We start from the raw sequence: 62,047 nt of genomic DNA on the forward strand, positions 1-62,047 counted from the left end.
TGGTAAGGGCGAGGTTGGATAATCCAAATAAAACTACTGTGAGTGGTTAAATGGAGATTTTTTTTTTAGATTATTGTGTATTTGTTGTGCCTTTAAGGACAACCTAGAAAGAGAGAGTAGGAGCAGCAACACACCTTCAAAGAATCGGTGGCCTGAATAGTTGTCTCGCTGTCCCCAGAAGATGATGACCCGGCCTCTTCAATGTGGCAGCCCCAAGGCAGTGGAGAGTCTCTGAGCAAATGAGCTGGGAGGAAGCATGTGATAGTAGTTGTCAGGGATGAAGACTAAACAGCATTGGCCAGGCAGCCAGATGATCGTGGCTGTTCCAAGGAGTTTCCAAGAATGGCATTGATATATACATCATGATCTTCAAAGGGAAGCTGGGAATGAAGCATTGTAATCTCCTTACTCCTCCCCCAACCAGGACCGGAGAAGATGTTAGCTGGACCCCCAGTTTTGGACAGTATGCTGAATTGTCCACACTTGCGTGGTATAGGTCTGGGGCACAGGCATGTAAAAACCTGGTGTCCTTCTTTATTTCCAGACAGTGTTTGGTAGTTCTGTTTATGAGGGCTCTTCCCTGGGTGAGAAGAGAAGACAGAATCAGGGTCTTGAAATGCCGTAGCAGTGTCTCATCTCCCCTGCTGGAGGGGTCCCTCAATCCTCTGCCAGTCATCCAGAGGACAAAGGGAGCACAGTGTAGTTAGGTCACCCAGTGCTTGTTCTGCTAGCTGTGTGGTAAACTAACCACCGATCTGGGAGTAACCCCTGCAGTACTGGGTTCTGATGTTATCATCTGCCTCTCCTGAGACTGAAGCATCAGGTCAATGTGACTGACAAGACATGATGACTTTGGAGAGACTTAGCCCTTCTCAACTTTTTCTTCTTTTTCACATCTTCACCCTTGAGCCCACGAAACCCACTGGGATTCTCCTTCCTTCTTTATCCACTGGTATTCTCCCACACTCATCAGCAAGGCTTCATAGTTGGACTGGAGCAAGAGCTACATTTGTGAATCTCAGACTATTTTCTCTACCACTCTGTGGGAGGCAGTTCCTACCTCTCCTGTGTGGGAGCTTCACCAGGATTTACTCCTGGGAACATTTGAGAGCTCTAGAGCTAGAATGTCTGGGTTAAATCCCTGCTCCATCATGTACAAACACAGAATCCTTTGGCAAGTTGCCTAACCTGTCTAAGTCGCAATTTCCTTATCTGTAAAATGGGTGTAGGGTTAATATTTATAGAGCATATTGAGGCAGAAGCCTCTCACCATTCTCGTGAGGGAAGCGGGAGGGGTCATCCTTCTCCTTGTTCCCAAGAGCCAATTCCACCCCACCCTCCCCCGAGCTCTTCCTTCATTATCTTCAAGGCTCAACAATTGATGAGCTCGCCTTTGTCCTGGTCCTATTCTCTTCTCCCAAACCTCCCACTCCCTACTCCTCTTTCCACCTTTTGGCAGGAATAGAACATAATCTGCCTTAATGTGGGGGTGACTTCGTTTTCCCTGTGCTATTATCCTCAGACGCAACAGCCTCCATTTGTCTAGCGAGAAACCCTGATCTCTCTTTTCTACCTCAGGTTACCAACCACCAAGTATTAACAGCAGGAAGGGCACCAGTTCTAGGTCCAAATCTCTGCTCCGTCCCTAACCATTACCTCCCAACTTCTCTTCTCTTCTAATCACAAACTGCGCCCCCCAGAGTCACCTGGCCCTGGCCACACCGGACTCCCTCTGCCCCCAGCTCCCCCACCTCACAGGGTGCACCCATGCAGCCTCACTGGTGAGGGTGGCTCTCTTGGTTCTTGAATTCCACTTGCAGACCACGCAGGACTCCTGGAAATGGCCAACCACAGAGTGGGTCTATCCCACCCATGTGCCTACAGCAGCCTGGCCTCAGCACTTGGCTTGTTCCTTAGGGTTGCTCGTCCAGACTTCCTTATCACTCTTTATCCCTTGATGCTCTCTTTCACTAAATGCCTTTATTTTTCACTTTGTCAGATTTGCTTCCAGTCAAACTAGCCCCTTGCCAAAATGTCACGAGCAATCCTCCAGATGCTGCTGCTGGATGGTCTTTTGAAAGGAGCTGCCCTGCCTCTGTCTCTACTGCCAGCAGCCCCCTGTGCTCTAAGCCCAGCTATCCTTAACATATATAAAGAAAAACACTCTTCCTGTCTAACATGCTTATTTTATTTGTCCTTTTTGGCAGCTTCCTTTTCTACTGACTTTAAATATATCCAAATGCCCCAATATTGGAAAGAGGGGAAAAACATCATTAACTCTACCTTCTTTTTCAAACAAACATCCAGTGTTTTTCTCCCTTTCAGAATAATACTTCCTAAACAGCCAGGCAATAACAAATAGTCGATAAGATTCTCTTTGAATTTTAAACATTGACTATGCCGTGTGACCTTGGGAACATTATTTGACTTCTCTATACTTTAGTTACTTCATAGGTAAAGTAGAACTAATGATAATACTTCTCTTATAACACTAAAGACTAAATTAGATCATGTTTAACCCAGTGTCTGGTATATAATATGTACTCAATAAATCTTGGCTATTGTAATTTATTTTACCCTTTCTGATGGAGTCAATGGTCTTTTTTCTATTGTCACTTACAAGTAAAATGTGCTTTGGCAGTATTTCTTACATTCTGGATCTTGTATGTTTTTACTTTGGTTTTTCACTGGAGTGTTGTTGCCTTCCAGTTTAAAAAAATATTTTTTTCACTTTTACAAAAGAAGTATGTGCTTTTTTTAACTTAGAAAATATAACTTTAAAATTAAAAGCATTCATCGTGGGATAATATTGAGTATAGTTTTTATATCTGTTCTTTAAATTTAACACTACATCATGTGCATATTCCAATTTAATTAATTTTTTGAAAATATACTTTTTGAGAATAGTTTGAATGGATATCTAATATTCAGTTTGAGGGATGAACAAAAACACTACCCTGGCCATGTGGCTCAGTTGGTTGGAGCATCGTGGCGCATCATCTCATGCACTGAAAGGTGGCAGGTTTGATAACAGTCAGGGCACATACCTAGGTTGCTTGTCTGATCACCAGCATCCCTGGTTGGGGCACATATGGGAGACCACTGATTGATGTTTTTCTCTCTCACATCAATGTTCCTCTCTCCCCCACTTTCTCTTTCTCTAAAATCAATAAAAGCATATCTTTGGTTAAGGATTTTTTAAAAATCCCCCCTGCTGTTGGACATTTAATTTTTCCTAATATTTTGCTCTGACAAATATTGATATTTTCTATATGAATTTTAAGTATATTTTATTTACTATGCTATTACAGTTGTCCCATTTTTTCCTCCCCTTTATCCCCCTCTGCCCTGTACCCTCTCCCTCCAGCATTCTCCCCCTTAGTTCATGTCCATAGGTCATATATGTAAGTTCTTTGGCTTCTCCATTTCCTATACTATTCTTAAACTCCCCCTCTCTATGTTGTACCTACCAGTTATACTTCTTATTCCCTGTAACTTTCCCCCAATCTCCCCACCCCCACTGATAATCCTCCATGTGATCTCCATTTCTGATTCTGTTCCTGTTCTAGTTGTTTGCTTAGTTTGTTTCTGTTTTTGTTTTTTAGGTTCAGTTGTTGATAATTGTAAATTTGTTGTCATTTAACTTTTCATAGTTTTGATCTTTTTCTTAGGTAAGTCTCTTTAACATTTCCTATAATAAGGGCTTGGTGATGACGAACTCCTTTAACTTGAACTTCTCTTGCCTTTCATGACTTTGAATACTTCTTTCCAACCCCTTCTTGCCTATGAGACTTCTTTTGAGAAACCAGCTGATAGTCTATGAGCACTCCTTTGTATGTAACTCTCTCCTTTTCTCTTGCTGCTTTTAGGATTCTCTCCTTATCTTTAATCTTGGGTAATTTAGTTATGATGTGTTTTGGTATGTTCATCTTTGGGTGCAACTTCTTTGAGACTCTGAGTTTTCTGGACTTGCATGTCTATTTCCTTTACCAGATTGGGGAAGTTTTCCTTCATTATTTGTTCAAATAAGTTATCAATTTCTTGATCTTTTTCTTCGCCTTCTGCACCACTGTGATTTGGATGCTGGAACATTTAAAGTTGTCCCAGAGGTTCCTAATCCTCTCTTCATTTTTTTGAATTCTTGTATCTTTATTCTGTTCTGGTTGAATGTTTATTTCTTCCTTCTGCTCCGAATCATTTGTTTGAGTCCCACTTCCCTTCCTTTCACTGTTAGTTCCCAGTATATTTCCCTTTATTTCACTTTGTATAGCCTTCACTTCTTCCTTTATTTTGCATCTGTACTCAATCATTTCTGTGAGCATCCTGATTACCAATGTTTTGAACTCTGCATCTGATATGTTGGCTATCTCCTCATTGCTTAGTCCTTTTTCTGGAATTTTGATCTGTTCTTTCATTTGGCCATATTTCTTTGTCTCAGCACACCTGTTACATTGTAAGGGGCAGGGCCCTTTGTATTTGCCAGGGCAGGGCAACTCACTTTGCTGTATTGTGGCACTGTATGTGGGGGAAGGGTTGGAGAGGGAGCAATGCTTTTTGCTTGTCTCTCACCCCACTGTCAGTCACTTCTCCCACTACTGCCAAGAGAATTGAGTCCTTCTGGTGCTGATTCCCAGATGGGTGGATTTGTCTATATTCTAGGACCCTGTGGTTCCTGCAAACAGACTCTCCTGTGAGACTGGGAGTTGCTCCAGCTGCTGCAACGTCCACAGGTTTTTACAGCAAGAGGTTTTGAGACTTTAGTTCCCTGTGCTGGAGCACTGCATTGCATGGTCTGTCTTGCTCCCCAGTTCTTCTTCCTGGTTTATCTGCATGCGAATGTGGGACTGCCTGGTCTGCCAGCCACCACCTTGCCGTGAGTTCTCTCCACTTTGGCTGCCTGTCTCTGCCCCCCCTACCAGTCTCAATGAATGTTTCTTCTTTAGCTCCCTGGTTGTCAGACTTCCTTAGAGTTTGATTTCCTGGCAGTTCTGGGTATTTTTGTTTGTTTTTAAATTAGTTGTTGTCCTTCTTTTGGTTGTGCAAGGAAGCAAACCATATCTACCTACATCTCCATTTTGGCCAGAAGTTCTAATGAATCTTGACCTACATTCTACATTATTGCCTAAATTAAGATGTTGTCTTAAAAGATAATTAGTGCCTTTACAAAGGACATAATTAGTTTTGTGGTTCTTATTGGTATCATGGTTTTTCCTATAGAGAGTTAAATTGCTTTCTGGAACTATTCCGACCAGTGACTTGGAAGAGTAACTCCAGAGGTCTCCTTCTCTTCTTGAATTCTGATGACTACAAGTGGTCTCCTCCTTCTCACTACCTCTCCCAGAGATTCTTTATGTGTCCTGAGCTGTCACACCATTTGGAAGACTTCCAAGTGATGACTTTCACCCACGCTCTCCCTATATTCAGATGTATCTACTCTCAACTCTGGTTCTCATCTTGAAATCTAGATACCTAAAGTATGCTTCATCTCTTTGCATTGGGTCTCTTCTTAGTCACTACCATTATCTATCTTGTGGTTTTTGAAGGTCATAATTTTCTCTGGTTGACTCAAAGTGTTAATCATGAATTTGGAAGAAAACAAAGGAATTATCTAGTCTACCTGCTTCTCAATTCTGGAAAATATCTTTGGTAACTTTTTAATAGAATGAATGTATAATTTTTGTCTACAAATAGAGCACAAAAGGATCCTAACATTAAATCAGATATCATGTTCACATATGAAAGAACTGAGATAAGATGGTTATGAAAGGCTTAGATAGAGTGAATTGACTTAAAACTGACTCAAAATCAGCAAACACTTGCATGATTGCCTCCTTCTTTAACTTTTGGAGTTCTTGGCCTGGTGACTATAGAAAGCGATGCAGCCTGGACTTCAGAGCGGTTGGGCAGACTCCCCCTGAATGTCAGGTAGCTCCAGGTCTTACCCAGGCACAATCTGTATTCTATCCACAACTTCAGCCCCCTGAGAAAGTGATCTTCCAAAATTCTCTTGAAAAGGCAAGCCTCAAAATGTTTGGGATGTCCTAATTGTTTCTTTAGCATATGTAATGTCTTCATTTCCCAGGAGATTTAGAATAAAGTATAAGTGTTAAGAAAATTGAATACACAGTATTTGTTTAAGATTCTGTGTATATTACTATACTTAAGCACATGCTATGCTTAAGAAAAAATTGTCTTACAGATTAATCTTGTGCTACCAACTTAAAAAATGTGTAATTGAATATTTAAATCTGTGATTGTATGCTGAAATTTTACTAGATTGAAAACATTTTTGAACATTTAAGGGGACTTAAGAATTTTGAAGTCAGGTTATTGAATTTCTTAAGAAAAAAAGTTTAGCTCTGGCAGGTGTGGCTCAGTGGATTGAATGCCGGCCTGCGAACCAAAGGGTTGAGGTTCGATTCCCAATCAGGGCACATGCCTGGGTTGCAGACTAGGTCCCCAGTAGGGGGCACATGAGAGGTAACCACACATTGATGTTTCTCTCCTTCCCTTTCTCCCTCCCACCCCTCTCTAAAAATAAGTAAATAAATAGAATCATTTAAATCATTTAAAAAAAGAAAAAATGGAATGTATTAAATTTATAAATATAGCCTATAATGTTTAAGGAAATTTATTAAATTGCAAAATCCTCTTTAAAGTGTTAAGAGAGTAGATCTTAAAAGTTAGCATAAGAAAAAAAATTGCAACTATGTGTGATGATGGATGCTAACTAAACATATTGTGTGTGGTAATCATTTTGTAAGAGACACACAAATGATGTATATTGTGTTGTACACCTGAAATACATAACGTAATATGTCAATTATACCTTAATGATAAAAATAAAAAATAAAGAGAACACTACAAATAACTTTATGCTAAAAAATTTGAAGAAAGGGGATCATTCCTCAAAAACCTTAAACAACAAAAACTCGATCATCATAAATAATGGGAAAAAAAGCAAAATAATCTGAATAGCCCTGTACCATTAAAAAAATTATTCAATTCATGATTTAAAAACTCCTGAAAAAGAATTCTCCAGGTCCATAAGGTTTCACCGAATAAGTATATTAAGCATTTTAAAGAAGGATTATATTGGCTAGAATTTTAGTACCTTGTTGTACACCAATTTAAGACAAACTTTTACAGAAAACATCTCTTACAGAAATTGATCTATTCTATAATTTTTGTCAAAAGGATAAATTTTATCAATAGGAAGAAAGAACAATACCCATCTCACTCTATAAGGCCAATACTAAAACCATGCAGTACCAAAAAAAAAAAAAAAAAAAAATGGCTGAAAGCCATTATCTCTAATAAACTTAGACACAATAATCTTCAACAAAATACCAACAAAGCAAATCCAGCAAAGTATGTAAAAAGTATATACCATGACTAATTATGATTTATTCCTGATATATAAAACTGGTTCAATATTTGAAAATTAGTGTAATCCATCATATCACTAAGCTAAAGAAGAAAAAACATAATCATATCAATTGACACAGAAAAAGCATTTGACAAAATCTAATTCATATTTGAAAAACAAATTCTTAAAAGGTTAGAAACATAGGGAAATTACTTCAATTGATAAGGAGCATCTACAAAAGAATATACAGCTAATGTTATACTTAATGGTGAAAGACTCAATGCTTTCTCCCTGCATTTGGGCACAAGGCAAGTATATTTACTCTCACCACTCTTATTCAACACAGTACTAGAATAGATAATATAATAAAACATGAAAAACAACAAGAGCCATATGGATTTGATACTTAAAAAGTGATTGTTAAAACTTGATAGGTTTATGGATAAAGCAAGATTTGTAAGCAGAACATAAAAGCTTAAAGGAAAACTAGAGTTCTTTAATTTATAAGTTCAATAAATTTAATATTAGTTTTTTAAACAAAAGTAAACCTCTATTTGTATTTTCTGCACTCAAAAGATACCACTAAGGATGTCAGAAACTCACATTATCTACACTAGGCCTGCCAGATGCTCTTTTTTAAGATAGCTTAAGCCATTAGACTGTTAGAAAGTCCTCCCCCTGCCTGTTATGTTAAATCAAACTCCTTGATTTCCAACAACAGGTCTTAGTTCTGCCCTCTTGTGGACACTGAACAAGTCTACTTTCTTTTTCTCATGAACCCAGCATCGCCTTTTCTCTAGATTCACCTCTCCTCTAACCAATACCTCCAGGTCTGACAATCTTTTATTTGTTCTGCAACCATTTCTTGAATGCCTGTAATGTTTCAGGCACTGCGTTAAATGCTAGAGAGAAAACAACAAACAAAACCAGGCCCTGTCCTCCAACCTACATCTTAGTGATGGTAAGAAGCAAGTGAGGAAGCAATTAGAACAGATAATGAAACAAGATGGAACTTGATAATACAAGGAGAATCCAGAGGAACACTTTGCATTTGGCCCAACGAAGAGGTTGGAGAAGAGGGAACAATGCTTCCAAAAGATAAGAAGAAGCATGATCTTTCACAGAATTACATGTATTTCCATACAGTTGGAGCTTAGAGCAGGAAGACAGGACTTACCCTCCTTCTCCTTCTCACTGATGTTGTCTATTTCAAAGAGACTTAATCTACAATTCAAAAATCCTCTGAAGTTGTAAGCAAAATTGTGCATATATGTCCACATAAATGTTTTTCTGGAGATAGTCCATAGCTTGCAGCAGATTCTCAAAAATGTTATTAGCTTTAAATTAGGAATTACTGAGTTAGATTGTCCATGTCTTTTTATTTGTGGCTTTTGAACTTTATATACTACCAACACGCTCAGAGGTAGGTATGTTCATAGATGAAGCCTTGCCTCCCTCCATTAGAATATCACATTCCTGCCAGTGTGGCTTAATGCAGCCCTATCACACAGTAAATTCACACATAGACACATAAACAATGTTCATGTCATTGTCACGTAAATTCTGCCAGATTACCTCACCTTGTTCTTGGTCAACTGATACTGAAGTTAAAGTCAAGACTTTTAGCCCTGGCTAGTGTCGCTCAGTGGATTGAGTGTTGGCCTGAAAACTGAAAGGTAACCAGTTTGATTCCCACTCAGGGCTCATGCCTGGGTTGTGGGCCAAGTCCCCAGTGTTGGGCCTGTGAGGGGCAATGTATTGATGTATCTACCTCACATCAATGTTTCTCTCTCTTCTTCCTTTTTCTCTCAATAAATAAATTATTTTTAAAAAAGACTTTTATATAGTCCGTGACAAATTTCAGCCTAGTGCTCCAGACTCTCTGATTATCATCAAAGATAAAACTGATCACAATGGCTAATATATATTAAATATGCTTTTTGTATATGCTAAAATGCTTTACACACATTATCTCATTTAATCTTCACAACCCATAAAGTTGCTATTATCATCTCCATTTTTTGATGAGCATATTGTCTCAGAGAAGGTAATAAAACTGCTAAATGTGGCTAAACTACGATTCTAAACCAAATTCTTAACGATTAAGCTATAACAGATTCCATATTTCTTTTCCTTAAGCCATCTCCAACTTAAGTCAACAGACTCAGTGTTTCATACCCAGTTCTCTGTTTCTAATGTTTTCCCTATACAAGTCAACACAATTAATCTTTCTAAAACACTATCAAATCACATCTGAACCTCTCAGGTTATACTTGAATATATCTACCCTTTTAAAAGTATGTGATCAGTTTAAAATCCCAAATATGTGCAGTCTATTTTTGACTGCCTTGGAACATGGCTGTAAAGTGGGCTTCTCCCCACTGCCAGGGTCTGTCAGACAGTGATCATCAATACCTGCCTCTGCAATCAGTTGTCCCACGTACATCTCTCCAGTTAGGCAGTAGTAGACATTTTAAAAGAGAGCAAAAGGGTCTGCCATGGACAGTCAGTGGGGACGTTCTTGGCTGTGTAGTGGACATAGAGAATGCTCATGAGTCCTCTAGACACTCTGTCACCATGGGAGCCACCCTTTGCTTCTTTTCCCCCACCCCCAGTTGATTTTAGGAAGAAGGCCAGGCATGAGGGAGGGAGCACTAGCCAGCTTCCTCCCATGCAGGGCACCCAACAGAATCATGGTTTGTATGGATGAGGGAGCTTATCTTTGAAAAAAAAAACCCAAAACCCACAAATGAACTGTATAAGCTGTCATTGTAAGCCTCAGCTATGAGCTTGTTGTCATGAAACCTTTCAAATTCTCAATCTGACCCTACCTTGTTCAGTGAGTTTGAACAAGAAGGTTGTTTTGTGTCCCATTTTTTTTTTCCATTTGTCCAATGGAAATGCTATCTATCCTGCATCCCTCAAAAGGTTCCTGTGAGGGCAACATGCAAAGTAACACGACAGATGTGAGTAGTCTAAAGGAAAAGAAATCCCTTGGCTACACCTTTCACTTAGTGCCAGATCTCTTCTCTCCCCTGGAGGGACTTCCATTTTGCCTCTCTCTTCTCTAGCCCTCTGTTCACCTGCCCACCTTCCAGGCACACAAGGAACAGTGAGAGGGTGCAGGGAGGCAGTGTGAAGAGGGGGAAAAAGGAGATTGAAGGTTATTGCCAATGAAAATATTACCATAGAGAATGAATGCAACAGATCAGAGCCTTTCTACATAGCCTACCTGTACCTGAAATAGAACTGTCTTGCCATGACTTTTTGAATGAACTTGGAAGTGCTTAGTTACAAGTACAGGTTTGGGTTCCACCACGACTCGTTACCCAGGATGCTTAGCTCCTGCCTCCCCATCATCTAACACTGAGTTCAAATCTGGCAAAGGTTGCTATAGGCTGAGCCTCAACAGACTCATCCTATCTGGGAAAAAGAGATTGTGGAAGATACCTGTGGGCTGTATTCATTACAGTAATACATGACAAGTGTATTGCCTGGAATAGGTCCCTGATCCAGGCATATATGTTCATCCAATGGGTTTTTCATTTGAAAAGACATGACAACACTGTTGGAAAGAATCAGAGAAAGAGGGCCCTCAAAACTCCCCAGGCCCTGCATTTTCTCTGGTACTCCAAGGGTGCCAGAAATGACCAGCAAAAGGGACCAGCACTTTGGTATCCTGGCAGCAATTTTCTAAGCACTAGGCAAATGCTAAAGTAAGGCACTGATGTGATGCCCACTCCCTGGGAACACCCAACCCCTTCGACCATGCCAGCACATATAGAGAAGGGTCTATCATGCCTGCATTCAGGTGGGCAAGGCCAAAGATCCTGCTTGGCTGAGAAACTGGGAGGGTCAGAGCATGCGCTGCAGTATGCAAAGGAAAAAGAGAGGGGAACCAGGGAGCAAGAGACAAAAGGAAACTGACAGAGTCCAAGGGCAAAAAGCCAAGGAAGGAGCTGGGGATAAAAAAGGAATCTTGGGCAGGAAGGGTTTTGGAAACCCTGTTTTGGGTAGTCTTGTGATTCAGGTTTCATTGTCTGTTATAGTGAAATATTTAAAATCTGAAATGTAATTCCATAATACTTACTTTTCTGTAGTCCACAGAGTTGTGGATTAGATTCAGGGCTGGATAAACATTTTTCAGATACCAGTCAAAAGGTTTACATTTCAGTTTCTCCCGGAGTGCCATTCTGGAAGATGTGTGTCCATAATCGATTCCAGAGTTCTGTAAATAAAACATGGAGTGTTTCTAAAGGGTATTGATGATGCCTGAGGAAACTGGGTATTTTTCTGATGGCCTGTAAAGTAACCTAGATAATTTACAATTTTCCAGGGAAAGTGAAAAAAGCTTGAACCTTAGGAATCCCTTTTGGTTTCAAAGACACTTGCAAGGCCTGTGTAATTGGATCCCTTGGGTTTACTTCTCATCATTAGCAAGCTGATACAGGCTGCTTCTGTTAGAGATAACATTTACATCAATAAGATACAAAATACTACTCATGACTGCCAGAAAAGGCTTTCAAAAGGAATATTTTGGTAGCATGATTTGGAAGTTAAAGGACATTTCTAAAAGTGATATCTGTGGAGAATAAAAGTAAAAGAACGAGGCCAGATCCACAGCTCAGAAACAGAAGAGAGCAAATCCCACTGGCCTCAGGTGGCAGGGACAATAGTATGGCCTTAGCCAAGAAGGTCATCTTCATTCACATGCATCCAACAGGATTACAGTCCTTATTCCCACCTTCCCACATCCTGACTACCATGTTTATGTCCTGCTAAGACAGTGACTTGATGATGGATGAATCTTAACTCTATCACTTAATACCCTATTACCTTAAACAAGTTTGTTTCAACTCTTTGTGCTTCAGTTTCTTCATCTGTAAATTTAGAATAATAAAAATAAAACCTACCCAAGGTAAACTCTGTGCTCACCTCCTCCTATTACCACATTAAAGAAACAACTAAATTATAGAACAACAACCCTTGAGAACCACCTGAAGACTAGCAGAACAGAAAGGAGCCACACCAAGACTAGCGAGAGGGATGTAGATACAGAACAGGCTGGTCCCACACCCACAAGTGTTGATTAAGAATCAGGAAGGATATCTCAGCTGTGAAGGTCTACACTGAGGGGTCCCGACTGCATGAGAACCCAGCCCTGGCCAAAGCCTTGTCTGCAACCTTTCAGAGGATGCAGCCCAGCCAGGAATGGACTCCTGAGCCACTTTAACTGTGAGATAATAAACATGTCTTGCTTTAAGTCACTAATTTTGTGGTAATACTATTACTACTGGCAATAGACAACTAATACAGGTATTTCTTGACTAAAAGATACCATGACTTATGATATAACTATAAATATTTTTTTCTTGTCATCCTGACGGGAACAAACATACTTGTCAGACTACACAGTCCAATATTTCACTTAAATATGTGGTTTAGGTCCTGGTAGATGGTAAAACTATCTAATGCTATGAGATTGATTCAAGCCTCTAGTGTCTTCTCTTCATAGTTGTCTGAGTATAATTTTGGGGAGATAATTAGCTTATTTGGCAGCAGTTAGCAACCTATTGCACTCATGCTTGTAGAGCCCCTGAAACAGAGGTGAGCAACTTAAGTCCTGCTGGTTCACTTAACCACCTGAGGACCCCGTCCCCTTATCTGATCTTCAGCTCTTTCATCCCTTCCTCAGCTTCTGAAGCCACAGATTCCCTTCCCTTGACTCTTGAAAAAAAGCCAAGCTTTGAAGTCAGGCTGGCCTGTGTTCAAACCTGTCACTGCACACCTGATGACTTGGAGCGAAGCACTCTTCATCGACAATCACAGACACCATGTGGGTTGTCAGGTGGATTAAATGACTGACATAACATATGCTCAGGGAACAGCAGCATCTATGATTATGAACTCAAAGCACCTCTTCTTCCATTTCCCCTCATTAGTTCCTAGAATCATGTGGAAGCTACAGGTAATTTGTTCTACAGATTTTTCTGTAGCCAAACATTTAAAAATCCAACCTCAATCTTTCCAGTTCAAGGAGTTTTCCAAACCACAGGAATTTAAGAGAAAAATTAACTATTGACACAAGAAACCTTAAATTAAAGTGAAAAGATAAAAGTCAAAATTGATATTTATGAAGTAATATTACTGTTATCCTTGACCAACACTTTTCAGATTTTATTCTCTCAATTTATTCCCACTTGAAAAGAGCTCCCTCCCCCACCCTTGACACACACATACAGACATGAATCTTCTGTTTATGATAGCAATGGCTTAATTTGTGCCACAAATTAAGTACCTTCACAAATTAGTATTTTTCATTAATTTAACCCTCACCATGTAGGTATTATTATTATCTGCACTTAAGTAATTTGTCCATGTTTTCTAGTGAGTGAATGACAGGCTGGATTTGACATTCTGGCAGTCCAGTCCACATGTTAAGCTTTAGCACACCACTAAGAATTCACACAGCACTTGACAAATGTTGGTTTTCTGTTCTTGCCCATCAGACCCATTGCTCCATCTCCATTTATACCCATCCATGCACAACATCACTACTGTGGCCTCTAGATGTCAGAATAAAACACTCCATGCAGTTCTGATGTTCTCCAAGATCTGTTGTTGGGGAAAGACAGATCCTAACAAATGCTTAAAGGTTTTGAAAGGCAAATGACCACACACGTAAACGCAGGAATCTGAATGTGGGTAAACTATTTTATCCAAGAACAGCAAAAGAATGACACTTCCCTGACACTCCCTACTTTTCCAGCAAACTTTGTATTAAAAAAATCACAAAATATTAAAAGAAAGAAGACTTCTCTGGGAACTGGAATGGCAGAGTTTGACATGTGGGACAGGGAAATGGAAACAGGGAAAGGCAGTCAAGATGCAGAAAAGGAGAGCAGAAGAAAGCACAAAGAGCTCAGAAACAAGAAGAAGGGCTCTGGGTCCTAGGTCAGGAATCAGAGTTCCAGCCAAATTCACAGGAAACTCTGATAAGCAGGAATGCCCCAGCCCCAGTGTAACTCATCATCATGACTCTGCTAAGTACCATACATAAAATAATTACTTTTGTGTTTACATTTCTTTGTGCTAGGGACTAGCAGTACTCCCAATACCTATCCCCTCATATAGCTATAGTCATAAAAGGAATAATTGGGTGCATAACCAACTAGCTAAAATCTACATTTCCCAGGCTCTTTTGCATATAGATGGGGCCGTATGAGCAGTAGTGGCCAATGAAATACAATATTCACAACTTGCATGGAGAGCCCTTTAAAAACAGGCATACTCTCTCTTTTCCCCCTTTTTCTCTTCCTGCTAATTAGAACACAGATGTGATGTTGAGTATAGCAGAACCACAAAATGGGAGAGTCTTGGTCCCTGTCACCCTGGAGCCGCCATCTCAGTCCTGAAGTACTGATGCTCAAACAGTTATGAAAGAGAGAAATTAATTTCTACTTTGTTTAAACCTGTTATTTTTTTAATCTGTTCCAGAAGTCAAACAAGAATTCTAATTCATATCTTAATAAAATCATGTAAAATTATTTATTTAATTTTAACTGCATGATTGCTCCCATGAGGCAGTTAAAACAAGGACACTTCTCTTCATTTCAAAAATAGGAAAGGTGATCCAGACCACAAGGCAAAAAAAATAGTTCTTTCTGCCAAAGAATGGTTGTGGCTTAATGGACAACCCAGACTAAAACTTAATTTGATAACATATATATGTGGGGCCCTGTTTGTGTCCCAAGTGGATACAATATGTGGTCATGAAACTGATGGGCATAGGCCAGAATAAGCTTTAGACAGAAAATTGTCTTGTTCCTCCAGAAACCATAATGGACCAAAGGTCACCTGGTCTCAGGCACAGAATTTTGGAGCTGGGAAGGGGGCCAGCCATTTTATAGAAGTTCAGTCCACAGAGAGTTAGCAGAGCCAGGGTTAAAACCTAGGTCCAGCATTTTTTACAACACCATCTTGACATCATTATTAACTCTTCATTGAGCAGAAGCCATGTGTCATTCATCATGTTAGGTTTGTTGTGTTTTTTTTTAATTAATTTTAGATGGAGAAATAGAAAGAAAAACATCAGCTTGTTGTTCCACTTATTTATGCATTCATTGGTTGTTTCTTGTATGTGCCCTGACTGGGAATCAAAGCCACAAGCTTGGTGTATCAGGATGACGCTCTAATCAAGTGACCTACCTGACCAGGGCCTCATGTTATGTTCTTGATGCAGCAGGTATAGCCTAGAGAGCTTGTTGTCCAGGATAACACAAACTTTCTAGTGAAAGATAGGATTTGGACTTAATATTTGGAGTCTAATACCTGTGTAATTTTCACTATTCTTACGTACCCTCTTTTAAAAGTTCAGCCTTAGACCCTGGCTAGATGGCTGAGTTGATTGGAGTATTTTCCCATACACCAAATGTTGCAGGTTTGATCTCCTGTCAGGGCACATAGTTAGGTTTTGGTTTCAATCCCCAGTCAGGACATGTAGAAAAGGCAACCATCAATGACTCTCTTCCTCTCTCTCTTCCTCTCCCCCTCCCCAACTTTGCTTTTTCTCTAAAGTCAATAAACATATCCTTGGGTGAGAATTTTTTAAAAAGTTCAACCTTAGTCTGGAAAATGAAAGAGGGGTAAACTAATGAAAATAGTCACAAACCCAAGAGTCAGGGTCTTTTTAAATAAGGACTGTAGATTATTCAGAAGACACAAAACAATACTATTGAAGGAATATATTTTACATAAAACCTATTTCAAACTGATCATGATGGGTTGAAATTATTGGTCCTAATTCTTCATGGCTTCACTGTAGGTAGAAGACATTCCCCACCCACTGACTTTGGGCTTGGCTGTAAGATGCACTTTGACAAATTGGATAGGGCAGAAAAAAATAACACACTAGTTCCAAAATGAGGCCTTAAGAACCACCCCCATCAAACTCCAGCTGGACCTGCAGATCTCTGAAAATAAATTAGTGTGGTGGTGTTTTTTTTTTGAAGGGTAAATAATATATTTTTTTTAATTTTTATTGTCCAGATACATTTGTCTCCATTTATCCACCACCACTTTCCCCTGCCCCTCCCACCCCCACCTCCCTCCCTCAATCCCTCCCCACCTTGGCTCCGTCCATGTATCCTTCATACGTGTTCCTTGATTTGACTCTTCCCCTTCCCTTCCCTGCTACCCATCTCCTTCACTCCCTCTGGTTTTTGTTGGTTTCTTTTTTGTTTTTTTAAGGTCACTGAGTTTGGGGTGCTTGGTTACCCAGCATTTTTGTAGCAATAGCTAACTGATACACTGATATAATACAAACTTGCTCTTGGCATTTCTCCAATCATTTTAGTTTGTACCCTGAACTCCCTTATAAAACACAATAATTCAGGATGTACATTTGACCTGAGAAAGCATGAGAAGCTGTCAAGGGCAGAGAAGAGGCATCTGAAGTGAGAAGCCAGTGCACCAAAGGCTGGCCAGAACTAGAAGTGGTTTGAGAACTCTGTTGCTGTAGAACCCATCACTGGCTGTTTGTCCTAGACTAGACCACATCTCAGCATGAACTTATGACATTATGTCAGTTGCTCTAGCTGTCCATTCAGGAACAATTTTGGCTACCCACACATCTGAATCCCCTGGTTCCTCTGCCCAGTTTTTCATTGGTCTTGTAGAGAGCTGTCTGCCACCAAGTTGTTTTATTCTAAGAGACGCTTGAAAAATGTCTGGATTCCTCAAGGGAAATAGGGACACCATCTGCTGAGCCTCAGTTCTACCCCTTTCCACTCATGTGTCCCAGATTACATAGACCTACACCCAAGAACACTCCCCAATCCCATTGCCTCTGTCTGGTGACCTAGAAACATGAGGATTTGTCCACCTCTTGAGCCAATGACATTCAGCCTTCTTCCAGGATTCCAGTGATCTTATCACTCTCCTTTATTTCTCTCTGCTTTGTCTCATAAAAAGAGTGGAAATGTACCCACCCTCAGGCTAAGTTCCACATTCTCTCTTCCATAGATTACCATCCACAGATCTGATCTTTCCCAGGAAGAGCCTGTTGGCAGCCAAGATGTCCAGGATGGAAAGACTCCTGTGGAGCACAAAGAAAGTTACTAACCTCTCCGTAATGGGTGGGTTAGGATAGAGGTGAGGGCAAGAAGCCAGTGATGATTTGTGCTTTGAAACTTGACCCAATCCCCTGATCCTGTAGGATTTCCCTAAACCCTCCAGCTGGACTAAGTGTGTATAACCTTTCCTCACCTTCTGTTGTCATAAACTTTCTCAAATTTTACTAAAAGTACATCTTTTTCATCTTGATATCCCTACTTCATAGCTTAATAAATGCTCAAAATGGACCAAATGTTTTCTAAAACATAACTTTGCTTTGGTTTGCTTGAAAGCCCTAAAATAGTCTTATGTGTCTATGATATCTTACCTAAGATCAGCCTTTTTTACTTTTTTTTTTTTTTGTCATCCCTGTCCCTAATCTCTCCCACATTTCTTCCATTACTTCCATTACACACCATTTATGCCTGACTTCCCATGTGCTAAGCAAGTTCCTGAGCCCTCTCAAACTTACTGCACTGGTGCAATGACATAATTCAGATAAATCCAGACCCTTGGCAGTAAATCATAGTGGCACCAAAGTTCCCAGTTAAACCAATCAGCCGTCAATTCGTACCTAGTCAGTTCAAAGGTGTCAAACACAGGCAACACAATCACAGTGTGGTCTTCCTAAATCTGAGCCAAGATAGGCTCTCCCCTAGAAGAAGAGTGTGTCAGAAGCCCAGGTTGGATATGAGGGTAGGCAGCAGAAGCAAGCGGACAAAGCTGGTCCAAGCAGCTTGCCCTGACCTTGAGCACCTTCTTCATTTAGGCTGTGCTGGGTGGTGGGAGGAACTCTCCAGAGTCCAGAAGAGCTTTGCAGCTTTTGGGATAGCTGGGGACGCTAGAAGCTAACCCATGTCAAAAGTATATTTGAAATTAGTACCCAAATACTACCCACAAGCCACTGTAAACCAGGACCATCACTATTCTGTCTGAATTTATGTTATCTCTTTCCAAAATATTTTCAAAATGATAACTCTTTACTGTCTGATTTTCTACATTCTCCAAAGAGCACGGCTGTCTTTGTATCATGTAATTTCAGGGCTGGGAAAATCTTAGGAATTACCAAAATATAATCTCTTCATTAGATAAGGACATAAATATCAAGTTAGGTGAAGTGATGTCTTCAAAGTCACAGAATATTTGGTAGAGTCAGGATTGGGATCAGCGTCAACAGCCAAGACCATTCTCCAGTGCTAGATAGCTGTCCTTAGCCAACCAAAGTCCTTGAGTAAAAGCATCCCATCTTAGTAGCTGCCCTTTGTTTAAGGTCTGGTGTTGGCTTTCCCTATTTCTACACTATCCTATCTTGTATTCAGCATGTACAATATCTCCTTTCTCCCCGTTTTCAGGGGAAGAAATCTCCTGGAGACTTACCAACCAATGTTCACTTCAACATAAGCATCCAAGATGGCAACCACGCCAGCTGTGGCCACTTTCCACAGTCAGTGTTTCATACTTGAGCAAGACCTTTTCTCCTTGTCTGCTGGGCTATTTTCAGTAGTCCTGGATACTTCTGGTTGTAAAGCTTAATATTCTCATCCAAATTTCCTTTTAGTTCTCCTGCCAATGAAATGCACACCTATAGAAATTCTAAGTGCAATAATCAATTTGGTACAGAAATTTTGTACTATTCTACATATAGTAGTGGTTTAACTATCTACAGCTTAGGATGAGCAATTCTACAGTCTTGACTATTTCCCCTGCAACTACCTCTCCTCTCCATTCCATCCTCAGGCTTAATAGTACCATTCCTGATCTCTTTCCCTCAAAGTTAAACTACCTTAAAATAATAATACTGCTCACTATGTTCTAGACATTGTTATACAAGCTCTATGTATATAGAGAAATTTTAACAAGAATGAATAGGACAGACCTGACCTAACTAAGGTAGAAGTACTGATGGTCAGATATTGCAGACAATTTATAATATCTCCTCCGCAGTTAAACACTCAAGATTTTCTAGAGAATATATAAACAAGTGGAATTATTTTGTCATCTGTTAGCTATTCTTACTTTGCCTACCCAAGGGCCAGTTGAGACAAATGCCCTGATTCATCTCTTTTCCAACCTCTAGCTAATGAATTTATCCCCAAAATCATGAAGCAAGATTCACTATTCCCAGCTTACTTACAGCTATTTTTCTTCCCCGTCTCTCCTCTCCTTTATAAAGCCTGTCTATGCATTTGTTCTTTGGCTGAGCCTACCCATTGAATTTCACATATGCATGAAAACCACTTGGATGCAAATCACTAAGCAGTGTTTAAAGTATCTAACCAAAGGACTCCCTGATAATATGAATTAATTCTCAAAGAACCCTATGAGGAAGGCACTTCTGTATCCCCACTTTGCACATGAAAAAACTGACTCACAGAGAGGTTAAGAAACTTGTTTAAGTCACACATCTAGTAAGTGGCACACCTGGGTGTGGGCCCATGCTATGTTTGACCACCATGCCATGCTGCCTCAATAATTATGTATATGCCTGGTTGGGTTTTTCAAGATTCCCCTCCAGCTCCTCCCCCCAACCCCCATCCCTCATGGCTAAGAGATGAGATTCTTTCTGGTCTCTTTCTCAGAGGAAGAGTAGATTTGTGAGTCCTGGAGTGGTCAGGGCCTAGAATCAGTACTGAGATGACTATGGTACAAAAAATTTTACCCATTTTAGAACTTTCCCTGTTGCACTCCAGGGCTACTGACTCAATTATTGAAGGTGTTAAAGAGAGCCAATGGAGAGCCTGAAGAATGTGTGCTCCTACAGAAAGAAACAGAAGGTGGAAACTCCATGTATTCACTCAGTTGCCACTTTTAGAAATAAATCAGAAGGGATTGACACATTTTTTTTCTGCCTCTGCTGCCACCATAGCATCTGTGCAAAAGCTTGTGGCAAAGCAGGGCGAAAACAAAGGAGCAGGTTCTGGAGTTTATCTTTGATTGCTCCTACCCTGCAGCATACAGAATCATGAATTCTGCCAATTTTGAAAAATATCTTCAAGAAAGAATTAAAGAGAGTAGAAAATCTGGCACTCTCAGTGGTGGGTTTACAACTATTAAAAAGAGCAAGATCAAGATTACTTTAATTTCTGAGGTTCCTTTTTCCAAAAAAATATTTGAGAACAATTTATGTGATTGGTTGCGTGTAGCTGCTAACAGTGAAGAGTTAGGAATTATGTTAGTGTCAGATAAACCAAGATGAAAAAAAGAAAAAAGATGAGGATAAAAACTCATTTATCTGGAATATTTTACATGAGTTCTTGATTTAAACGTGGAAACCAAAATAGTCGGGGGGGTAGGGGGAGAAAAGGAAAGGAGAGGGGAGGGGAGGGGAGAGGAGAGGAGAGGAGAGGTGAGGAGAGGAGAGGAGAGGAGAAGGGGAGGAGAGGGAAGGGAAGGGAAGGGAAGGGAAGGGAAGAGGGGAGGGGAGGATTTGCCATAGACTCTGGATATCTAGGCTGTAATTTGAGTTCCCTCACTATCTAATTCTGTGTCACTTCCCATTTGGAGATCTGTTTCCAAAACTCAGAGAAGGCTGGATAACATGTCAGTATCCTTCTGATTCCAAAATTCTATGAGTTGTAAATTCTGAATCACCCTGTCAGAAATAATGCTTATAGTCCAGAATAAGAATTAAGGATGCTCTATGGCCCTTCTAAAGTAAACCTATGCCCCCTTCTCAATCTTGCTCTCTAGCTGGTACTGCACCCCCCACACTTCCCCAAAAAACTTTTATTTCAGGCTAGTTAACTCAGGGTGCTTCTAGCTTCTGCATCTTTGCTCACATTTTTTCCCTCCACTCACTGTCTTTTCCCACCACAACCAGTCTTCCTTTATTTTCTTTGCCTTTTCAAATCCTACCAAATTTTCAAGCCCAACCCCAAGGTCCCCACCTCCAGGGAACTTTCCTAGGTCATCCCAACCACTTCTGGGCTTTCTTACACTCACTGACAACTCACTAAGTTTTACACACTACTTTTCATACACTGTGGTATCTTTTCATAGGATTGCCTTGCATCATCAATTAAAATGGGAACTTCTTGAAATCACTGACATTCTCTTCCATGCCTAAAGCCTGACACATGGTAGAAACTCAATAGTTGTTGATTGTGGAATTTGTCTACATTAAATTAATTTCTGAAAAACTTAGGTTACCTCTGCTGACCTAAAAAGAGCTGATTAAAATATTCAACCTCATGCAAATTAAGATTTTTTACATCTAGGGAAAAATAGGAAGGGGGTATATCTCTAATACCAGGTTGTAGCATTTCAACAGTTCTATAAATGATACTGAAATAAACAAGGAGTAATAATGCTAGCTAATATTTATTGGGAGCAAGCCCTGTTCTGAGGATATTACATGTATTATTTAATCCCCAGAATGGTCCTATCAGGAAGGCGCTATTATTTCCCCCAGGTCACAAATGAGGAAAAGGGAGTGTAAAGTAGCTGAGTGACTTACCCTCAAAGTCACATGAATAGTAAGTTTCTCTTGTGGCATGCATGGTAGAGACTTCCAATTATTTTTCTCAATTTAATACAAAATAGATTTTGGAGTTATGTTCAGTGTAGGCCTAATCTACCCAGTGCTTCCATGGTTAATGAGAGAAATGCTGATTCTTGTCCCAGTGACAACAGTCAAAAAATGATTAACAATTCCCTCTTCTGTGCCCATTCAAATAAACTATCTCTATGGAAAACATAAACGAGTTCCCAACCGGTGTGAGAAGGATATGTTATCCAATGGAGGCACAATGTAGAAATATAGAGGGCTTTGTTATGTGTCTACCCTATGTCTGTAATCTTGTATCTTTTGATTTCATTGTTCCACATGAAAAAGTCTTGAATTATTTCTTATCTGCTCCACATGGAGTGTGGACTGATGGATACACTGATTTTTTTTTCCCATAGGAAAAGATACCTTCAGAGGTCCTCCAATTTAGCCCCTATATTTGCCCCATGAAGAAGCTGAGTCCCAGAGAGGTGAGGTGACTGAACTCAGGTCATCTCAGAGAGCTGGACAGTGGAGTCTCTTCAGGTGTCCAGAACGGAGGCTTTCCTAATTAAGCTCCTATTTCTTGCTTGAAAACCAGGTTTGCAAGTTTATATTGATCACCACCCCCAGAAATTAATGAAGTCAGCCATTTTCTTTTCTTTGGTTTTTGGTGGAATTTTGTTTAAGAATTGTACCTTCTCATTTTTTGTGCAGTTATTTTAGAAGGACAAGAGAGGAAGGTATTAAAGCATGAAAAGGAGTGGTTTTAGTGGCTGGAAATTAAAAAAAAAAAAAAAGAAGGTGTAAGAGGTCATTTGTCTCTTCTCCTCAGGTCAAAGTACCCCTAATTTGAAGCTGCAATAACCTGTCTGGTACTTAAAGATGCTCAGAGAAGGAGAAACTATTCCACCCACAGGCTGCCATTCCACAGCCCTTACTATTAGAAATGTCCTCCTTATTGCTAGCCCACTCTCTAGTTTTGTGACTTAATTCTAATTTCTTTTGTTTGATGCCCAAAATTAATAAAACAAAGGACTAACTCTTGTTGGGTGGTTACTATGTACTAAATGTTATTCATAAACCACATATTATTTCAATGAACACAGTGGCTAGAACTAGGGCTCTAGACACTGAAGTTTATGGTCAAATCTCAATTCTGCCATTTACCAGCTGCGTGATGCCGAACAAGTTCCTTGACCAGACTATGCCTTAGTGTTTTTGCATCTGAGAATTGAGCAAAGAAGTGACTCCTTCCTCACAGGATTTTTATAATGGTAAAAGTAGTTCACCTAAGTACAATGTTTAGAACAAACCATGTTAGCTACCATTGTTATCTCATTTAATTCTCATTACAGTCTATGAAATAGTTACTATTATCAACATCCATGTTGTGCAAATAAAAAAACTGGAGCATGGAGAAGTTAAGTTACTCAAAGACACAGAACTTATAAAGAAGGAACTTGGATTCTGAAACCCCAGAAAGTGAGGACTCCGGTTTACCCACTATCTTCCAGTTTTCCATGTGTCCTCCTTGGCTGGGTTAGACCAGGCAGGGGAGGGGCATGCTGCCAGCAAAAGACATTGCCACTTTAAAGAGTCTCAGCATCCAAAGCTCCTCTTCTCTCTGGGCTTAAATACCTGGGAAGATTGTTTTTTTCCTAAGAAAAGATTTGAATCCGATCTTAGTGTCCAAGATTCTCCTTTGGACCCCATGTTACTCCTTCAGGTCTCTCCCATGGTGCATGGACAGGGCACAGGTGGCTTTGGAATCACACAATCCTGGGCCTGGCTCTGCTCCACTACTGACTGGCCTCACAATATGGGCACATGATGTGTTCTTTCTGTCTTCATTTCCTCATCTGTGCAATTAAGATGATTATCCTCTGTCTTGACTTTGTGAAGATTAATGTGCCCAGTGCAAATAGGGATCCATAAATGACCCCTTTCTTTTCCATATATGAGGAGCCCGAAGTGTCCTAAACTCTACACCAAAACCCCTTTCCAGCCTAGCACAGTTGATAGATGGTCATTTTCACTACTATTCTTTGGTCAAGTTGCTCACCATTTGAACTCAAATTGCCCTCCACGATGATCCCCTTCAACAGTTGGGAGGGGGTCAGGTTGATGATACTGGTAATGGCCTGTTGTATAATGGACAAGGCTTCGTTCATGAACATGAGAACGACACTGAGGGATGGAAGCTGTGAAGGATATGTCTTCTGAATACACCTATATGAGACCATTGTTTAATTTTTAAAATTACTTAAACATTACTATCCAATATATCACTTCACTACACATAATGTCATTGTATTAATCACCTCACCATCTCCCCCAGCTCATTAGAAAGGAAAACTTTTTCTTTCTCATCACACTAGCAAGAAGATTTTATATTTATTTATCTAAAATTCTCTTGTCATAGGGGCAAAATCCATTTCTTTTCTTTCTTATTCGTCTTCAGGAGAGATTTCCACTTGAACTTTCTACATGCCCCAAGAAGAATGCCTATTTCTCCTCCACCCCCAAACTAGTTTCCTTGCCAGGGGCCTTCTTTCTGTCATTGCCATCACCCTTTCCCCATGTTCTCAGACCTTCAGGCATTTTTGACACAACCTTCTACTTCACCACTGTAGAGAGAGACCGCACTATCCAAAGAATTGTGGTTGACACATTTTTTAAATATTATAGCTTACATTTATCAAATGCTTACCATATGCTAGGCACTGGCTTACTCTTCTTTTTTTTTTAACATTTTTACTGAGAAACATTTTACATATGACAAAATTTACCCATTTAAAAGTGTACAATTCAGTATTTTTTAAAAAATAATATTCAGGGTTGACCAAACATGACCACTATCTAATTTTAGAACATTTTCTTCACACTATAAAGAAACCCATATGCATTATCAGCCATTCTCCATTTCACCCTAAACTTATTCTACTCCCACCTACCTCAGCCTTAAGCAACCGCTGACTAGTGGACTTACTTTCTACCTCTGTGTAAGTGCCTATTCTGGACTTTTTATATAAATGGAAACACAGAATATGTGGTCCTTTGTGACTGGTTTCTTTCACTTGGCATAATATTTTCAAGGCTCATCAATTTTACAGCAGGTATCGGTACTTCCTTGTTTTTCTTGTCAAATAATATTCCATTGCATGAATATGCCACATGTTTATCCATTCCTAAGTTATTGGTCATATAGGATGTTTCCACTTTTTGGCTATTAATGCCACTGTGGACATTCTTACACAAGTTTTTGAGTTGGCTTTTTCTATATTTCACTTACATACACCATAAGAGTGCAATTGCTAAATCATGTGGTAAGTCTATGTTTAACATGTCAACCCCAAGAAGAAAGATTCATTTGATGTAAGCCCGAGGCAGGAATTTACCTGGTGAGATGGACTCCCCATGGTCAACCGAGGGCCCAAATTTTATAAACAATAACAGCCTATTACCCATTTGCTGACAAGGGCTTCTTGTGTACTCTGTACTCTGGGAAGAACCTCAGACGGAATGCTTGGCTTCTGGCTTTTGCACTATGCCCAGCTTGTTTACACCATCTGAGTCAATCACTGCAGGAAAGGAAACTCTCATTTCATCTTTCCACAAACAGACTGAGATCTCACCTATCCAATCAGAATTGTACAATTTGGATACCTCGTTCACGTAAAATGGACCTAATTAATAACCTGGGCAGGAACTTTTGTTATAAAAGACATTTATCCTTTGCATTGGTGGAACACAATTTAGACTGTTACCTAAATGTGTCTCCTGGACTGCAGCTCCTTTTGGCACAAATCAATGTCTTCTATTCTTTATAACAGTCTAAAATTAATTTTGGTTTACAAATAATTTGATGAACTGCCATACTGTTTAAAGTGGTTGTACCATTTTATATTACCAGTAATGAATGAGCAATCAAATTTCTCCACATCTGGACATTTGTCTTTTTCTGTCATTTTGGTGCTAGTAATCATAATTGGTATGAAGTATTATCTCACTGTTTTGATTTCCCTTTCCCTAATAACTAATGATGTTGAGCAACTTTTCATTGCTTCTTGGCCACTTCCATATGTTCTTTGGGACAATGTCTGTCTTTTCTTTATTTCTTTTTTCCTTTTTCCATAGGATTTATTTTTTTAATTTTAATTTTAATTTTTTAAAGATTTTATTTATTTTTATTTATTTTTTAATTTATAAATCATGTTTATTCTATTACATTTGTCTCAATTTTTCCCTCTTTACCCCCCTCCACACATACCACCCCCCACCTCCCTCTCTCACACTCAATTCCCACTCTGTTGTCCATGTCCATGGGTCATTCATACATGTTCTTTGTCTAATCCCTTCCCCTTCTTTCGACCATTGTTCTCCTTCCCCCTCCCCTCTGGTCACTTTCAATCTGTTCCATGTTTCCATGCCTGCGGTTTATTTTGCTCATTAGTTTATTTTGTTGAATAGATTCCACTTATAGGTGAGATCAGATGGTATTTGTCTTTCACCAACTGGCTTATTTCACTTAACTTAATATTCTCCATTTCCATCCATGTTGTCACAAAAAGTAGGAGTTCCATCTCTCTCTCTTTCTTTCTTAAATGCAGATTGATTTTATTTATTTTTTAAGTCAAAGTTAATAATAAAATATTTTAAAAATTTTAAACCATTATAAAGTCTCAGCAATTAAACCAACATGACACCAGCACAGAAATAATAGAGTATCAATGAAATATAATGAACATTCTAGAGAACAAATGTGTATATCTATCAATATAATATATGATTAAGTTGATATTTCAAGTCAATGGGGAAAATAAGGTTTATTCAACAAATAAGGTTCATGGACCACTATTACTTGAAATAAAACAAATATAGAGCCCTATTTCATACATTATACAAGAAATATTCAGGTGAATTAAAAATCAATATGTACAATCTAAAGATTTTTAGAAGGAAATAGAACAAATATTTTTCATGACCTGAAGTAAAATATTCAACCCCAGAAGCTATAAAGTAAATATTGACAATATGACTATATTAAACATTTAACTGTATAATAATATACATATAAAAAAGTTAAAGGACAAGGAATAGAATAGAAAAGTATTTGCAACACATCTAAAACATGGTTAATAGGTTTTTTGTTTCTTGGTTTGCTTTTTTTTTTAGGGAAAAAAGTTCTACAAACTTTTAATCAATAAATGGGTAAAGAATACCAAAAAGTCATTTAAAGCTTTTTTGTTTTTAAATAGAAATAGGCAGGAAATATACTAGAACAGGTTTAGTTTCAACAAATAGTAAAAGAACAATTAAAATAACACATCATTGTCACAATCAGATTAATAAGTATTAAAAATATTGGTATTAGCAAGTATTGGCAACTCTGAAAGAAACTGGGTATTCATAGAAACTTTTCCTCCATCTTAAAACAGTCCCTTTAGCATATTTTGCAGTGCTGATTTGGTGGAGGTGTAGTCTTTTAGCCTTCTTTTGTCTGGGAAACTCCTTATTTTGCCTTCCACTTTAATTGAGAGCCTTGCTGGGTAGAGCAGTCTTGGTCGCAGGCCTTTGCTTTTCATTACTTGGAATATTTATTGCCACTCCTTTCTGGCTTGCACGGTTTCTGTTGAGAAGTAAGATGCTAGTCATATTCGGGTTCCTTTATATGATACTACCTCTTTCTCCCTTGCTTCCTTTAGGATTCTCTGTTTGTCTTTGATATTTGCCATTTTCATGATGATGTATCTTGGAGTGGGCCTCATTGGATTCCTCTTGAATGGGATCCTTTGTGCTTCCTGGACTTGTGTGACTTTTTCCTTCCTCCAATTAGGGAAGTTTTACATCATCACTTTTTCAAACAGGTTTTCTAACCCTTGTTCCTTTTCTTCTTCTTCTGGTATCACTATTATATGTGTATTATTACATTTCAGGTTGTCCTGCATTTCTCTCAATGCCTCTTCGTTCTTTTTAAGTCTTTTTCCATTTTCTTGCTCTTTCTGGGAGCTTTTTTCTACATTATCGTCCTGCTCACTGATTTGATCCTCTGCTTTATCTAGCCTACTTTTGGTTCCTTACAGTATTTTTTCAATTCAGAAATTGTATCCTTCATTTCCTCTTGTCTCATATTGATAGTTTCTATGTCCTTTTTTCATGCTGATATAGTTTGCAGTAAGTTCCTCGACATTTTCCTGTAGTTTTTGGTAATTCTCTCTGAGCTGACTGAGCCCATTGAGCTTCCTTAGAACCATTGCTTTGAACTAAATATCTGATAGTTTACTTGCCTCTATTTCATTTAGTTTTTTTTCTGGTGATTCCTCTTTTCCCTTAGATTGGAGGGGGTGTTTCTTTGTCTTCCCATTATTTGTGAGACTCTTCTTTTCTGCTTCTGCTTCTTAAATTGATCTGTCTCGATTTCTTGACTTTGTGGTGTGAACTTCTACGGTAGGAGACCACTGTTTTCTCTTTCTAGATCTGCCTCTGATGATGTCAGATCTTGACCCTGTCTGACCTTAGGCAGTCTGTTCGAGACTTCCAGGCATCTACTGACTGCGGTTGTCTCTTTCAGCTGTTAATCTTGTCACTTTGCACTCAGCAGGCTGGCCTAGACACCACAGGGAGGGGCAGAGTCCCTCCTGGGGGCAGTCCTCTCATGCTGTTGCAGCTCAGGGTAGTGATCTGCCTGAGCCAGATGGCTGCTGCTGTATGGGGGAGGAGTCAGCACCAGGATCCTGTCAGCTACTCTCCCAGTTCTCTCCCCAAATCCTCTGTCTCCAGTCTCCCTTCAAGTGTCTCTAAACTACTCTGCTCCCCTTTTAACCAGGGATCTACTATCTTTGGCTGCCACTCTGTACTCAGAAGTCAGACTTTAACACTACTGGACCAGGACAGAGTCCTTCCTGAGGGCAGAGCTATTGTGTCCTCTCATGCAGTTCCCACTCAGGGGAGTGGTCTGCCTGAGCAAGATGGCTGCTGCCACATGTCTGCACCAGGATCCTTCCAGCTACTCTCTCAGGTCTATCCCCAGAGCCTCCTTCCCCAGTCTCTCCTCAGGCATTTCTAGCCCACTCTGCTCCCACCTTTGCCAGAGACCAGTGTAAGTGGCTGCAGATAAGTTATGCATTGGCCCTTTAAACAGCTCCTTGTGTCTCCAGCCACCTGTCTCTGGCAGAGAACAACCCTGCCACTTTTTGCAGTTGGCTGTTATCTGTGTACTTTTGGGGCTCTGGTGCTGTAGGTTGGAGATCCCTGCTTATGGTTTAGACCCCGCTCTTCTCAAAGCGATCCAACTGGCCATTTCAATACACTTCTGGTGCTGCTGTCCATGGGTGCCCTGTCCACCTTCTCAAGTCTCTACCACACTCCTTACCAATTTTATTGGGCTAAAGCTGATTCTTCTGTCTGTCCAAGGTTATTAGGCTCTTCTCTCACTATTGTTCAGTTGTTTGTTCCAGGCATTTTCTCCACAATTTAGTTGTAATTCCAGATTAGTACTGGGAGGAGGTCAGTGTGACTTCCACTCACTCCTCAGCCATCTTGATTCCCTTTTGTTTATTTTAAATTTAGTTATTTGTCTTTTTATTATTGAGCTGTAAGAGTTACTTATGTATTCTAGATTCAAGTACCTTATTGGATATATGGCTTGCAAATATTTCTCCCATTCTGTGAGTTTTTTAAAACTTTTTTGATTATATTATATGCAGCAAAATATTTTTTCAGTTTTGATGAAGTTCAACTTTTCCATCTTCTCTTATATCTCTTATGCTTTTGTTATCATGTCTAAAAACCATTATCTGACCCATGATCAAGATATTCTCTTGTGTTTTCTTCCAAGAGTTTTATAGTTTTATCTCTTACATTTCCATTTATGACTATTTTGTGTTACTATTCATATATGTGTGATATAGGATTCCAACTTCATCTTTTTTATATATAAATCCCCAATTATCCCAAAAGCTTTTGTTGAAGAAACTATTAATTCCACCCCACCCCCACCCCCAATGAATTGTCCTGGCATCTGCAAGAAAGAAAAACTTTTCTGTTTGTTTCTTTCTCTCTACTCACAACACTACTCACAATGAAAGCCTTGATGACCAGATGTGTATGGGATTTTCCCATATTGAAGAATTCTGTGCCAACAGGGTGTCCTACAGTTTAACTCAGTTTTGATATTGTCTACCTGAAGTTATTGGATCCCACAGGTTAAGGGTTCAGACCCACAAGACTGCTCCCCACCCAGTCCAGAGGCCAGTCACAAGTCCATGTTTTTACTTGTGCTTCTGATCTACTGGCTATAAATTCCTATGATTCCATTCTTGGGTTAGATTAACCAGCTAGAGGAGCTCACAAAATTCAGGAAATTAGTTTACTTACTAGATCACCAGTTCATTACAAAAGATATTAAAAGATATAAATGAACAGCCAGATAGAGACGCAGGTCCTGAGGGGTCCCAGGCACAGGAGCATCTGTCCTAGTAGAGCTTTGGGGTACAACTCATTGCTGGCATATGTATAAGTTCTTATTCATCAACCCAAAGGCTCTCTGAATCTCATAGTCCATGGATTTCTCTAGAGCCTTCATTATGCAAGCATAATTGACTAAATCATTGACCTTGCATTAAGCAGTGATTTCTTAGATATAACCCCAAAAGCACAGCAGTCAAAGGAAAAAAAAGATAAATTGGGCATCATCTAAATTAAAAACTTTTGTGGATCAAAGAAAACCATCAAAATAGTGAAACGACAACCCACAGGGGAGAAAACGTCTGAAAATCATGTCTAATAAAAACTTGTATCCAGAATATATAAAAAATACTTACCAACTCAACAATAAAAAGACCAACAAAACAATTTTTAAAGAAGAAAGTCTCTGAAAATACATTTCTCCAAAGAAGGTACACAAATGGCCAATAAGCACATGAAAAGATGTTCAGCATCATTAGACATCAGAAAAATTTAAATCAAAACCACAATGATATACCACTTCACACCCACTAGGGTGGTTATTATCGTAAGACAGATAATAAGAATTGCTGAGGAGAATCTGGAAAAGTTAGGACTGTCATACACTGCTGGAGGAAATGTAAAATGATTTACTAACTTTGAAAAACAGCCTGGCAGTTCCCTGAAAGGTTAACTATAAAGTTATCATAGGATCCAGCAACTCTATTCCTAGGATATAACTAAAAAAACTGAAAACACATGTCCACACAAAAACGTGTATATGAATGTTCATAGCAACTTAATAGTCAAAAAGTGGAAACAACCCAAGTGCCTATCAAGTTATTAAGAGATAAACAAAATGTGGCAATCTCTACAATAAAATGTTATTTGACAATAAAGGAAAGAAATATCGTACATGCTATAACATGAATTCACATAAAAACATTATGCTAAGTAGGAAAATCCAGGCACAAACGACCCCCTATTCTATTATTCCCTTTAGATTAAATGTCCAAAAGAGGCAAATCCATAAGGACAGAAAGTAGACTAGTGGTTGCCAAAGACTGAGGAAATTGTGAGTAAAAGGGGAGTGACTGTTAATCGGTATCGGATTTCTTTTAGAATTGATGAAAATGTTTTAAAATTGATTATGGTGATTATTCAAAGTTCTTTGAATATGCTAAAACCCATGAAATTATATACTGTAAATGGATGAATTATATGGTATGTGAATTATATCTCCACACAGGTATTATTTTTAAAACTTATGAAAAACAGTAGGACAAACAGAAAGAGAAAAGGCAATAAGAATGGGAAACAGAAGAAGGAAGAAAGGGAAGCCTCTGTGAATTAGAATTAATAACAAAGGGAAATCCAAGCAGAGAACTGGAGGAAAACACCAGGAGAAGAAGTAGAGCTGTAACTTCAGTATGATTTGCTCAAGTCCTATCTTTTTCTCAGCGTCAGTTTCTCCACCTTGAAAATTATGAATAACATACCTCATATTAGAATTCCCAAGGACCTATGTTTCTTTGAAATTTTGGCACATCTCCAAGAATCTGTATATATTTGGATCAGTTATCTTCTTTGAGTTGCCATTATAAAATGGATTAAAAACAAAGACTCTGTTTAGTACTACCAAACCAGTATTACAAGAAATGTTAAAGTAACTTATTTAAAAAGAAGAAAGAAAAAAAAGGGGAACATAGTTATAAAAAATAAAATGGCAGTAAGTACATACTTATCAATACTTTAAATGTAAACAGGTTAAATGCTGCAATCAAAAGACATAGGGTAGATGAATGATTAAGAAAATAAGACCCATACATATTCTGTCTGCAAGAGACTCACCTCAGAAAGAAAGACACACACACAGACTGAAAGTAAAGGGATGAAAAAAATATTTCATGCAAATGGTAATAAAAAAACTAAGGTAGCAATATTTATATCAGACAAATTAGACTTTAAAACAAAGGCTGTATAGTAAGAGACAAAGAAGAACACTATATTTGATAAAGGGATCAATTCAACAAGAGGATGTAACTCTTGTAAACCTTTATGCACCCAACTTAGGAGCACCTAAATATATAAAGCAAATCTTCATGAACATAAAGGGAGGAATCAATAGTAATACAGTCATAGTAGGAGATTTTAACCCCCCAACTGATTCCAACTGATAGATCTTCCAGACAGAAAACCAATGAAACAGCAGCCTTAAATGACATGCTAGACCAGATGGGTGATATTTTCAGAGCATTATTCCCCAAAGCAGCAGAATATACATTATTTTCAAGTACACATGAAACATTTTCTAAGATAGACCACATCTTAGGACACAAAATAAGTCTCAATAAATTTGAGATTGAAATCATATCAAGCTTCTTCTCCACCACAAAGAAACTAGAAATCAATTACAAGAAAAGAAACAGAAAAAAAATATAAACACATGGAGGCTAAATAACATAGTACTAAACAATGAATGGGTTTACAATGAGATCAAGAAATAAAACGATACCTTGAGACAAATGAAAATGAAAACACAACCACCCAAAATCTATGGGATACAGTGAAAGCACTCCTAAGGGGAAATCTCAAAAAACAGGAAAAACCTCAAATAAATTATCTAACCTTATACCTAAATAAACTAGAAAAAAAAAACAACAAACAAAGCTCAAAGTGAGTAGAAGGAAGGAAATAATAAAGAATGGAAATAAAAGAAACAGTATAAAATAATACTACAAAATATCAATGAAATCAAGGGATAGTTCTTTGAAAAAATAAACAAGATAGATAAACCTTTGACTTGACTCATCAAGAAAAAGAGAATGACCCCAAATGAGTAAAATAAGAAATGAAAGAAGAGAAATAACAACTGGCACCACAGAAATATAAATAATTATAAGAAAATATTATGAACAACTATATGCCAACAAATTGGACAATTGGTAAGAAATGGACAGATTCCTAGAAACATACAATCCTCCAAAACTAATCAATAAGAAAAAAAACCTGAAAAAGGAAGTGATAATTAATGAAATAGAAGTGGTAATAAAAAAAACTCCCAACAAATAAAAGTCCTGATCCATATGGTTCACAGGTGAATTTTACCACCCATTCAAAGAAGAATTAACACTTATTCTTCTCAAATTATTCCAAAAAATTTAAGAAGAGGGAAGATTCCCAAACTTATTTTACATGGCCAGTATTATATTATTTTCAAAACCAGATAAAGACTGTAGAAAGAAAGTAAATTATACACCAGTATCTTTGATAAATATGGATGTAAAAATATTCAACAAAATATTAGCAAAGCAAATTCAGTAATACATTAAAAAGATCATGCCTCATGATCCAGTAGAACTTATTCCTGGGATTCAAGGTTGATACAATATCTGCAAATCAATTAACATGATACACCATATAAATAAACCGAAGGATAAAAGTCATATGACCTGTCCAGAAAGTATCCAGACACATACTATGAAAAATAGAGACATTTTTGAAGAAGATACAAGATGCAAGAAACATTGGACATAGGACAATGGCTCTGCATTCTCCTTCAGAGTAGGCACATGAGGGCCTCACATAGTGTTCGCATTGCCATCAGCTGCCCCTTGTATTTTCCTGATTCTCATCGATGACATAAAACACCTTCCCTTTCAAAAGTGATTTTTAGTGTGTGTGCAGGTGGGAGCAAGAAGCGCTGGCTTGGGATGTGTGTGCCTGGAGTGCTCCATAACCCAGGATGATTTCTGCAATATCTCCATGGATACTCAGAGAGCCAACATAAATGGCATAAAAGGCATCTAAAGAGCATCAAGTTCAAGAGATCAAGGAGACTGCATCACTGAATCTCACAGGTCAACTACTATAGAAGGTCACACCACAAAGTCAGGAAGTCAAGGCAGGTCAATTTAAGAAACAGAAGCAAAAAAGAACCAAAAAAGAACCAGAAAATTTTGTTATTCACACAAATAATGGGAAGACAAAGAAACACCCACCCCCAATCAACGGGAAAGGAGGAATTCCCAGAAAGATAACTGAATGAAATAGCGGCAAATAAACTGCCAGATGCTGAGTTCAAAACAATGGTTCTAAGGACACTCAATGAGCTCAGTGAGCTCAAAGAGAATTACCAAAAAAGCTACAGGGAAACTATGAGGAACTTACTGCAAACTATATCAGCATGAAAAAGGACATAGAAACTATCAACAAGAGACAAGAGGAAATGAAGAATACAATTTCTGAATTGAAGAACACAGAAAAAGGAATCAAAAGCAGGCTGAATGAAGCAGAGGGCCAAATCAGTGAGCTGGAAGACAAAGTAGAAAAAACTTTCCAGAAAGAGAAAGAAAATGCAAAAAAGACTAAAAATCAATGAAAAGGTATTTAGGGAAATGCAGGACAATCTGAAACATGATGATATCTGTATAATAGAGATACCAGAAGGAAAAGAAGAGAAGCAAGGGATAGAAACTCTGTTTGAGAAAGTAATGATGATAGAAAACTTCCTTATTTTGAGAAGAGAAAAAGTCACACAAGTCCAGGAAGCACAGACGGTCCCATTCAAGAGGAACCCAATGAGGCCCACTCCAAGACACATCATCATGAAAATGGCAAATATCAAAGACAAAGAGAGAATCTTGAAGTCAGCAAAGGAAAAAGAGGTAGTAACATATAAGGGAGCCCTGATACAGTTAGCAGCTGACTTCTCAACAAAACACTCCAAGCCAGAAGGGAATAGCAAGAAATATTTCAAGTAATGAAAAGCAAAGGTCTGCAATGAAGACTAGTCTACTGAGCAAGGCTCTCAATTAAAATGGAAGATGAAATAAGGAGTTTCCCAGACAAAAGAAGGCTAAAAGAAATTAGGTACTTCCTCCTCACCCCCATTTTCTCCCCTCACTCTTCTAAACCTTGGCAGAGTACTAAGAGAAGTTGCTCAGCTCGGCTTCCTGCCTTACGGCCAGCGCAGTCCTCCAAGTCCTGTGGGAGGTGTGTGTGGAACAGCCCTCCCTCACATGTCCCCAGGAGTGTAGGAACCTCTTCCATGTCAGCAGTCACCACTGGGGAAATACCCTGTCCTAACATGACCAAGCCCTCCAAACAGTGGGATTATAGGCTGAGCATGACCAATAGGAAGAGACCTTCTTATGGGCATTCTATTGAACTTCAGGAGTTGAGGACATTGAGACGGGGAGGCCATGGGCCCCATATTTGCTCAGATCTTTGTGAAACAGAATCATTGCTCTAGGTGTGTGTCTCTGTGGCCACTCTCTCCATTCTCTCCGCTCATTAGGCCATGGCATTCCCTGATGTGCAAAGAGTATCTGAGGATGCTATAGTCCCTTTGAAAGCCCCTGCTTTTCCTTGGAGCAGATTTATTACTGCAGTCGGACCCACCCCCAGCTGGCCCAGTTTGTGCGCGAGGTACAGAAGAGCCCCTTTGGCAAGGACACCCGGGTCGTGTCCCTCGGCTCGCGGCAGTTAGGCAGAAGCAGGGCGCCTCGGCCCAGGTGCCATCTGCTTCCTTCCCCGTCCCTTTGTCTTTCTCTTCCAGGTATAGAGAAATGATGGGTCCGAGGCAGGCAGAGCCAGGGGAGGTTTCTCATCTCTTTTCTCCTCTGTCTTACAGACTCTTTGTATAAACAAAGACGTGAAAAACCTGGGTTCTGTGCAGCTGATCAACGACCGCTGTGTGGAACTGCAGCAGGGCTGAAGTGGTAGCCACCCTTGAGCTAAAGAAGCAGCCTCTGTGACCATCGTGTGGCCTCGGGCAGTCCTGGGAGTGAGGGGGCAGGAGTGGACATGGACCGGGGCCACAGGAAATACAGAGAGGATCTTAATGGACGTGATGGTTTCTTCCTAAAGATCCTCTCCTTGGGGAGAGGTGTTTTTGCTTTCTGAGTCAGTGTCAATTCCAAAATCCTGGCTTTGAACACAGTGCAAAATACCAAAATGTTATGGTGAGACCAGAATAAATAGCTCACGGAAGGGTTCTGTAGACTTGACCTTCAGGGCCTGCCCCTGGTCATAGGACAGTTACCGTTCTTTCTGCCTCTCCCCCGTGTTGGTGCCACCCACAGAGAACAAGAGCAGAGCCGAGGTTCAGGGGCTGAAGAGGAGACGGAAGGAGCCCCGGGAGGCCTGTCCCTTCTACCACCACAGGCAGCTGCATCTGCTCCTGGACAAGGTCCTGCTGGAGATGAAGGACATTGAGGAGCTGGCAACCCTGGGGAAGGAGGCCGGGGCCTGTCCCTATTACGGGAGCCGGTTTGTCATTCCAGCGGCCCAGGTGAAGACCACAGAGGGCTGAGCAGTAGCTCTTGGCTCTAACTGCAGCCTAGAGGGAATCCTTTACTCCTCTTAGTTTGGGAAGGTGCTTCCAGCCATGGCTGGACTGACTACACTGCGCACTAATGACATATAACCCACTCTCCTAGTACACAGGGTCGCCGGAGGCCGTGGGTCCCTTGGTAACTCTGGGCTGCAGGGACTGTTGGCATTTTGGGGGGGAGGACAGCAAGCAGGAAGGAGTGTGCACTGCCAGTTGAAACCACAGTGAGCGATGCCAGGGCAGAAACCGAGAGGAATGGAGTAAGGGAGCTATGGAACATAAATCGGTTCCCGAATGGCCTTCCCGAGTGACTGTCCTAACTCTGCGCTTCCCTGCAGCATTTGAGAGTCCTGTTTTCCAGACTGGCCATATGGAGTATGATTTAATTGTGAAAAACTGCCAGTTTGACAGGTCAAAACTGATGTCTTTGTTATTTGATATGACTTATGTGTTTTCTTACTACTTCGTTCATTTGAGTGACTTTTGGAAATGAAATATTATTTGTCGAAAATTCTGTATAATGAAGAAAAGGTTAAAGTTGAGTTTCAAAGTTTCAGGGAACTATATGAGTTATCATTTCACATGGCGCTAACTGCGCGTCGGTGTAGTACCCTGTCCCGTGTGAGTGGCACTCACAGAGGAGTCCAGGAGCCTCCCAGCCGTCTCGTGCCCCTCTGTCCGCCATGTGGGGGGCTGGTGCTATAGACACTGTGTGCCAGGACGGTTAGAGGTCCCCTGAGATTTTTATTATCTTGAGTTTTTAAGACACTTTTCACCTCTATTTTGCCTTTATGGTATCCCCTGGAGGTAGCTAAGACAGGTACTTTTTTGCATTCTACACATGGGGACACTGGGGTCCAGAAAGGTTAAGTAATTTATCTGTTTTCTCACATAAAGTGAGCAATGGAACCAGTATTAAAACCTGGGTTTTAAGTTTCCAGTTTTCTGCATTTTCACTGTTTATCAGTATTCTTGTAACTGGAAAGTGATAGTGACACCATAGCACCTAAAAAATTTACAGTGTTTTTATTTTTGTTATGCCAACCCCTCTTCTCAGCCCTGTCTTGACATGGGGTTTATCGAGCCCATTTTGCAGATGGAAAACAAGGCTCATGAAGTTCAGTGACTTTCTCAGAACCGCAGCTGGGAAGCGGCAGCTCCTGGACCAGAACCCTGGGCTGCCTTCGGTACACCAGTGGCCTTCCCCGCGCTCCAAGGAAACGTGGGCGCCCAGGGGCTGCCCTGGGGCCGCGGACAAGGCTGAGCAGCAGGGGTGTCACTCCTCTCCCTCATCCCCGTTCAGTCAGAGGTTAGATCAGCTTCGCTTTTATGTTTCATGTATTTGAACTTTTGAGGAAAGAGCCTGCTGCTAAAAGCTCAGTATGCTCTATATAGCTCTCTCTACACATATTCTGGGCAGGAAATAAAGCTTCATGCCAGGAACTTGGAGGAGGCTGGGCGAACTTGCTGAGGAGGGTGTCCAGCCACCACTCAGGGGGCCGCCGTCTCTTCCTCCCAGGTGGTGGTGCTGCCCTACCAGCTGCTCCTGCACACGGCCGCCCGGCAGGCCGCAGGGATCCGGCTGCAGGGCCAGGTAGTCACCATCGACGAGGCGCACAACTTGATCGACACCATCATGAGCATTCACAGTACGGAAGTCAGCTGTTCCTAGGTAGGGACGTTCCTCTAACTTCCTGGACCCGGGGTTGCTCCAGAGACAGGGCTTGGTAGAGGTGCACTGAGCCAAGGTTCACGAGAGGCAGACTCTGGCTTTCCAGTCGGTCTCAGAATGGTGGGGACTCGCCCAGCTCAGGCAGAGTGGCTCGTTCCCTTGGTTTTCACTGGCCTATGTCATCCCGAGCCCCCTCAGCCCAGGATGCTACTAACTATAGTCTCCATGATCCAGGATAATGGTGCAAGAGAGGCAGAGTCCACATGTAGTTGGATGTTATTGTTACTGATATTGCTTTGTGGGGATTTAATTGAGGAATGCTCAAGATTTCTGAAAACCACTATTTATTTTTTTACTTACTATGTGCCACACCTACTCTGCATTGGGCTCGTATTCCAATTTTACACTAAGAATTAAGAGACGCAGAAAGGTTTAAGCAGTGTCTAAGGTCATCCAGCCAGTAAGTGGGGAGCTAGGATTTGGCCACTCACTGGTTTCTGACCCTGAAACCCACATGACAGCCCACCACATCTCCTGACCAGTGCCTGGGTTGACCTTAGGCCAGGATGTGATGGTCACCTTGAACCATCACTCTTAGTACACAATATGTCTTTTCCCAGCCCCGTAAGGATGAGCAGGGAGCTTCATCACCTGCGGGATGCAGCCTCCTGCTTTTCCCCAGCACAAAGTGGAGCCTGCAGCAGAACGCACTTTCCTTTCCCTCCCGCAAAGGCCCCGCCACCCTATGGGCCTTTGAAACACATGCCTTTGTCTGTTCCCAGCCCCTCTCCTCACCCTGATTGCTTCCCGTGTGTTCTGGGCTGGCACTTTCTAGGCACAGCCTAAGATGTCCCTGGCGCAGCTCTAGGCTGCTTGCGCAGAGCCTGGGTTGCCTTCACGCCTGTTTCTTCTCTCCCCAGCTCTGCCAGGCACATTCCCAGTTGCTCCGGTACATGGAATGATACAGAGGAGACACCACCTCCTGAGGGTGAAGGGAAAATCCTGCTCAGCCTCGGCACCCCTAAGGCGGCCTCTGAGCCGAAGCCCTGAGGTTGCCCTCTCCGGCCAGGCTCAGTGCGGGATGGCCCTACGTGTCCCGTGGCCTCTTTTCCTAGGAGGGTATTTGTAGCTTGTGAGAAGTTTGCAAGACATGAGACAGAAAGACCTCATCTCAGGGCACTTAGAAGGGAAGCTGCTGTTGGAGTAACCCTGCTTGCTGTCCGTTGGTTTGTCCTCAGGAAGTGTTTGAAGGCCAAGAACCTGATGTACATCAAGCAGATCCTGTATCTGTTGGAGAAGTTTGTGACTGTGCTGGGTGGTAAGGTGCCCCACGCCCGCCCAGATCCCCCCTGCGCAGCGTGCCGGGCCCGGGTCCCTGGGTGCTGCAGGGCAGCTGGGTTTTCTGTGTCCTCAGATTGTCTTGGCCATTCATTAAGAAAATTCTCATTTTATATAGCTTAGTTGAATTGTCTGACTTAGATCTTTTTACCGTTCTGAGGTGGTAATAATAATACGCTCTAAGTGTATGGCACTTCATGTGATAGTGACAGCGGCCTGGAGTGCCCCAGGGGGGAAGCAGCACAGGCATGGTAACCCTCGGTGACAGAAGAGGAAGGGAAAGCTAAGAGCAGAGAAGTGACCTGCCTCTGGGTCCTGAGCCCAGGGAGAGGAGCTAGAATCTGTGGCTCCAGGTCCCATGTGCCTCTCCAGCATTCTGGGCAGCAACCCTTCCTTCCTCGGCGATCCCTTTGAAGGCTTCCTTAGGAGCGGAGGTCAAGAATGTCAGCTGGCCTGGTTCTGCAGGGATTTTTGTCTCCTGTCGGTGCTCTCCGCTTCCATCTCTGCCTTGCCCCTGTCACAGTGCAGCCTGGGCACGTCCTGTTGGCACCTGCATAAAAGGGGCCGGTCACTCTGTCCCTGCCTCCCTGGAGGAGGTGTGAAAAGAATGAAATCACATGTGGGTCAGACTTTGAGGCTTCCTGGGACCTCCTGTGCTCAGTGGGGTCTTTGGGTTCTAAAAATTGCAAAAAACCTGTTCAAATACAAATGTTCTTATTTGACTAGTCCGTTGTGGAGTGTGAGAAGGTGGAGGGCTAGGGGACCACCACCCTGGCCTGTTTGGATTGTCTTTCAAGGAACATTAAGCAAAATCCCGATACATAGAGCATCCCATACACAGGTAAGGGGGTGGCCCTCATGGGCCCAGAGCTGGTCTGAGCCAGTTCTGATCTTCCCTCTGGGACCCCAAAGCTGTGGTCTTCAGGGCAGGACTCCAAGGCTCCCGTTTGTTCACCTTTAGGGACAGAGCTGAAGACCATCAATGACTTTCTCTTTCAGAGCCAGATAGACAACATCAACCTGTTCAAGGTAGAGGTTTTATCTGTTCACGTTAGCACATCACATCTTATCCTTACAGCAGAACACTAGGTTAACAATGCGGAAGGAATAAAAAAGTGAATTCCTTCTGTCCTTGAGCAGTCCGGAGGGCTGAGAACCTACAGCACAGGCATGTCATTAACCCTTAAAACAAGCAATGTGTCAGCAAGAAAAAAATCCTCAGCCTCCAGTGGGAGAGTCATAGAGATTAGGGATAAAATGGTGCCTGTCTTTGTACCCAGTGAGCACAAGTGGGGAGGCCCGGGCCCTCCGCCTTATCCATCGTGCTTGGGTCACGGTGTTTCCCCCGGGCTGCTGGGCAGAGCAGGAAGTTCATTTTGCATCCTGCCCTTGGGCTGAGGTGAGTAAGGACACAGCTGGGCCGTTCCGCTTGACCTTTGCAGTCGTGGTTTGCTCGCAGCCTCAGGTCTTCGCTTGCTCCGGGCCCACGTATTCAGTGCTCTGCCAGGTGGGGCACAGCCACTGTTGCTAGGCCCACAAGCTTAGCAGTCCTAGTTTACCAACAGGGACCGAGCAGTTTCTGCATTTGAGGCAGTGCACCAGGCTCTGTGACTCCAGGGTAGGGCGTGCCACCCCCATTCCAGAGCAAAGGAAACCGGGGCTCAGGGAGGTTCCCTCAGGACGACGATATGCACAAACCACACAGAAGTAAACAAATGGTACATGGCAGAGCCCCATGTGGACCCAGCTGCACAGACTCAAGACCTTGCTTGCCTTCTATCCTGACTCTCCGTTTCAAACCAGCTTGCCCCTGGCTTACCCATTTTGGTCATGGTTACTGCCATTACCCCCTTCAGACAGACTGGCAATACTGTCATTTTTGAGCCCTTTCTTTCTCCCATTGTGTCCCACGTCCCAACTGTTGCCAGGCCCCATAGCCTGAAATTGCTGTTGGATTTACCCCTCCTTTTCATTTCCACGGCTCCTACTTCATTGCGGCTCTTTTTCCTCTGCTTTCTTCCTGGTTGTCTTGGTTTCATTTCATCCTGTTTCCCTTCTAATGGCTGTTTCTGTTTCCCATCTAAAGGCTTTTACTAACTATAGACTAGTGGCTTTTAATTGAAAGATACTGTTCTTTTCAGAAATCTTTAAAGGCTCCAGAGTCATCGTCTTGCGTTCCAAGCTACTCGCCTACTAAACTGCACTCCAGGAGTCCCCTGAACAAGTCCCAAGCTTTACCTCCTTTGTGCTCTGGCTCCTAGGATTTTTTTTTTTAACTAACCCTTAATCCTTCAAGGTCTAGCTTAGGTGCTGTCATGTGGAAGGAAAGCAGAGGGGACATAGCTATCACCAGGCACCTTTAGGAGGGTTGGAGCCACGCAGACTTCTTTGTAAGGAGCCTGTGTCTGAGGCCTGGCGGCAGCCCTCCCATGGGAGAGAGCTGGGTGGTGTGGAGGCCCTGGGGGAGAAGCGACCTCAGCAAGGAGGGTGACACCATCGGCCTCAGGAGGCTCCGGGTCCCTGCAGAGACTGCGGTGGTGAATCATGCTCCCCGGGTTTTGGAAAGGGGGCCTTTTGTTTTCCGGCCCGATTAAAGTTTCCAAGCGCCTGCAGCGGGTTTGGTCTTGCAGGTGCAGCGCTACTGTGAGAAGAGCATGATCAGCAGGAAGGTAGGGCTGCCCTTCCCTGGGACCGGGGCGGGTCTGGCAGCACCCCAGCTCGCGGCCCTCACAGGTCACCCCTCATCCATTGTCCGTTGTCCTCACTGTGGAGCAGCCTTATGGGAGGGGGGGCAGGGGGGCTGCCAAGACACTGGTGTCGTGGGTCGGCGGGTGGTTGAGCTGCAGAGGAGATGGAGGCCTCTCGTCCGCCCCAGCCTCCCTCAGAGCCGCTGCCCTCATTAGTCTTCATTGCTCTCATCCCTGCTCAGCTGTTGGGCTTCACAGAAAGGTTTGGGGCAGTCCTCGCACCCCCAGGGAGCAGCCCAGAATGGCTGGGTTCCAGCACTTCCTACAGAGCCTACAGCCCGGGGTGACTGAGGGTGAGTCGGGGGGGGGGGGGGGGGTGGCGGCTGGACGGCAGGCCCTGGGCGGGAATGTTCCTTCCTCACAGGTGGACTCATCTTCCCCAGAGACCGCTTCAGCCCAACTGCAGAGCGGCCCTCTGCCCTTGTCCGCAGTCCCGGACTCCCTTCCTTCTGCTCTGTGCAGGTCCCCCAGCCCCTGTGGAGGAGGGGGAGGCCAGGGCACCTCGGCCTGCTTCCCCACTGATGCACATCGAAGGCTTCCTTGCAGCTCTCACCACTGCCAACCAGGACGGCAGGGTCATCCTGAGCCTCCTCACTAATCCGAGGAGGAGCCCGCCTGGAGCTGGGAGGCCAGAGCACGGAAGGAGTCTCTACTCCCAGCCCCGCACCTCCATGGGCCAGGACGGGGAAACAGGGCGGTGGTACCTAGACTCCTATGACCTGGGCAGGCGGTCGGGTTAGTGAGGAGGGGTGCAGATGTGCTGGGATGGTCAGTCATCTCAGGCGAGGGTACGAGAGAAGCCATGTAGCCTCGTGGTGAAAGGTATAGGAGCTTTGGTTTGAATCTTCCATCACCTACCAGCTGCGTGTCTTGGACCAGTTTCTTTGTCTCTGAACCTCAGTTTCCTCATGTGCAAAGGGAGATAGTCGTTCTTTCTGTCTCGGGGTTGTCCTGAACATTAAATGAGATCTAGAGAGAAAGTGCTGTCACTCATGCCTCCTACACGGACCAGCTGGAGATCCCCTTTGCCTTAGACAGAGACACTTCTGTTGGGGCTGTACCTGCCCCCTTCCCATGTAAGCTGTCTTTTACTTGTCTTTTTACCAGGCAGCCTCAGTCAGAGCAGCCTCAAATTCTTGCTGCTGAATCCAGGTGTGCCTTTTGCCCAGGTGGTGAAGGAATGCCGGGCCGTGGTCATTGCGGGGGGCACCATGCAGCCGGTAAGGAGCCCAGACCCGGCCTCTTGTGCTGGGTCTGGGTGGGAGAGTGACTGGGGAAGGGTGCAGTCTCACCCCTTGGGTTCCCCAACCAGAAAGGGGTTGGCTTGAGCAGGCCAAGCAATGCCCACCAGGTGGCATCGCTGTACTGTCTCACTGCCCAGCCTTTTAGGCTGTGGGGACGGGGCCCTGCCACGTGCCAGTGTGTCCATAGCAGTGGGATCACAGGGAAAGCCCTTCCGGAGCTCCTTCCTCTCGCCGAGTTGCCTCAGTGCCACCCCCGTCCTGTGCCCACCCTAGATATAATCTCCCCTCTCTTATAAACTTAAATATACCATTTATTTAAATATACCATTTATTTTGCTGTGAGTAATGCGCTCCCAGGTATAACTTGCACCATTCTTGTGTGCTCTATACAGAGGATTGTTATACCCATGGTATACCCATTAAAATGATTATAAATGTAATCATTTATACCCATGTATAATGCGAATCCTTATTTTTTCCTCAAAAACTTGGGCTAAAATGTGTGTATTATACACAGCAAAATATGGTGTTTTTAGAAAAGTACTATATTTTCAATTGTAGGAAGCAGAGACAAACAAAAACAAGAAAAAGGATAATAATTTCACCAGCAAAAGATTCTTTTTGTTGTGCATATCATTATAATAGTCTGCATAATTTTTACAAATAGACATACATATTTTAAAAAAATAAAAAAGGTACCATATTATCTGTATATGCTGTTGTTATAATTTGTTTTTTTCCCCACTCAGCAACAGAATGCCATATACATTTTTTCTGGTCAACAAATAAGCATTTATTCTGCCATACCCCAGCTATACGTTATGCTATTACATGAATATATTTTATATAACCACTCTTCTTTAGTCAGATATTTAGGTGATTTCTAGTTTTTCTCTGTGTAAACAATAGAATTATGAATGTAACCAATCTCTGCACTGTGGTTATTTCCTTCGGAGACATCCTAGAACAGGCCCTGGTGCATGAAGAGCTTATCAACGTCCTCACGCAGCCTGTGCCCAACCTCGGCTGTCCATTTGATCACCCCTGTAGCTTTATTATTTTTTCATTATTTCTTGTGTATAGACTTGTAGATTTTTATTTATTTATGTATTAAAATAATTTGTAGTCCGCAAGGAGGCTTTTGATGCTCAAGTTGTCCCAAACATGGCCTGTGGGACCCCCCTTGCTGCCTCCAGTCCTCTGAGTGCAGCCCCCTTGGCCTGGGGAGGCTTCTGGCACAACAGAAATGCCGTGGGCCGCGTGATGCTTTCTCCATCCCAGATCTGGAATCATTCATTTCTGCAAAGTGCCCTAGTTTCTTCCACTGGAGGTGGGTATTAGTAACCAAGATCTGGGTGCTGGGGTATTTGCAGTATTCCTGGGTGGTTACTGTTTATGAGCCTTTTCAGTGCAGGCCTGGAAATATATTTTCAGAAATCCTGATTCCATATTGATATTTCGAAATAAAAATCAATCAATTTATTTAAGCATTTGCTGCATCTCTTTTCTCTTGAGCTAAACTTTTGGTTTCTTATATTAACATAACTACTTATTTGCTCTATCCCACAATATACTCAAAATAGCATCAAAAATATAATACCAATATTCTAACAATAAACTGTTGATTAAAATTTTATTTCTTTGCATTTATTTATTGCCCTTATTGTATACCCTACTAAGGATACATGGTCACTACGGTTAGGAAGTCATGCCCTGGCCAGTGTGACTCGGCTGGAGTGTCATCCAATAAACTGAAAGGTTGCAGGTTTGGTCCACGGTGAGGGCACATACAAGGGGCCACCAATAAATGTTTCTGTCTCTCTTCCTCCTTTCTGCTCTCTATAAAATCAATAAGCAAATCCTCGGCTGAGGACTTTATAAAAAGGATATGAAGTCACTTGGTATCAGGCTTTATTTGTTGCAGTTTGTTTTCAGTTTTAGAGTTTGCCTTTTTTGTTGACTTAATTCTATTTTTAGAATATGTAAACATCTGTATGGTTCCAAAATTGAAACTATAGGAAAAGTTTCAGAAAGTCTCACTTTCCAGCCTATTCCCCATTCCTTTGGTGAGCATGTTTTATTAGCTGCTGGTCTATCTTTCCACTGTTTCATGTTATTTTCTTTGCAAAAATAAGCAGATCTATGTCCTTATTCTTTTTTACTTACATCAAAGGTGGCCAAATCTGTTTTTATGTACCAGTATGTTGATGGTCCGCATCCCTTTGCTCAGCTGCGCAGTTTTCTGCTGGCCAGATGTAGCACCGCTCAGTCGGCCAGGCCCTGCGGAAAGGCAGCCCTGCTCTCACAAATAACTCCACAAGAAATATCCTTGTGCCCTTGTTATTTGGTTTATTGAGCCATCTCTCCAGGGGAGATTCCCAAATGTGGGATCGGTGGGTTAAAAAGTAAAAATGTATCCAATTTATTAAATATTGTCAAATCCCCTCTGCTGAGAGCAGTGCCAGTCTTATCCCACCAGCAGGGGATAAGAATGTCTATCTCTCCATAGAGTGGTCAAACTTTTGTTTTTTGCCAACTTGATAGGTAAAAAACCTGGATGGAGCTCTTTAAAAATACGAAAGCCTATTCCTCCCTCTAGAGATTCTTATTCAATAGTTTGGGCTGGGGCCTGGCCATCCAGGGCTGAGACTCACTGTGCCAAATTTGCCGAATTTCCTTTGCCCTTATCACAAGTAGTTTAAATGAGGCTGCCAACACTGGTGCCATTAAATTGTTGTATCGTTTTTGCTAATTTGTTATCAGCCTTTCCTTTTTTGACCTCTCTTCTTATTAAATAATTGCTGCCTCCTCACCCTAACTTCTGTCTTTCCCAGTGATCCTCTCTTCCCCTCCCTGCTCAGAGCTAAGTCCTTGTCCCCGGACCTCTGTGTGGTCACAGAGCCTTGATGTTGTGGTCTTCAAGTGTCTGATTTCGGGAGCAGCTGTTGGCATGTGCTGGGGTGGAAGCTGAGCGACTGGTGGAGTTTTCCTGTGGTGAGGATCCGTGTCCGGGGTGGAATGGGCCACATAGTCACATCATGGCCCTGAGCTGTCACCATTGAGCTATATGCTGTTATCAGGCCTAAGGGGCTAAGGGGACCACGGGATGCTGGCTGTCGCGTGAGCTCACCGTCTGCGTGCTCTGTGCTCCCTCCGTCTACATGGGAGAGGCCTGAGCATTGCTGTTTCATTGTGGAAATGGGATGGGTGGGTGAGCATTAAAAATTGCTGCTCCTCGTCCGGAAGACAGGGGTTGGGCAGTGCTCTGTCTGGCATCTGCCTTGCTGAACAGCCTGCACTTCCGGTGTTTCGACCCTCACTGGGCCTCCGCAGGTCACGTGATCCTTCCAGACACCATCCTGCCCCTCATCATTTGCACTGGGCCCTCCAACCAGCAGCTGGAATTCACATATGCGAAAAGAGAGCTGCCCCACATGTTAGTACCAGCCAGCCTGCTTCACCGCAGCCTTTGCTGGGGCAGGACAGAGATTTCTGGGGTGCGGGACATGCTGGCCAATCGAGAGCTGGCACAGGATGAATAGCATCTAGATGTTTATCAAGGAAGGTCTGAGTTTCCCCTCATCCCTCACCCCTTAGGCTGCTAAGTAAGTTTTCTTGTCACCTCCAGTCATCCCTTTAGGATGAAGCTCATGAGAAAGTGGCTCGTTCCCTTCGGTTCTCTTGCCCTTTGGTTGTATCGGCCTCTCCCTGGCAGGGATACAGGTGCTGGGGCACTTCCCTAGGGGCGAGCCTCGGCTTTCCAGTGCCCGGTCTGTCACAGGCGGTGCTTAATCCCAAGTTGCCCGCAGGGCATTGGGAGCGGGGCAGGGGGGTGGGGGGGAGGCAGGCCTTGGCACACGCCGACAGCAGGCGCAGCTCTGCTGTGCTAGCACCGCAGTGCGTGTCAGATGCTGCCCGTCACCGAGGGCAGTAGTTGGGTGTGTTTGGCGGGGAGGTTCCAATCTGTGATTCCCAGCGGGGCTGTTACCCAGCTGCAGGCCTCCCTGGCTGCATTCACCTCTGGGTCTCTGTACTCGGCTCTGAGCCCTAAGGTTGGGAGCCTTTTGGGGTGTGGCTTCAGGAGTGGCCCCATGGAGGACCCTTGTCTTCTTTTCTTAGATGGATGAGACAGGTCGCATCCTCTGTTACTTGTGCAATGTGGTCCCTGGAGGGGTGATCTGTTTCTTCCCCTCCTATGAGTACCAACGCCAGGTCCATGCCCGCTGGGACAGGAGTGGCCTGCTGGCCCGCCTGGCCGTCAGGAAAAAGGTTCGTGACCCCTCAGCTGGACCTTGTGGGGACAGTGAATCCAGAGTTCCTTCTGGGATCTCGTGCACGTCAAGCCAGATCGTGGGGCCTCACGTACAGGGGCTTCTCCCACCATTTCTAATCCCCGAAGACCGCCCAGAGGTGTCTGCAAAGACCCCAGGCACTCCAGGCTGGGAAACAAGGCCTGGAGCAGACCTGTGGCCCAGGCATCCTGACCCCCTGTTCTAGAAAACACCTCTTTACCTTCAGATATTTCAGGAACCGAAGAGAGCAAACCAGGTGGAACAGGTGCTGACAGAGTATTCCAAGTGCATTCAGGTGAGAGGTGGAATGCAGGCCTTGGTCCAGACACGTGGGGTTGGTGGCTGAGAACGTTTTGATGGCGTCCCAGCTTTGGGGGGTTCCCACAGTGCCATGTTCAGGCAGGAGGCATGGTGACCGGGGCCCTGTTGCTCTCAGTGGTCGGAGGCAAGATGAGTGAAGGCATCAACTTCTCCGACAACCTTGGCCGGTAAGGAGTGGGCTCTGCATCTCCTGGGTCTCTGACACCCGCCCACCCCTCACTCCAAGCAGCTTCCCCCTCACCCCCAAGCCCTTTGCACTCAGCTGTCATCTGAATCTGCACCTGGGTTGACCGTGCTGGCCAGTCAGCTGCACGGGGAAGTGATTTGGCAGCTTTGTGTTTGCCCCTTTGAGGCCAGGTGAAAAATTAAGCAGACCATAACTTTATCAAACTCAACTCCTTGGTCTAGGTGGGATTTCTTAGTCAAAAAACCCCTAAGTGGTAGGCATAGGGTGGGGAGGGAGAGGTGGAGCCTCTGAGCACAGCTTGAGGACTGCAGGGTGGTAGACGTAGCTGTTGTGACAGGTGGGTGAGGACCCGGCCCTCTGTCCTGGGCCGTGAGCACCCAGCTGCCGCTGGCTCCCGCATGCCTCCTCCCCAGGTGTGTGGTCATGGTGGGCATGCCCTACCCCAACATCCAGTCTCCCGAGCTGCGAGAGAAGATGGCCTACCTGGGTCAGACCCTCGTGAGTACCTCCAGGGTTCCGGAGGGCGAGGGGAGAGGGCAGGGAGAGCTCTGTCGCCCCTAGGACTGAGGAACGCTGGGACTGCCCACTGCCCCTTGCTGTGTGCCACTGTGTCCTGTTTGCTGCAGAGGGATGGCAGCGCCCTCCGTGCCCTCTGGAGCTGCCCACGACTTCATCCCTCGTATCAGCTGTTGGCATTGTGCCTGGGAAGCGACTGGTCTTGCTCAAAGCCCAGCAGTGTCATTTTCTCAGAACACTAGACAGGAGGCAAGAAACAGTTCTGATAGGTCGTCTCCTTTGCCCTTCCCAGCCCCAAACCCCAGGTCAGCCCACCCTGAGAAAGGCTTTGGTGGAGAATCTATGTATGAAGGCTGTCAATCAGTCTATAGGTAAGCCTGGGACTGTACCAGTCTCTCAGGATAAATCGCTGGGGAGGGAGGGATGAAGGAGGAGGTGAGAGGGTGGGGTCTCACCGGCCATCTCTCCAGTCTGAGGGCCAAGGAAGGGCAAGGGACACAATAGAAATGCTCTCTCAGGAAGGTAGGTTTAGTCAGAGCCCCAGCCTGTTCCCATCCAGGCAGGACCATCAGGCACCAGAAGGATTTCGCCAGCATCGTGCTCCTGGACCAACGGTATGCCCATCCTCCTGTCCTGGCAAAGCTGCCGGCCTGGGTCCGAGACCGTGTGGAGGTCAACGCCACCTTTGGTCCTGCCTTTGCTGCTTTGCGGAAGGTCAGCCCTGCCTCTCCCTTCCCCCCAAGAGCTCCCCGCCAAGACCCCCATCTAGTGTTTCACAGTCTTCTCTGTCTCCCCAGTTTCACCACAAGAAGTCTGGCCTTTCCTGAGGGACGGCAACGCTTGTCTGGCATGCAGACTACGCTGCTTCTGGAATCACCAGGCTGCCAGGAGCCAGGAATAGATGCAGAAGCCAATAGGCGAAAGCAGGGTTAATCCTGAACCGTGGGTCCTGGCCATCCCTGGGCCCCTCCCAGAAACTGGATCTTTCCTCCTGTTCACACTGCCCAGCTGAGCTCCCTGCCCTGCTCCCGGGCAGGCCTTTCCCAGGGGCTGTGGAAGCTGCACCTTCCACGCAGCGTCTCTGTCCTTGCTCGTTTCTCAGCACCCTCTTCATCAGAGGTGAGGTGGAGCAGGCCTCTACTGCCTCCCTTTTCTCCTCTTCCCTTCTAGCTGTCCGAGACCTTTACCCTTTCCTCAAAATTAAGGATGTTCCCCATTCCCGGCCCCCCTGGGGTCCAGGGCTCATCTGCCCTCCGATGTCTGTTTACCTCACCCGGCTGCCGCTGCCGCCTGGGGATTAAGCACCATCTGTGAGGAATCGGGCACTGAAGTCGCTTAGAACTGGGGGCAGGGCCAGTGTGCTGCTGCCCGGCCGGCCGGCTGGCCTCACTTTACTTCCGGGCTGCTCCCTAACCTGTTCTCGGCCCTGCACAGCCTCCTTATCCCGCTGGACGGGTTCCAGGTCCTGTAAGTCGGTAGCACCTCTCCCGCTCTCCGCCACTTGGGCAAACTCCCAGACACCTCTTCCCCTGACATCAGCAATTACACCCAGGGCCATTAGGCCCTCAGCATGACTACTTTTAGATACTCATGTCGGTCACTGAGACATTTTTTCCTGTGTGAAAATATCCCTGCCCCCATCTGCAACAAATGCCCCTGCTGACTACACCTCTTCTCTCCCTGACCCCAGAGAAAAGGGCCTTGGTCCCCTCGGCACCCTGCCCATTGCCAGAGACCAGTGGGAGCAGGAGGACGGGCCCTGGCGCGGAGATGTTTGCATTCTGCACAGCCATAGTTCCTTAATTAAAAGTGCACTGTTGGTTGGTGCTCAGTTCTGCTTTCTATTTTTATTGATTCGTGTACTGCTGTATCTCAAGTCTCAGGGAAGAGTAGAGCTCACCAGTGAAGGAGGTGGGGGGAGCACAGGCAGGGAGCAAGGGCCCCCCTCCCACCCCTCAGAAGCCAGCCGCCCCGCTCCTTGAAGACGGCCCGGCCACAGACCCGGGGGAGTCCTCCATGATCCGCGTCCCTCCAAGGGCAGCGGGGGCTGAGAGACCTGCAGGCCAAGGGGCCCATCCCAGCTGTTTCCATGTGAGGGCAGGAGCCTCAGCCTGGCTGTGGGGAGAAGGAGCTGCTGAGCCCCTAGGATTCCCAGTCATCTTCGTCTGCCTCTCCGGGTGGCTGCTGTGGGGGAGGCAGAGGCGGGATGGAGTCTGACATTCGAGCGAAGGCTCCTCCTGGTCCCTCACTGGCCCCGGTCCCAGGTCCTTTCCCAGAGATGCCTGGGAGGGAAAAGGGGGAGGGTGACCGGCGTGCTTTGGGGCACCAACCCATCCAGCCCCTAGAGACTTAGAAGCCCCTGGAGACTTAGAAACAAGGAGACAGTGTGTGCATGGCGCACAACCCCCCAAGTCCCCAGAAGGCAGTGGTGCTCCGCCTACCTTTGCGCCTCAGGACCAGCTTGTTAAAGAGATCCAACATCAGGTCCCCACCTTGGCCTGTGGTTCTCACTGCAACAGGAGAAACCACCGGTGAGGAAGGAGGAAGGGAGGGACCACGTATGAAGCCCTATACTTGGGTGACAACCTCAGGGTTCAGTCCCATTTGTCCTCTTTTTCTTCATTATTGACAACCCCCAGCCCTCTTCACAACCACCATGTCACCACCGGCTCCTGGAGCCTCAGTGTGTCAGTGGATCCAGCACCAGGGCACTGACAGGACAATGGTTAACACTTGAGTAGCACCGTCATAGCCACCCTGTGAGACAGAGGGGCGCGAATGAGCAGCCCCACTGTATGAGCAGCCCGGAGTGGTTACGCAATTTGCCTGGGTAGGAAGCAAAGCTGGGACTCAAGGGCAGGACTGTTGCTTCCTGCCCAGGTGTTACACTGATGCCAGCGTCACAGGGGAAAGAATCTGTAGCCCCGAGAGGCTTAGAGAAGCAGGACTGAGCTACCGCCCCAGGTCCTATGTGTCTAAAATATCTCAGGTCCTGACCGTTCCTTGGACAAATGGCAAAGTACGAGAAGATTCTGTCTTGCAGTTGGAGCTGGATGAGGCTCTGTCTCTACCAGCTTAGTGAGGACAGTTCCACTAAGCGGGCTCCAAAACCCAGCAGGAGCCCACTGCAAGGAGCACCCTGTTGGAGGCTGGTGGTGGTTGGAAGAGGCGGCCCTGTTCTCAGAGCCCTTCCAGAATGGGCACAGTAGAGTCCCCTCACCTTGCTCCTGCTCCTTCTGTTTCTTCTTCTCTAGCTTGTGCTCCTTGACGCTGCGGAGCTTGGCCTTGCCAATGCCACCAGCCTGGCGGATAGACTCCAACAGAGTGGCCCGGCCACTGGAGGGGTCCACCACTTCCTTGGGAGCTCCCTGGACGGGAGCTGGGGGTGGGGAAGGAAGGCTGCTCAGGCAGGGCTAGGCAGTGGGACAGCCCTGCCCAGGCAAAGCTCTGGGGGTCTGGAGGAGCCGAGGGCAGCCCGGCTGCAAGGAGGGGCTCTCCCTGAAGGGGAAGCCAGCTGGTGAGGCCGGGCCTCTGGTGAAGCCTGGATGCTGGCTGCACCCACTGAGCTCAGAGAGTCACGTGTCCAGGCACCCAGGTCCCTCTCTGATCCCCACCCAGCTTAGCTGCCACCTGCAGAGGGGGGCCTGGGAGTTTCCCGTATGCTGAATATCTAAATGTGACATGTGATCCAACAAGGGATTTTTGTACTGCTTCTGGATGGTGGAGATGACTGGGAGATACAGTAAAACTGAGATTCTGCAATTTAAGGGACACGTGGATATTTTGTTGCTGTAGTTTTCAATAATTTTAGCAGCCCCCTTTCTCCATTGATTTAAGTGGGAATGGGGGACCCACAGCCCCATCTGCCCAGGCTCCCTCTACCCTGATGGAAATCCGGAGCTCTATTGACACAGTTTGAAAACCACTGTTTTATATACCCAGTGGAGAAAGATTTAAAATTAGAACTATTCTGAAACCCTAGAATTTATGACCACTTAACCAAACTACAGAAAATCCTTCAGGGATCCAGAAATTTGGAGGTGCCTTCAAGGAAAGTGCCCTACCCCACACACGCACCCACGGGTCGACCTGCCATGCTCCTACCTGCAGGAGACAAGCTGCCGTCAGCCTCCTGGGCATCTTGACTGGGAGAGGCCACCTGCCATCTGCAGTGGGGGCAGGGGCGGGGGCAGGGCAGGGCTGACCAGCGCAGCTGGAGCCAGGAGAGGTGGTGGCGAGGGTGGTGGCGGTGGTGGTGCCATTAACACCCCATCTTCTAGGCCTGAAACAAGTGTGAGAAATGTGAGGTGTCTGAGGAAGAAAGTGGCCCAACTCCCATTCCTGGCTCTCACTCACCCGGCTGGAAAGGCTCGGCCACCTCTGTGTGGAAGGCAGGCAGCTCAGGGATGGTGCCTGGTGCGGAGGGGGCAATGCCAGGGCCCAGATCAGCACTGTACATGAGGTCATCAGCGATGCCTGGCAGGTCAGGCAGAAAGCGTGGCACGTCAATCTCGGGCACTTGGCCCAGGTCGGGTACATAGAAGTAGTTCTCTGGAACCTGCAGGTGTAGGTGGGGGTATGTGAGCTGGGATGCTGCACTTTGACCTTGGGGCAGTCAGAACCTATTTTCCCGTGTGAGCTGCTCACGGATCCTCTGATGGCAGACAGCCAGCTGGGCCTTGGTGGCTTTGTTGCTGGGGTAGAGCTGCAGGACCTTCTGGAAGTCAGCCCGTGCCAAGTCAAAGTCATTCACTGCCAGGTGGGCCTCTCCCCGGCGGAAAAGGCTCTTCTCCTTGTTGCTGTCCAGCTCCAGGGCCTAATGATGAGGGAGGAATCAACAGTGAGACCTCAGCTACTGTAGCCTATCTGGCCAAGACTCGGTTTCCAAGGTACCCTCAGCAGGATGATGGAGAATGCCAATGGCTGGCCCCACCGCTTAAAGAATGAGTCTTGGGGCATTAAGTGGAAAAGACAAAAGTCTATGAAGGAACCCCATTCAGTCCAAGATGCAGAGAGGGAAGACAGGTCTTCAGATGGAAAAGAAGGCCCTCTGTTAACATTCGCATTCTCTTTACAATAAAGCCGGTATTCAAGAGGGAGGCAAGAAGAGGGGTGAAGAAAACACTTAAGTAGCTCTTCCCATCCAGTGTTTCCTTTTACCTCTGGGTCATCTGCCTCCTACCACTGAAGCCAAGGTACTTGCTTCTCACAACCCCTGCCTCTGGGTCCTTAATCCCTGAGCTCACAATGGTCCATCCTGCTTACTCCTACCTTAGTCACGGAGAGCAAGCTTCAGACATGCCGGCAGCTCACCCCCAGTCTTGCCTGTGACTACTGCCCCATACGTCTTTAAAGTGGGCCTCACCTTGTTACAGCTTTCGATGGCAGCTGAGAAGGCCTGCAGTTTCAGATGACACATGGCCAGGTTGAGATGGGAAGCTAGCCGCAGGGCCATTGTCTTCTGTGCGTCCTCATCAAAGAAACTTGACTCGTATTCCAGCCAGGACACAATCTTCTTGTATTGCAGTACAGCTTGCTTGTACTTGCCTTCCTAGAACGGGAAGGAGGCTCAGGTACACAGCACAGGTTCAGTGGCACCAGGCTGTCATACCCTGCAGTCATCAGTGATCCGTGGGCACGAGAAGAGCCCTGCCCAACCCCCACCCTCAATGCCCCCAGGCAAGACCTGCTAGCTTACACTAAGGGAAGACTGCAGGTGCCACCTGTCCACTCCCTGGCAGAGACTGACCTCAGCCATCGGTGGGAAAGGTGGGCCCGGGGGAGCCCTCCCCGGAAGTGTCCTCAGGACCACGGCTGCTGGCTCACCTTGAAGTACACAGTGCCCCGCTCCTTCACTCTGGTGCTCTGTTCCAGCTTCTCCTCTGAATTCATCTCCCAAGACTCCTTGGCCTGCCACCCCCCCCAAGGGAGAAACACAACTGTCAGCTACCCCAGAGTCACCTCCAGGGTGGGATGTGACTTCAGAATAAGGAGAACCTTGGGCCAACTCAGCCTCTCAAAACTCTGGAGGTGGATTTCATATTTCAGGTCAACGTTTGGTGGGATTTGGAACTTTTCCTTCCCAACACTGCCAAAAGCATAGCTGTGGGGGCAGAAACACCCTTTAAGTCATCTCATAGCAGTGAACCTGGTCCGCACTGGAAAGACTTCCTGTTTTCTGGGAAGTACCTCTCCATCCTGTTTGGCAAAATCTTCCCTGACCCCCTAACACAACTAGTTCTCTTAGTATCTTACATGTCCTTGTAACAACTCATGCTATATACACACTGGCTTGATTATTAATTGAAATGGCATCTCACTGAAAAATGAGTCAGTAGGTGGCAGGTACAATGTCCCTGAATAACTAGAAATTGTCAGCACCGTGTATGGCACAGAGTAAGTGGGCTTCCATAAACTTCACCAATGAGTGAGTGAATGAACACGAAAATCTTGATGTTGGTAAAGGAGAGAGTCTGTAACAGCCATGACTGAAAAGATTGTGCTTTGATCCAAGGAGATGTGGACAACTGTGGCCACGCTCCTAAATACAGCAAAGAGACCATAATGGCCAATGTCTGGTGTGCCCAGAGGCACAGTGAACACTAATGAGGACGTGAGGGAAGTGAACACACACGGAGGAAAGGATACACATGGCCAGTCATCTAACTCACTGTGGACATGTCGATCTCTGACCTCGGTTCACCTACCTGCTCTACCAAGCTTACATCTTACCTGGGCTTGAGGTACACAATGGAATGTTCTCCTTTTTCCATGTGCTGAATGGCTTTCTCCAGCCCACTAGGCAGATCCAGACTCTCTCCCTCACCAATCTCAAAGTGGAGCTCCCGTTGGTCAAAAAACTTTGTCCTTGTAGTGCCCTTCCAGTGCGACTGGCATGCAAGAAAGGCAATGTACCAAGTGCATGAGCAGGGAGGTGACTGAAGAAGGATGCCGTCAGCATCCCTCTGTTATCTCCTCACTTCTTGCCCTCAACGTGCCCTTGTGTTCTGAGACTTGGAGGGATGATAAAAAAGGGTATGTTCCAATCCCTCACTTTACAGACAAGAAAAGACAATCAGAAAAAGGAAGTACCCTGCCCAAAGCCACCCAGAGACTAAGTATCAAAAACAAAATTAAAACCTGCCTACTGTCCTACCCTCCACCACGGCACCCTCGTTGGGCCTGGCATAGCCTTCTCCCCGAGTCCATATTCTCTGGATGATTCCCCCATCTTCTTCCTTTGTTAGGTCCTCTCCCTTGAACTTGAACAACTCTACCTGTGGGACAAGACATAGGGCGACACCTCCTTTCAACACTAACTTGTCAACAGTGAGATACAACTTCTCTCTCATTTAGAAGAGTCCCTAATAACTGCCAAGCTAGGTCTGACCATGAGGGCAGTCACACTAGGAGTGGACAAAGTAGCACTTTTGCTAAGTTCTCAGGATTTGCCCTAGTCTCAGTGTTGGTAGAGGTGGGCAGGCCATCCAGATTTCAGTTAACCTCAGGAAGTCAATCTATTTGCTACCTGCTCTACCTAATAAGGACATGTTCTAGTCAAGCCCAACTTAGGTACTTGAGAAGCCCAATCTTATATGCATTATAAATGACCCAACATCTTTCAGCAGTCTTCTGCACATTCTCCAAGTTATTCGTGGTGATTAGGGCTCAACTACTTACAGACTGACTAGTGTCTAGTTCTACCTCCTCAGAGAAAACTTCCCTCACATCCTTGACCCACAGGGGGAGGCATCTCTCCCCTCCTCTTATCTCTAGGCACCAATATTCTATTCTGTCATTTGCAACTGCATATTGATTCTGACCTCCTGACTCCTTTCAGTTAAAATTATACCTCATCTTCTCTTGAGATAAACATGCCTCAACCCATTACTGCTTCAGGTCTGAAGAGGGGTTCGTGGCCACCTCTTTCCACCCGGAACCTCCATCATAGCCTGTGTTCTGGCAGCAGTAAGCTGTGTGCACAGCAAAGCCAACTACCCTCTCCAATTCTCTTTGCCCCTTTTAAGGCCAGGCCCTTAGCTTCGGCTACATTGTCTCCTAGCGGCAGGAAGGACCGGAGGGCAGCCAGGCCCTGAGCTGAGCTAAGGCCGGCTCTTTGCTTTGCTCTCTGGCTGGACTCTTACCTCAAACACCAGCGTGGCATTGGAAGGGATTTTTGGAGGGCTGCCTGCCAAACCGTAGGCATATTCTGGCTTGCAGGTGATGCGGCATACCTCTCCCACCTTCATGGTTGCTACAGCAATGTCCCAAGCCTTGATGACCTCCCCTGTAGGAACAGAAAGCAAACAGGTCCTTCTTCCTTGGCAGGGAACTCATTCTGGGCTCGGTGGCGCCAAGAGTATGATGCCTGAGGGGAAGCTGGACTCTCTTTAGAAATAGGACCAGGAAGGTCGAGAAACATGGCTGCAATCAGTGCTGTCATCTCAGATGTCTCATAAAACAAAACAAAACAAAACCACCCAACACTGGAACAAATAAGTTCAACAAACACGGCAGTCCACTTCTGAAGAGGAAGTGGGGTATTCAGAGGTGATCAGAGGAAAAAGCGAAATCAATATAGTTACAGGACAGTGGAAGAAAAAGGAACAACAACAACAACAAACTTGGCAGTTTGTAATAAACCACCCCTCCTTAAACTTCTGCAAATATGGTTTCAGCTTGTGACAGCTTATATCCTCCTTGAAACCTATCAATATCTACCAAGCCTTGGTTTTGCCTACCTTTTCCCAGATCAAAGGAGAATTTATCTTTGCAGTCCAGACTGGAGTCAAACTTGGTGCCATCTACCAACCAGCCAGTGTAGTGAATGAAGACTCGGTCCCCAGTCATGGGCATCTCTGTGCCTGTGCCCTCTTGTTTGATGACCTGGGAGAAAGGAGGAGAAGTTGAGTACCCATGGACGGGGGCAGGAGGAGGCACAAAACTGCCTGCATGTCTCTGACTGGTACATAGAGGGAGTCTCCTACCTCCCTGCAAATAGATTCTGGGGACCAGGCCTCAGAGGATTCTGATACAAAGCTTGGCTACAAGCCACGTGACCCCCTCCCCCTTTCTTGAGGTGTGACAGTGACATGGTTTTAAAAACTGAAGAAAAGCCCTGGCCATGTAGCTCAGTTGGTTAGAGTGTCATCCCGACACACCAAGGTTGCAGGTTCAATCTCCAGTCAGGGCACATACATAAAAAGCAACCAATAAGTGGAACAACAAATAGGTCTCTTAAAAAAAAAACAACAACAAAACAAAACCTGGAGAAAAAAGACCCAAGTTAAAGTTTTTGCTGCATGATCTTGGGTAAGTCACTCAAACTCTCTAGACCTTTTTTGGAGTGATGACAATCTCTATCAGAGTTGGAGGATTCAATTGGTAAAATTTATCAGCAGCAAAGGAAGAAGTATTTATGTTGCATTTTCTCATCCTTCCTAAATGCCAGTGACCATCAGATCAGAGTCTAGTTTGGAGGTAAGGAGAGGAATGAAAAGTCCAAAAGACGGAATATACGATTGTAGGTGAGCACAGGGGCTCCTATCAGGCCCTAAACTCTGACTCTGGACGTGGGCGTTCCTGACGAGTAGGCTAGTTTAAGTCCCTTATTTCCAGGCTAAGAGTATTTCTCAGGAATTTATAAGCCTCGGCTTCTCCTCCTTATCGTTTATAAAAGATCCCTCTTGGGCTACCTGGTAGGTATGTGAGGGGGGTACCGCATTCCACACAGAGTCCCCTCAGGTCACTGCAGATGGAAGAAAATAAGTCATTTCAGACACTTCCTGGTCTGCCAGGAAAAGGGGGGTGGCGATTCCCTCTCACAGAGAATGCTCCCAAGCCTGTCTCTTCAAGTGGCTTTTATTAAGAAGCTATGTGCAGCGGTATACAGCACGGATGCAAAGTTCATCAATCAATGTCAAAACGTTCTGTTTACAGAAAATAGATAGAGATCATAGATAACAATTGAAGGAACACAGATTTGCCTCGTGTCAGGGTCTAGTAAACAGGGTGGTACCCATTCAGCCCTGAATGCCTGGGAAACTGATCACATTCTATGCTCAACCCCAAACACCAGTACTCATTAACTCCAGGGCATTCTTAGCAAAGTAAGTCTCATAGGATTTAATGAATTCCTCTTCCAGACCTAACTGCCCCCAGGGAACGGGGTGATCCAGTTTAAAGCTGTACCTGCCTTTCGTATTGTTTCACTGACTGGGTCAGGCAGGTGGAGCAGAGCAGTGAAGAGATAAGGAGATTTTTTCAGGTAGAATGAGGACTCCAGCCAAGACTGAGCAGAGAGGTGAGGGTCTTTTGCCTCTTCTTCGCGTCCCCCAAATCCTTCCCTGATGGCCCTATGCAGCTGTGCCTGTCTTAGGTTGCCCCTGCCATCGAGGGGCCTTACCCGTCATTGACTAACCAGCCATCCTCCGGGACCAAGCAGGGTGACGTGAGGAAGGCAGAGGTTGCGCCTCTGCCAGAGGGACAGGTTTTGTCTCCTCAGTAGCCTATTTTCCCAAGGCCTCCTTGCTCAGCTCCAGCCTTGGGGTCCTCTCGCCTGACAGCAAAGCTACAGTCCCTGAAACCAGACGGGATGGTTCTCAACAGGTGTGCCATTGCCATGACCTTTCTGGGCAAGGAAATAATGGCAGCCAACCAATAACCCCAGCACTATTTCCCTAATTTTTTCTAAAGAAGGAATAACTTTAGTGTCACGAGTTATAGAGGGAAGACATTATAGAAACAGTCTTGGCATCAGAACATTCTAGATGCTGCCCACATTGGCTCCCTAACTATGTACTATATTACATCAGCAGCAGGAGCATCACCACCCATTGTTCCCAATGTTTGGGAAGCCGTCCCAGGGCTTAAGGAAAGAGAAGGGAACTCTGAAACCAGTCTACTCCCATGTGATGGCCAGAGAGACCCAGAAGGCGAATGTCATTTCTCTGTTCTCACAGAGCCAGGCTGAGCAGAGCTGTCACGAAAGCCACTATGTCTGGTTCTCAGCCCAGGGCTCTGGGTTTGCGGGGACTGCAGACTCACGAGGCTGCCAACGGTCACGATCTCCCGGATCCCACTGCCTCTGGTTATAACCAAGGCCGACAATACTAGGATGTCAGGAGCTAGTGAGTTTATGTTGTTTTGGAGACGCAAAGAGCTTTAAAAGGATGCCTTCTTATTATTCAGGGTGATGATAATATGTAATATTTATACACCACTTTGGCTGCTAATTTCCAAAATGATAAAGAAAAAGAATTAAAGACCCAGCCATTTCTGTGAGTAGCAACTGCATTCTTGACAACTCAGATGAGATCTTTACCTCTGGTTGCCAGGTGTGTCTCTGGTCCTTGAATTATTTCTAAGATGACACACAGCAATTCGACCTTTGGATGGTGTGGCTCTCACCCTGCCAGAGACACACAGGACACCGGACAAGCCTTGGGCGAGCTGGGGATAATTGCCTTACATCTTCACAAGCTCAACCAGTTTAGATTTATTGCAATGCCATGTCATGCCTGACCGTGAGCAAGCTTCCCCACCTCCACCCTCCCCCGCCCCCCAATTTGGAGGCCAAACCTCCCTGGGCTTGACCCTTGGCTGTGGGATTCGGGCAAGGTCTTCAACCTCTCTGTGCCACAACATTCACAATTGTTCAATGGGGGATAATAGCAGTGATTTTATAAGGTTGTGATGATTATAGGAGATAATGTATGTTAAAACCTCACAAAAAAGTCTGGCACACAGAAGGCCATCAATAGGTCGTAAATCCTATTACATTTTTATAAACGCCGCGCATGCTTTGTTGCTGGAGGGCAGGCGATTGGGGCCAAGTACCCTGTGGGGATCCGCCCTTCCTGGGGTGCAGGGGCGGTGGCCAGGAGAACGGAATCCACCCGTCAGCTACAAGGTGAAGGTCAGCAGCACAGCTTCCCGACTTCCCAGGCACGTATGTTTACCTACACGATATCCAGGCAGCGCTGCAATTGTACTTAAGCCCCTGTGTTTACCAATAGATGCCTTTTATAAGTTAATAAACTAAAGACAAACATACACTTGTAAAGAAAAGTAGAGCCCAGCGCTAAAATTGTTATTAGTGGTGACTCTCAGCAGAGAAGAGTTTGTTACTGCTGCGGGCGGTGTTATTCTAGCCCCCAGTTCTGGTTCCTGCAGCTCATTCCCCGCCCCCCACCCAGGGCCTCAGTTGAGTGTAAAATAACAATTACGGTGCCAGGCCTTTCGGGTCCCCCTGCCAGCTTTCCCCTTCTCTCCTGCGCTGCCCTCATCCACCCAGGCCACCTGCGAAGTGTGCGGCAATGAGCAGGTTCAGGTTTGAAAGGCCAAGCCTTAGAGTAGTGTTCTCACACTTGATGTGCATTAGAATCCCGAGCGTTTGTTAAAACACAGGTGCTGCCCTGGCTGTGTGGCCCAGTTGGTTGGTGCGTTGTCCTGGACGCTAAAGGGTTGTGGGCTCCATCCCTGGTCAGGGCATGTACCTAGGTTTTAGGCTCAATCCCTTGTCGGGGAGCATATGGGACGCAACCAATTGATGTTTCTCTCTCATTGATGTTTCTCTCTTTCTAAAAATCAATAAATTTATCCTTGGGTGAGGATTTAAAAAAGAAAACACAGATGCTGCTGCCCCCGTACACCCCACCGTATTTCTGAGTTAGCAGGTGGGGATGGGGTCTGAGAGCTGTATTTTTAACCACCTGGGGGCTGTTGAATCTGCAGAACCTCACTTTGAGAACTACCACTTTAGGGCAGTGCTTTTCAACCTGAGCTGCCCCGGAGCCACTGAGGGAGCGCCCGGGCGGAGCCCCAGGTGAATTCAATCAGGCTCTCAGAGGGCAGCACCAGAGAGAGACCCCGGCTCAGAGGCGGAGCTTCCCTCTAACCCCTATGCCCTTGTTCAGCGCCTTGGGGTGGCTGAGCTCTCACAATCGATAATCACAGGCTCACCCTGGATGAACTTG

At 44.5% G+C, this 62,047-nt stretch overlaps 4 protein-coding genes and 1 pseudogene across 4 annotated transcripts; 2 read left to right on the plus strand and 3 right to left on the minus strand.

The window, feature by feature from the left end:
- Nucleotides 1–438: 438 nt before the first annotated feature.
- On the minus strand, nucleotides 439–24,214 carry GALNT8 (polypeptide N-acetylgalactosaminyltransferase 8). Its single transcript, XM_054579860.1, is given in 11 exon segments — nucleotides 439–523; nucleotides 525–580; nucleotides 9,657–9,844; nucleotides 10,822–10,919; nucleotides 11,464–11,597; nucleotides 17,359–17,395; nucleotides 17,397–17,465; nucleotides 17,955–18,137; nucleotides 18,860–18,924; nucleotides 18,927–19,045; nucleotides 24,034–24,214. Coding segments are annotated over 11 exon segments (1,215 nt in total).
- LOC129075973 (60S ribosomal protein L22-like) lies at nucleotides 20,212–20,745 on the plus strand (annotated as a pseudogene).
- A 9,743-nt stretch (nucleotides 24,215–33,957) lies between the features above and the next one.
- LOC129075755 (ATP-dependent DNA helicase DDX11-like) lies at nucleotides 33,958–50,371 on the plus strand. The gene is given in 26 exon segments (XM_054579861.1): nucleotides 33,958–33,980; nucleotides 35,341–35,411; nucleotides 35,752–35,899; nucleotides 36,048–36,136; nucleotides 36,503–36,711; nucleotides 38,273–38,425; nucleotides 39,346–39,413; nucleotides 39,664–39,750; nucleotides 40,561–40,604; nucleotides 40,725–40,792; nucleotides 42,394–42,432; nucleotides 42,693–42,750; nucleotides 42,753–42,803; nucleotides 42,982–43,095; nucleotides 43,545–43,567; nucleotides 43,632–43,730; nucleotides 44,951–44,958; nucleotides 46,678–46,748; nucleotides 47,088–47,194; nucleotides 47,874–48,023; nucleotides 48,273–48,341; nucleotides 48,434–48,534; nucleotides 48,968–49,052; nucleotides 49,363–49,441; nucleotides 49,630–49,998; nucleotides 50,241–50,371. Coding segments are annotated over 26 exon segments (2,514 nt in total).
- A 525-nt stretch (nucleotides 50,372–50,896) lies between these two features.
- Nucleotides 50,897–53,670, minus strand: LOC129075757 (WASH complex subunit 1-like; the record flags this gene model as incomplete). Its single annotated transcript, XM_054579862.1, is given in 6 exon segments — nucleotides 50,897–51,352; nucleotides 51,512–51,580; nucleotides 52,291–52,449; nucleotides 53,175–53,226; nucleotides 53,228–53,352; nucleotides 53,427–53,670. Coding segments are annotated over 6 exon segments (789 nt in total), but the record flags the coding sequence as incomplete, so codon positions are not given.
- A 15-nt stretch (nucleotides 53,671–53,685) lies between these two features.
- On the minus strand, nucleotides 53,686–60,156 carry LOC129075758 (peptidyl-prolyl cis-trans isomerase FKBP4-like; the record flags this gene model as incomplete). The annotated part of the gene is given in 10 exon segments (XM_054579863.1): nucleotides 53,686–53,886; nucleotides 54,436–54,621; nucleotides 54,897–54,980; nucleotides 55,068–55,173; nucleotides 55,803–55,927; nucleotides 55,929–55,960; nucleotides 56,227–56,347; nucleotides 57,215–57,357; nucleotides 57,812–57,956; nucleotides 60,030–60,156. Coding segments are annotated over 10 exon segments (1,270 nt in total), but the record flags the coding sequence as incomplete, so codon positions are not given.
- Between the last annotated feature and the right edge of the window lie 1,891 nt (nucleotides 60,157–62,047).

This window comes from Pteronotus mesoamericanus, unplaced genomic scaffold, assembly GCF_021234165.1.
Source record: "Pteronotus mesoamericanus isolate MK-2021 breed Mesoamerican mustached bat unplaced genomic scaffold, CSHL_Meso_final contig_56, whole genome shotgun sequence".
In the NCBI taxonomy this organism is placed as follows: Eukaryota; Metazoa; Chordata; class Mammalia; order Chiroptera; family Mormoopidae; genus Pteronotus; species Pteronotus mesoamericanus.